Source organism: Protomyctophum bolini (genome assembly GCF_963924005.1).
Source record: "Protomyctophum bolini genome assembly, chromosome: 11".
Taxonomy (NCBI): Eukaryota; Metazoa; Chordata; class Actinopteri; order Myctophiformes; family Myctophidae; genus Protomyctophum; species Protomyctophum bolini.
Genome location: NC_137872.1, coordinates 17,457,169 through 17,529,257, shown reverse-complemented (window position 1 = coordinate 17,529,257; position 72,089 = coordinate 17,457,169). Strand labels below are relative to the sequence as shown.

General features: G+C 41.2%; 1 protein-coding gene and 1 long non-coding RNA gene across 4 annotated transcripts; both read right to left on the bottom strand.

Annotated features, from left to right (window-relative positions):
- Nucleotides 1-25,850: 25,850 nt before the first annotated feature.
- LOC308323574 lies at nt 25,851-33,757 on the bottom strand. Its single transcript, XR_013964823.1, has 9 exons — nt 31,786-33,757; nt 31,545-31,636; nt 29,818-29,881; nt 29,623-29,673; nt 29,246-29,445; nt 28,722-28,851; nt 28,449-28,538; nt 27,927-28,013; nt 25,851-26,751 (listed from the first exon to the last, which is right to left on the bottom strand). It is a non-coding gene; the product is annotated as an uncharacterized lncRNA (long non-coding RNA).
- Nucleotides 33,758-37,099: 3,342 nt separating this feature from the next.
- Nucleotides 37,100-64,869, bottom strand: LOC308324325 (ral guanine nucleotide dissociation stimulator-like 1). 3 transcript variants are annotated; one of them, XM_080776363.1, is made up of 17 exons: nt 64,522-64,869; nt 58,386-58,669; nt 56,844-56,888; nt 55,819-56,027; nt 54,603-54,760; nt 53,700-53,948; nt 52,420-52,523; nt 49,853-49,937; nt 46,837-46,902; nt 45,745-45,834; nt 44,961-44,993; nt 44,469-44,590; nt 43,321-43,410; nt 42,072-42,198; nt 40,672-41,007; nt 39,908-40,022; nt 37,100-39,762 (listed from the first exon to the last, which is right to left on the bottom strand). In XM_080776363.1, the coding sequence occupies exons 1-17, from the start codon at nt 64,543-64,545 to the stop codon at nt 39,623-39,625; spliced, it is 2,277 nt and encodes a 758-aa protein (XP_080632489.1). In that variant the 5' UTR covers nt 64,546-64,869; the 3' UTR covers nt 37,100-39,622. The 3 variants fall into 3 exon arrangements, with proteins under 3 accessions (XP_080632489.1, XP_080632487.1, XP_080632488.1); XM_080776361.1 differs by having other exon boundaries at nt 37,101-39,762; nt 40,672-41,010; nt 64,522-64,868; XM_080776362.1 differs by having other exon boundaries at nt 37,101-39,762; nt 40,672-41,010; nt 45,745-45,831; nt 64,522-64,868.
- Between the last annotated feature and the right edge of the window lie 7,220 nt (nt 64,870-72,089).

The window sequence follows — 72,089 nt, the reverse complement described above, 5'->3', positions numbered from 1 at the left end:
GCGTTTTGCACTTTGGCCATGATGTGTCAGTGACTTTACAACCACGCACAGCTTTAGTTTCCCACAGCGTGGCCAGATTTCCCTTTCCGTGATGCGCTGGAGCGGTTCACGGTGAGCACGGAAAAAACACTGTCTGCGGCTATAGACACATCGCTGTCTGACTTTGTTCAAAATGTATGAGATGAGATGAGATATACTTCATTAATCCCAGAGGGGAAATTGAAGCGTTACAACAGCATAATGTGACACATAAAAAGCTAAAACTACTTGACAGACAGAAGAACGCAAAACAGACACAAATGGAGATGACCACACAAGACCAGGACCACCAAGGACCATATGCCATTTGGGGAGAGGCAGTGCTTATGCATTCGCATTAGTCTGATAGCAGTTGGCATGAAAGAGAGTCTGTATCGTTCCGTGTGCATCCTCGGGGGGAGTGTGAGTGCTCACCCTATATCCTGCAGGACACCATAGAAAGGGTGGGAGAGATTAGCCAGCATGGAGTTCAGTTTGTCCCCGATCCTCCTCTCCGCGACTGACTGCAGGCTCTCCATTCGGAGGCCAACAACAGAGCTGGCCTTCTTTATAATCTTATTGAGCCTGTTGAGCTCACCGGCCTTGATGCCCCCCCAGCATACCACTGCATAAAGCAGAATGCTGGCCACAACAGACTGGTAAAACATCACAAGTAGCTTGCTACACACACACCAAAGGACTTGAGCCTCCTCAGGAGACTGTGTGTTTGTGTCTCACTCGGACACACAATATTCATGGTGAAACAACAACGACATGTGGTTAGACTTTCTAAACAAGTCCTCGCTTCCATCCACTGCTTCTGCTGCCTGCGTGTTCTCCATGTGATATAGCCGCTGAACTCTTCATACAGGATGGTGTAACATCATGGTGAAGGGAGGAGGAGGTATTGAGTTCATCACTGTGTACTGAATGTGTTTATGTCCTTATGGGTCACAGAGTTCCTCATTAGGTAGTATGGTAATAACACGTCTGCGCACACTTGAGCATGTCTGTGTCAACTGCCATCTCGGCTCTTGTCAGACATAGGAAGGGAGGCTCCAAGGATGAAAGGCCGGGAACTGCCGCTATATCGATGGAGCATTACTGTGAGCCCCCCCCGGGTGGTGACGGCTTGATGAGCGGGGAGGAGCTGATGGACACGATGGAGGGGAGGGGTGTGTGTGTGTGTGTGGGGTGGAGGGTATTGACATCACTGTGTTTGTTTACGTCCGTATGGGTTCACAGAGTTCCTCACAGGCCCTCTCAGACCAGAGTTATGCTTATAGCTGCCGAAAATACCGGATCTCCAAGTTCACAACGTGTCACGCTGCAACGCATTGTGAACTTGTAGACCTGGTTATGGGGGGGGGGGGGGAGCTTTATTTGCCACCTGCTTGGGGCACTCAAATATACTGTCCACACACACACACACACACACATTTATTTTAAGCCAGCTACTTAGCGACGTTCGCCAAAATGCTACATAACACACGTTTGCAGCTAAACCCCTGGCTTAGACTTCACTGCACACGTTTCTGGGAAGGAAACGTCTCTTTCATACTAATTAGTGTTTCAGTAGCTTGTTTGTATGGTACGGTATTACCTCACCCGCTTGTAAAAAAGCAGCGTGCGTGGTTTATGGCGGGTTCACGGCATATATGTAACGGCAATCCACTTTGTCGTCAGAAACACGGAGCGCAGTACAGTACTATAATGTAAGTTACAGGGACACACAAGCTTACAGGCACACACAAGCCCTAGTTTCATTAATGATCAATTCACAACCTTATCTTTGTTAAACAACTTCTGTGCACTCACTCACAATGGGATGGCTTATAAAAATACCCGCTTGCACTCCTGTGTGTGTGTGTGTGTGTGTGTGTGTGTGTGTGTGTGTGCGCTTGCGTGCGTGCGCCGTTTCACCGCGGTGCCACGTAAGTCTCCTGTAAGTAGGCCAGTCGGTAAGTGAGGAGGGGCAGGGCTAGTGTGCACAAACAGAGGCTAACTCCATTACCTCATACAGTGGATTAGTGTCAGCGGGGCCATCCATCTGTCTAAGCCAGCAGGGCCCCTGCCGTCCGTCCGCTTCAAGTGACTGAAAGGAGAGCGGGACGGTCGGACCGCCCCGGCACTGTGACCGTGTTCTCCCTGCATGCCCGGCACTGTGACAATCCTCAGTACTACTGTATATCCTACCTTGCCAGCTTTTGCGAGAGACAGTAAATTATCGCGGCGTGATGTGAGCTTGTAGATGTGCTATTTTCCAAAACAATGAAAAACTATATCTTGAAAAATAAAAGGTAATTTTGGAATCATTTTGAAACATTTCAACAACACAAATCTTGAATGGGTATGCCAGGTTCCCTGGCATAAGATATTTTCAGATGGGGGGGGGGGGGGGGGGGGGTCCTGCAGACAAGTACATATTCATCTGGGCTCCTTAACCATGAAAATGTTTACAAACCACTTACATTTGGTTACATTTTGTATACATTTTCAGAACAAAATGCCAAATGGATACATTGATTCAGCATAATACTTTTGCAAGATTGCAATTGCTTTTTGGCATGATGATCCTTGATCTGTAAATTGATTCTTCATTATAAATTATGATTAATATATATCAGAATGATCAATAACTATATCATGAATTGCAGAATCACAGCATATCTTTAGGGGTCACTGGTGACCCTTAAAGCCCCCCCCCCCCCCCCCCCCCCCCCCCTACACTTAGTGAATGAGTATAGGACACTTCCTGTTGCTTGTATAGGGTGTCAAAGGAGTCAACTACAGGCTTCCTGCTGTACAGTAATAACACTGAAAACAACCTGCAAGATGACCACCGCTGACCCACCACACACACACACACACACACACACACAGCTCAGTAACAGCTGAAATACTATTAGCCCTAATGAGAGTACAAGCATGATGAATTCAGAGAAGACAAATTCTTCAGAAACGCTGCAATAAGACATTTGTTCTTTGACCTTTTTCTGCGAATGTTGCCAAAGATCACGGTGGCCTCCAACCATTTGAAGAATGTGGTCGGATGGCAGATGCCATATTAACTCTGGCTCTACTGTAGGCTGCCTCCTATTTTTCCCATCAACACTAAATATCTTTGCGGGATATAGCCGGATCTACAAGGCTTGTAAGATCGTAGGTCATCTATTTTTGGCAAATGTTGGCCTCTAGAATATATATGGAGTCAGGGACACTAGAGTTCATGTGGTTAAGAAAAGAAAGACATTGATTTGTCTTTGCTGTTTTCTTTTGCTGTGACAACAAAATAATTATATTAAACTTGCACTCGAGGGCTCTGCTTGCATCCTTGCATCATTTGTTGCGAAGCAACGTGGCCCTGTAATCGACCGGCACAACTTGAGCGCCGGGGGCTGAAAATAGCATCACTTTGACTCCAAGGTTTTTGCGTCAGCCACAGTGCTATTATAACTATAGCCATCATTTACGAACATGTCATCTAGTCTCCCGTACAAGAAGAGAAGAACACGTCTACTCCACCCGACAGGGCCGCGTTGCAAAATTAGCTGACAAAATGTGAAGCCTCTAAGAAGTGTTTTCATGGCTGTTGGAATGCATCTAGGAGATTGTTAGCCGTGGTGTTTAGAACCGCCATTGAAGTTTATGCAACAATGCATTTTTACAGCGCCACGTGCACTCTCACAAGGCTTGTGTCTTAGACGGGCAAAGAGGTCAAACACATGAGCAAACATCCTCTCTCCTCCGGAGAAGGGACTGGGAAACAAAGGGGGAAAGAAAAATCGATGTTGTAAAGCAGAGGCTGCAGAGCCATAAAATCCGAGGGACCTTAAACACCCTATTTTGGGCATGTCATTATAGCATGTCAGCTGTTATTTTCGCGCGACACGTCGCACGACTATGTATAGAACATGGATTAAGTGGTTAAACAGAGAGAGAGAGAGAGAGAGAGAGAGAGAGAGAGTGTGTTGTTGAGGCAAGGTCCAGGGTGAACTATAAATGTACACAGTGACGGGCGGGGAGAGTGTACAGTTTACAGAAGGGGCCTCTCCACTCAGTCCTTCCTCCTCTAATCCAAACACCTGGAGAGGGAGGGAGGGGGAGAGAGCGAGGCCAGTGGAGCAGCAGGGCTCCATGTGAGCGCTCTCTCACATGGCGGCCAGCAACAAACGCTTACGGTACACCTTTGTCTTGGACCAAGACTGGTGGGTTACGTAAAGCAAGGCCCCTCAGAACAAACACTCTTTCTCGCGCGTGTGCACGCACATTTTGCCAACACCATATTTACCGGGGCAAGCTGGAAGGAATGAGAACGATAGTGCAGGAGAGAGAGTATCAGTTGTTGCTTGGGTGGTGTGTGCGTTTTGGCGTCTCTATGCCGCTGGGCTGTGTGAAAGTGTGCCACGGCCGGTCGCTGCTCCAGTTTCAGGCCCTGCCAACATAATGCCATGCGTGAGTGATTCACTTTCTACGTGTTGTTTATTTAAACAAAGGCAGGAGGTGGCCAAACCTGTAAGTGCCAGGTTTTTCCCCCCGTTTTTAAATAAAGTGTGCTAAATAAGAAACAAATGGATGATGGTTTGCAGACTTGTGTGGTGATTCATTTTATCACATATTGTTTTACCTCACTTGCAAATTCTGGGGCTGTGAGATACGGACATGCATCAATTTGTATATCAAATATCTCAATAACTATTCAATTTGACTAAAGACAGTTTTTTCCCCAATCAAACACACTTGCCTGTCGGGCAACCTGCAAGCAGACTCCACCTGCCTGAACGTTTTATTTAGGCCTACAGGACCTGGCAGGGGCAGGTTGGCAACCCTTAGTGTCAATGCCTGCAAAGACACCAGAGAACACGCAGCAGAGCAGACTACATTTCTGCCAGGCACCCAGCAGTCAGAGAGACAGGTTAAGCCGGGATATGACTCAGGAAGGAAGGCGGCTGAAATGAGGGTCACTGAACCAGTAACTGGGCCAGGTTTTTCCACATTCTCTGATGAGACCGACCCTAATGATGGCAGCGGTGACGCCACAGCTCCACCACAGTGCTTCTCAACCTATGGGTCAGGACTGTGTGGCACTTAAAGGACTTTTAAGACCTTTTTAATATACAGTAGATAAAATACTATTACTGTATCAAAAGTAATCAACAAACTATAGGATAAAAGTGGTCAAACATTGGCCAAATTGTCAAACTACATAAGAAAGAGGCAACAATTGTGGAAAAAAAGCTGATCTAGATCAGCTATTTTCACAATATTTATCCATGGAACAGAGTCACAAAACTCCTATAATTCCAAGTGCTTGTCAAGGTGGGGGTGCCCAGTTCAAATCCTAGTTCAAATCAGATTATTTTGGGGGGTGACCCGTTCAAATCAGATTATTTTAGGGGGTGACCAGTTCAAATCAGATTATTTTGGGGGGTGACCAGTTCAAATCAGATTATTTTGGGGGTCATGGACTGAAAAGGTTGAGAAACAGACACACATGCTCTACGCTAACCTAAATAAATATACATAAAACGTAACTGTACATGGAATCACATAATTAATGTTCCAATTTTGGAGCTCTGGCTCATGAACTAAAAAGTGGTTCTGAACTGAACCGGTTCCCAACCGGTTACTACACTTTAAGGGCCCATTTGGATTTACAGATCCTTAAGGGTCCATGTGGATGAATGTGTACAATCTCAGGGTTAAATTAGCACTCAGGATTTCAACAGTGTAGAAGAGCAACTTGAGTGTCCTTGTCACAGTCTGGGAACTAGACACATTTGTTTTTGATATTTGATATTTAGCACCATAGCCTGCAGAAGAATGTACATTTGATCACATAAATATCACAATTACCTTTCTTGATCCCTGTAGGGTGTAGGCCTACTGTACATATTATACTTTGTGTTTTTATACTGTGCTACTTAAACGTTAACTACAATGCGTGATAAGCTTGCACAAAACAATTCAACTCATACCTTTTACGTGTGGTGTACTGTAAATATGTGACTCCATATCCGTATGATTCCATATAAGGTTTGAACCCGATTTGACCGTTGTTCACCACCTCTTAAAGGTACAACGTAATTTCGAAAATTGGAGGGGCTAGGGCCCCTAAAAAATGTTATATTTCATAAAGTATAGCACCATAATTGGTTAACAAATGTGAACCAAAATGTGTGCAATTCTAGCCTAGTGACAGTGTGTACAAGAAATAAACGTGTCAGCGGTGTGAGACCATGTTTTTACCATCTTTTATATTACTGCAGAAGGGACATCTGTGTCGTGATTGAACAAGCAACTGGATAGCATTCTAAAAACCATGTACCGTGTATATGGCCTCATTCACCGGCACTTTGCTAGAGAGGTCTTCCAGTTTTTTTTCTTTTTTCAAAAGACCCACAGTACAGGCAGTAGAGTCTATTTTCCCTCTCCCTCGTGTAACTTCATGCACAGAGAGCATTTCAGTTCTAGTAACTCAGACGTGAGTAGTCTGGACATGTTTATACACCAAAGTACAAAGCAGACTATAGGCAGTGTTGAGAATCCTCCAGGAAAACTGCCCAGCAACAGACCCAGGGATAGAAAAAAGAAATCTCTACAACGATTTTTTCTTTTTTTTTTAAGAAAAAAAGAAAACACAGCAGAGCAAGGCGTGCTACTAAAAATAAAGCCTGCCCGTCTTCTTACTATTTGTTTTACATGTTGCTCAAATAACAATGATATCTACATAAAGTCTACATGAACAGTCAGACAATCATAAAGGTTGCCATTGTCCAAGAAAGCAACAGGCAGAGCAACGTTGTTGAAAAGAAAGAAAAAAAGAGAAAAGAAAGCTAGTTTCAGAGTAAAGCCCAATTTATACTTCATCGTACGACATAGCAAATTGTGTTAATGTATATTTGGCTAGGGATGGAAACCCTGTATGTCCAAAACAGGTTCTTTTTAGGAAATTGGAAAAAACGAACTTGCGTACCAATGGACAATGTAGCTCAATACTTATATTTCAATATCAATAAACACACAGAAACACATTCACTGGGGGGAAAATTAGCAGATCTACAAGCTTGTGGAGCTGTTACTGATACGGCACTAATTTACCAAAAAGATGAAATATGGAGATACAAGGTTTCTGCCCGAGAGCGAGTTAGAATTAGACTGGGTAGGCAGGCACGTGACTCCTGGAGTGTGTGGTATAGGCGGCAATGTGCTGGGTCCAGGCGTGTGTGTGACTGGAGCCACGCACGTCACAGGATGAGTCATAACACAGGAGGCTTGCGCACGCAAGCGCACACACACACACACACACACACACACACACACAAGTTACACATGAACAGATGCTCACACACAGACAGATGCACCTGCACAAGTGCACATACACACATGGGCGTGCACACACGCACATAGCCACATACAGACACATGCACATGCCAGTGAGCGTGCACAGCCACACACACACACACACACGCACACACACACACACACACACACACACACACACACACATGCGCGCGCAAACATACAACACAAAGTGCATACGCCCAAAACATATGGGTTGGGTCAGGAACGTATTTAAAAAGACATTAACCTCTCTGTGAAAGCCTAATGATAAAATAATAGCTGGAAGAACTTTCCAGTAGGTGGAACTCTCTGTTTGCCTCGCAGATCAAAAAGGAAACTGTGTTTCAGTGCCTCTTGAAGGCAAGAACCAGCAGCGAGTCAGTGACAGAAGCATGGACCTTAATGGAAACAAACCCTAGGCTTCTTTGGGTTATCCTTTTAGCATTCTTTTGTATACATCTGTACCACCGTGCCTTTTTTTTGCAAACTGTTAATAAAATATTCAATCAAAATGGTGTGTGAGTGACTGACTGTCCCTGTCACCAATGTGGTAAAAGTATGTTTTACTTAAATAAAAGTATGGATACTGCAGTGCAATGTAGAAATACTCTGTTATTAAATAAAAGTTCAGAATTCAATGTTTAGCCTACATGAGTAAAAGTACAAAAGTATTGGCATCAAAAGTACCCAAAGTAAACATATCCATTATGCAGATTGTCCCAGAGGTTTCAAATGTATAAAATGTACAGTATAAAAATATTTTGAGAATAGCAGATCTACAAGCATGCGACACATTGTTTTTTTTAAATAGTTTAAATAGGCTAATGCGTGGCTAATGCGTGTTTTGCAAAGTAACTAACTAAAAGTTGGAAATACTGTACTTAAGTAGCCTACAGTAGGCTAATAACAGTTCACAGTGACAACCCCAATGCACAGACATCAAAGGGGGCTTTAGCCCCTGCCCTTTTACCCGTCTTTAAAACAACTGCCCTTTCCAGACATTTAGAGTGAAAAGAGATGAAAAAAATGCCACTCCTTCCTTTCCATGCCATTCTGGAAGGCAGCATTCAGGAGAATTGCTTTTTTTCCGAAGTCTCCTGAACTTGGAACGCAACATTTTGGCGTTGAACAAATTTGTTTAGAAATCCATGTCGTACACCGCATCTCCAGTAGATAAAGAGTGCTGGGTTGCCACCCGAAAACAGCGGATGTACAAGCTCTCGAAGTTGTGAGCTTGTAGATCTGCTATTTTCGCAATTTTTGTCCAAAAGTGGCCTCTTACAGGATTTCAGCCCCTGCCTCTCTAACACTCTCTGCACGTCCCTGCATGGAATTATAATGTGCCCAATTCAAATCTCAGGTCCAGAGGTGACCGTGCCTTTTCAGTTGCTGGCCCCAAACTCTGGAACTGTCTACCCCCTCATATTAAGTCTGCTCCTTCCTTAGAGGCCTTTAAGTCTTTACTAAAAACCCATTTCTTCTACCTGGCTTTTAATGTTTGACCTAATTAACCTGTGTACTTTTTGTGTTGCTTCGATTTTGTAATATAACCTGTGTATTTTTGTGTTGCTTTGATTTTGTTTTACTATGTTACTTGTGTACAGCACTTTGGTTGGCCTCCTGGTCTTTGAAAATGTGCTATATAAATAAAATTTGATTTGATTTGAATTGATTTATAATGTACAGTAAAATCCTCTGTGTTCATTCAACTCTGAGAGTTATAGACCCTCTGGGCTGTATTTTGCGTGTCTTAAGTACCAGGTCTTATTACCTAACTTGAGTAAACTAAAGACCTGGAGGCGTGATCAATGTCCTTATAGCCACTCAGAATAGCCAAATGGCATTGATCACGCCTCCAGGTCTTTAGTTTACTCAAGTTAGGGAATAAGACCTGGTACTTAAGACACGCAAAATACAGCCCACTGTGTCTTAGTTGTACACTGTCAGAGTTAAATTACCACTCAGGATTTTACATTGTGGTATTGAGAACGGATGCAAAACACAGCGTATGTACTATATTAATGTACTTTTTAGAGGAAAAGACAAAATGATGCTTAACTTATCACTGATGCTGTATATGGTCTCATGAACGTGGTTCTTCAAAATGTTTTTTCTTTGTGAATCTGAAGATGTACAGGGCAGCCTCGACTCTAGCCCAACATATAAACCAGCACTTAGAATTAAAAAAATTATAAGATTTCCAAAACTGTATTGGAGACCAATGTGATGCTGACCATACAGCAGTTTCAGCCTTTCTTCAATTAGGTAAGTACACCGACATACGTGTTCTCACCGGCATTATTTGCAAGAAGGAAAAAGAAAAGGTTACGGTGTAGATTTCAGTAGAAGAGGTTATTAGGACACTGGGTCAAAGTTGACCAATCGGACGAGAACCTGATCTAGTTTGCCATTCAGTTAACCAACATTCTCCGAAAGGAAGGAGGCAGTGACAATTAACACTGTCACCGCTCTGTAAATAATGTCACGAAGAAAAATCTATCAATAGCAGCACGCGAGGAGCAGCTCCAAGTATGGGCTTGTTTTATAAATAGAGCAATAAAAGGCCCACGTGATGAGCTGCTTCTCCTACAGAATGTGACAAGGCCGTAGGAAGAGCCACCAACGCTGGGCCATATAGAACGCCTTTTTATATAATCTTGTGACGAATCACTCATGAGATGATGATGCTGAGAGAAGAGGCTGAAATGCCTTCGTGCTTTTAAAGTACGGCAGGTAATGAAGTATAGGGATGATTACATTAGTAGAAATACCAAAAAGATGTCAGTCATTCTGGCGTATGGCGATGGCGGTGTGGAAGGTTCCAAGTATAGGCCAAAAAAGTATCTCCATGCATTTTCTCCACATAAACTTAACCCATATTGGTATCTTACCCCCTCAGGCCGGGAACCCATATTTGGGTTCTGTACAGTATTCAAAAATGTATTTTTTTTGATGCTGCTATATAAATATTTGAAGTTTTTCAGAAACCTTAGGTCAGGATTTAGAGGCATTTTTAGAATCGGCCTTAGGCCTAAATGGGTTAAAGGACACCAAAGTTTACTATGCATTAATGATTAGGCCACGGACAACCTATAACTCTTATGAGTGTACAAATGAAAAATAAATAAACAAATCATGCAGCAGTCTCTGGCCGGATCGACAGCTGCTTTGGAGTAGGTGTGCAAAAGGTCACAAAGAAGCGCCTTTTCTTTTGTCCTTTTTTATTGTGCAAAAAAGTCTGATTCTCTGCGCAAGGTGGCGTTAAGGCTGGGGTATTATATACACTAACACTGCTGTAGTGAGCACGAGGCCAGAATAGCCCTGCAAAGGACGCTATGAGATTCTGTGAAAACCTTGGCTTCAAGTGTTTTTGTGTTGTATTTTAAATGAAACTACATAAGCTGTTCTCAGCACAACTTCCTCTTCCAAGAAAACCACACATGCGCACGCACGCACGCACCACCCCCACCCCCCCCCCAGTTGTTTGTCGACACATGCCTACATACATTCCTCCTGCCCAACACAATAAATCCCTGAGTGTTCATTTAGCGATGACGGACCATTTGGTTCCGCTTGTACACTCTCGAGAGTTACGGACCCATAAGGGTCCATTTGGTTCAGCTGTATTGTATTTGCACACCGAACAACACAGGGTGAACAGGAGGACAGTTAGTGTGTCATCGTTTGGGAGGAGGACAGTGTTGCATCACAGCTCTGTGGCTAGCAGAGGTACCTTGTGGGCCGACAGTCTGTGTCTCTGTGTGTGTGTGTGTGTGTGTGTGTGTGTGTGTGTGTGTGTGTGTGTGTGTGTGTGTGTGCGTGTGCGTGTGTGTGTGTGTGTCTCAACTCGGTTGACACAATTATAGGCCTTATTATTATATAATCGTCTAATAGCAATTATTTGAGATAATCGCAATTATTTTTGCATGGTCGTCATAATCGTTTCCTTGTTGAAATGTTTTCATATACGGTATGTTTTTTTTTTTATTCAAATAGTGGGAATAGCAGCCTGTGAAGCTTGTAGTTCGGCTATTTCCACTATGAATGTTAATTAATTAATAAGTATTAAGTTATAAAATATGCCAGTAATTTCTTTGTATATGGGGGATTTGTCATATCTGCCCTGTGTAACGTCAAACAGCCAAACAGAAATGTAAATTGTATTCACCTGCTCTGTTGCTCAACGACAAAAACACAGTAAAAACATTAATTGCAACCGTTTGTGCTGCAAATAATCGTTACATAAAATATAACCGTGATTGGTGACAGCCCTAGACACAGTCAGAGGATGGTTGCATCATGCTACCATGCGGTTTATGACAAAGCTAGGAGATGCTTTTTAATGCATGTAGGTCAGCGTTTCTCAACGTCAGGTCCGAGGACCACCAGGGGCTACAAGTGGACCCTTACGGGTCAGTAATTCAAGTTAAGTAGTATAGAGCGTCGCAGTCCCGCCCCCTACCAGGGACCAGGAAATGATTCTCCGTTCATTTTCCTCATAGACATTTCAAAACGTATTTATTTAAAGACCTTTTAAGCCTCGTTCAAAGCCAACTGTTGTCGTGACAAATCATGACAACAAACACCATTTTTTGGGCCGAACAAATAATTAGAAAGAAGAAAAAACACTTTTTTTGTTGTTTTTCTTCTTTGTAATTATTTGTTTGGTCCAAACTATTGTGTTTGTTGTCATGAGTTGTCACAACTCCAGTTGGCTTTGTCCGCGGCGTAACCGTCTTTAAATAAATACTTTTTGAAATGTCTTTGGGAAAAATACATTGGAAATCATTTACTGGGCCTGGCGTCGTCATGAAAGGGGGCGGGATTGCAACGCTCTATAGAGCATTGGTTCTCAAAGTGGAGTCCGGGGACCAGGGGTACCACCGTACCAGGGGTTCCTAAATGTGTCACAATCATTTTAACCACTTTAACCATATTTTATACTTTAGCTATGAGCTTGTAGATCTGCTAGTTTTAAAAAATCTAAATGTGTGTGTTTGTCCAAAGCAAATCGCACAAAGTGCTGAACTACTGCCAGTAGGCCACAGATCTCTATGTTTTGTATTATTATTTTATGTATTCTTTTTTATATACATTCTGAATTATTTAACTTTAATTTTGTAATGGAAGGGCTATGGTCAGGCTGAAAATGTGGAGTCTTATGTCTCGTAGATGAGTGCCGTGGCCACATGGAGTCCGACATCCACCTTGGAACCATGCCATTCCCATGTTGTAGATCCCAAGTTCCACATGATTTGAGTTATTTTTAATCGCTCTCCGCCGGGAAACAATAAAAATGCCAAACACACAGTAGACAGCCTCTATGGTTTGCATTACTTTGTTACTATAAACAGATGAGAGCCTCGGCTGCATCCCATGACAGTCATGAACATGCCAACAGCCTCAAACACCAGAAGACGGTTCAACTTGAAAGTTGCGTAACATGCATTGAGTGCACACACATGGGCCTCAGTGTTTATTAGACACAAATTATCAGAACTTGCTATGTGCAATTTGTCACAGCCATTTGGCCTGTGTTGTGTGTCTGTGTACTCCCCTTTTCTGTGTTCTTCCCACGGAGCCTTTAGGCTGCATGGGCTGGGTTCCAATTAGGTGGCCAGGTGCATTGGGAGCACCTGGCCAGTGCTCCCAGGGTGCTATAAAAGCATGGGTGCCAGGCCAGCCGCCAGCCATTCTCTCCCTCTCTCTCTCTCTCTCTCCTCCAGATGAGAGCACTTTCTTTGTTCATTTTTGATTGGTTCTGGTTGAGTTTACACACTCTACAGCCAGTGTGTACTGTAGATCTGCTATTTTTGAAAGAATAAATCATGACAATTTGACCAAATCTTTTTCTTCTTTGTTTTCTCTTGTGAATGGGATGTCATTTGAAGCCCAGGGGGAAGAAACAAGGCATCACCCTTCTCCTTCCAGCTATCATAGTTTCGATTCTTCATCGGAACATAACATCACAGTCTGGGGCTGCAAGTTATTTTCTATTAAATCGACAATCAAGAAGCACATTTCTTATTTTTTTTACATTTTATGTATCCTATCAACGAATTGATTGACCACTTAATCCCCATTTTGTACTAAATTTTGAAAATATCAGATCTACAAGTTCACATGCGAAGTTGTGATGCGACGTGTCATGAGCTTGTACAGTAGATTTGCATGCTTTTGACTTTAAAACAAATTGCCTATAAAGACAGATACTGACACGACACTGACCATACTGACAAGATACTAACCATGACAATGACTATGATCCTTTTCAATTATTTAAATACATTATTGAGATTATTGATAAATAACTGATTAAAATGTGTTCCCTTAACCTTTGCACCACTGTTACAGCCATGTGTGGCATTTGTCTTGGATATATGCCTATAGTACAAAAAAGTAAATCAGTTATGGCCAACAAAAGGATACCTCATCAAATTAAGCGCTAAGCAACTCTAAGATGCTCAATACTGCATTACCTTGCTAGTATCATATAATTGATATTAATCACATGAGCTCGACGCTGCTGTGCAGAAACATTAGTGAAGAACCTCCAAGCAGGCTCACTGCGAGCAAACTACTTAATATTCAGGGTGTGTTGAAGACTCCCTGCCAACACAACATGAGCACAACCAACTGGAGACACCCTCAAATCACTGCTGTTGGGCAGAAACCTCTTATCTCCATATTTGATGTGGAGATATTAAATGTTATTTTGTTTTAGTTTTTTCATGAATTAATGAGATCCTAGTATAGCTTCACACAAACGTATTAAAGACAAGCTGAAAATGCATTGCTTCATGCCATGTTTAGAGCTTGTATAGTATATCTGCTACTTTTTCTTTTTTTTATCCTGAAAGGTAACAGTTTTGGACATGAGGTTTCCACCCGAAAAGTGACGTTATGTTTTTCTTTTTCCTAAACGAATGCCTTACGTCGTCATACAAGAGTGTTGCAATGTGCAAAAGAGTAGTGAAAAACACACCCCTATTTTCAATATTTAATATAGAAATATTGGCGCAATAATCATTTAAAAAAGGAATGGGTTTTAGACATACAGGGTTTCCACCCGACTACGACGGTATCCTCCAGAGGTCGGGAGAGGTGAGACGCCATCCATTTCATTGACATCTAAGCCCCACGGCTCATCGATCCTCGTTAGAAAAGCGCTGAACACCGTCTCCTGTGTAAATCCACATCAGGAGCCAGCAGCTCACCTGTACAGCAGCCATTGTTAAGCAGGGAATTTGATTTAATCTTCGTTTGGCAGTGGCAAAAATAGCAGATCTACAAGCTCACAACTCGCTGTGATGTGACACATGAGCGTGTGGACCCGCTTTAAGCCCTTTTTCTCCCCAATTTATGCGTCAAGCCAATGAATGCCTCCGCACACGTGTGCTGTCGCTGCTGTTGCATGGCCTGGCAGGGAGGAGTGGAGCCCCCATCGGGAGGACGTATTAGAGCCCCCCCGCCGTGCCCCCTATCAAATCCAGTCCTGTTAGGTGTGTAAAGATAAGCTCGGTTAGATACTTTGGATGTACAGTATTGAGGGCGTGCGCTGACAGTAAGGGCAGCAACATGCAGGTCACATATGCAGTGCAGCCCATGGCTGGACATCACACACATGCATAATGCATGAGAGCACAGCTGCATCCTCTTTCTCCTTCAGAAGTGCTGACCTGTGCAGCTCTCTCTCTCACACACGATCTACATACACACGCAAGTGTGCACACACCTATCAATACTCAGAGTAGTAGTACTACATGTAAGTCTTCCCACGCACAGTGCACAGACAGCAGCCAACGTGTGTGTGGTGTGTGTGTGTGTGCGCACACACACACACACACACACATACACACACGTTATGAATCCTGCCTAGAATCACTGTGTTGTGTGTGTCTAACTGTCTATATCCATACTTGACTTCGTCCACCACTATACTCCTTCATGTTCAAAAAAGAACAGTGAATAGAATGAAGCCACGTAACCTTCATGGTGTCATTCCACTAAACACGTTCAATGCATACACCTCAATCTCACTAATAACTCAATATTGAAGCAGTCCGTATAAGTGTAGTGTAGTTTGACCCTGCCTCTCTCTCTCTCACATGAAATGCCTACCATTCATCCCCTTGTCCAGGGGACAGATTGTGCTTATGAACTTCAGACAGTACTACTTGTACCAGTATGTGTCCCATGATCCCATCCCAACAACACCAGGGTCTACAGTACATGTACATGTCTCAATGGAAGGAAATCACCTCCAACTACTGCAGGTGTGCAAGTTATAGGCCATTGTATTTGCATGCTCTATACATAGCCTACAGATGGGTTAAAATAAAGTTTACTTCATTAAGTTAATCATTGCAAATTAAAATATCAATATAAAAGAAATGATATAATATCAGCTTTGACTACATCATGACAGTCTGTGCCAGTGGCAGTGAGATTACTGCAGCCACATGGTGTGTTATGTACTGTATAGCATCTTTGTATCCAACTGGAGCGCTGATGATAGTTAAAGATATCTTATGCCATCTAGTGGATGGTAGATGTTACTCTCACTGTGGACAATGCTGTTGTAAGCATGAAATTTGATTTCACACTTTGCATACACTGGCGGACCCAGCTGGCCATGAGAGGTAACTGTCTGTTGCGCACACACAACATAGTTGCATAATATCATTACATATTGCAGTGGTCACTGGTTATTGCGTAATATTTGAGTAATTCTTTGATGAAAATGTTACATTATGTAACAGCCCAACATTATGTAACAGCCTCTTATGGCTTAGTTCTGCATGGTAATGCGCCACTCAAGTCTGAAAATCTGCTCTCCGTTGAGCGTTCGTTATCTCAAGGTTCTCTTTTCAACTAAATGAAATTTGCAACCTAACTTGCAACAAACTATGATCCCCAAAGTGAGATACTATACAGAATCATATTATACAGGAAAGGTAGGTCAACATAAGGGACAACATCAGATATTTACAAACTGCAGAATATGACAACATTATCTGTTGCTTTGATGTTATTATATGGAAATCAGTGAAAAGTTCTGAAGTATCACTGCTGGCTGCATCACTGACATCACAATAATTACATTAAAGTTTGAAGTAGATAAGTGTACGTAATATTGTACATAATTACATTATTGTACCTTATTGTACATAAACAATAGACATATTGTTTATATTATATGTAAAATAGTATGTACCATAGGGCACAGAGATGAATAACATAAGATTAACAACGTAATGTACTGGAAATAAAGTTACGTATATCATAATAACTTCCTCAGGTCCCATTGTATAGTCTTTGGTATGACCCAGTCCCAGCCAAGGAATTGAACCCTGACCTCCCAATATAATTGCGGGCACTCTAATCAGTAGCCACAAGGAGATATTCCAGAAAAATGAAGCACTCAATTGGTCATCCCCCATTACAACAACCAGCAAGCAGAGCTACTTGGTCAAAATAATGGCCTATAAATTAGCCTTTGAAACCAGCTCTAGCTATTGTCAATGCTGGAAGCCTCTCAAGTATGAAATAAAATGTATTGATGTATAACTGTAAGTTACACAGTGAATTAAACAATGTTCTTATACACCACAAGCATGTCTAGATGATTAATAAGAAAAAAGCCTATAGACAATACGACAACATCAAACTGCACCTGTCCTGCACAAGTACTGTAGCAACATTAAGCATGTATCAAACTAAACCAAATTGTCCCTTGGGTTTAATAAAGCTTTACCTAGCGTTACTGTTGTTCAGAGATTTGATGTTCATTGGACATTGTTGTGTGCCTGCCTTCTCTATTTGTAAAAATCCACAAGTTTGACACTCTTGCATCTGTCCCGTTTTTCAGGTGGTAGCTTTTGTTCATTTACTGTATTATTATATAGCTTGACCTTTTTAAATGGAAAATAGCACACTCACACACAGTCAATTGAAGTCACAACACAACAAACACACTGCACATTCACATCACATCAACACACCCTGAAAATGCTACATTGCCACGACCACGAGTGATTGGGTCCAAATATGACAGCAATAGAGCAACAGCCTATACCAACCAACTTGAAAGGAAATAGCAAACTCACATCAGCTATATTTCCAGAGAAAGAAACAATACCTGAAAATATTACAATGCCACCCAGTCAACGGGTCCCAATAACAATCGCAACAACAATGAACCACATTACACACTACACAGCATACAACACAAGCAGCGACAGCAAAGGAATATAAAACAAGTCTCCTACCTTGAGCGAACTTCCTTCTGACTCATTCAGTAGTGTAGTAGTAGGTGATGACCAGGGTCAGACTTGGGAAGCCATGGGCATCTCCTGGGCTGTATGCAGATTGATGGATTACTTTATTTGTCTGAAATGTAAACAGCACAAGGTACATTAAGGCTAAAAGGACAACACAAAAGAAGTCCTGTTGTCCATTGTGGTCCTACAGTATGTCAGGGTTATATAACTAAGTTGTTCAGGGGGCACATTGTCAGAAACCCAAGGGGCCAGGGACTGGACTGCTTTTTCCTACTTTTTTAATTATTTCAAAAACCTTTCTAAAAACGAATCATAAATGTTTGGGAACCACGGTTATAAAAGTGGTTCTGGATAATGAGAAATTGGTTTGTCGATCTCATACTGTAACTTAATGGTTGGTCTGCTCTGTCCTAGGTAACAGGAAGAGTGGGCACCTAAATGTCAAATTGGCTATATTTCTTCCAAAATGTTAATGTTAAAGATTCTGACAGGTGACAAAGATTCCAATAAACACTGTTTACAATGTTTAAACCCATGAAGTTATTTTTTAAATAAAATGACAGGTAAAAACATGTCAAGCTAACAATAGGCCTAAACAGTGATGCCATTTCTACAATGGCTACACATTTCTACAAAACCTATGCATATAATTTTGGGCATAAACAAGAAGTTGAAGCTACATTTAAGTATATGATGTGTTCAAAATCTTCAAATCATGTAGATAGGCTACTTTACTTACACGTACCCCATTTTCCAAATTCTTATTTTTTGTGTAGGCTCATTCATAGCACCCTTGAGTGACCATCTCAATCTCAATCTATATGAGGCCCTACAGTATATCCTATGCTTACGCTTACATCTGGGCTAGCCTTTTTTTAACTATTTATTTTTCTATTTATAGCCTATATGCTTTGCGCGCTTGAACACTTTGAACTGTGTTAAAAGCAACATCACACACAAGTGCCTAATTTATTCCTGACTAGTTTTTGATATAGGCGGCATGCATGCCTATAAATTCTCAAATAAAATAACAAACTGTAAATACGGTACGTAGGCCTACACGCACTATTCATTTATATTGCATTTTAATGTTAATGCTAAAGCAGCTAACTGTAGGCCTAGCCTACTCACCTGGAGTTTAATTGTTTGTCATGGCGATTTTGAGGACGATATGGCAATTAAATTATATTTCAAATGTCTGTGAGTTATTTTCACTGACAATAAACTGTACTCAATTTCCATCATGTCAGTGTCAAGTTCTTTCAAATTATTTCACTCTTTTAGTCTACCGTCTAGGCTACTTCAAATTTCCAATGAGCTGTCTCAACTGACAGCTGTGTTTGGACTCCATGCTGTGCTTTTCTGAAGCCTTCTGCAGTGTGAACAAACTGTCACTAGGTGTCAGTCATGTCATGCTGATCTATGAGCCAAACCGCCTTGGGGTTTGTTTGATTGATTGATTGAAATATTTATTAACAGTTTGTAGAATTACAGTACATTTCAAGCACAAACTCAATACAAAGACTGTTAACTGTGAGTGGACGACCCAATTAAGCATTACACTTGTTTACAACAGGGTCCACATTGTTCAATTCATCAAAACATTTAGAGACATACAAATAGACACTTCTATATAGTTAAAAAACAGAACAGGAATTCATCATATAGGAAGCAAAAAGGGAAAAGATACATATACAGTGAGGGGAAAAGGGGGGGGGGGGCGGTGGGAGGGGGGTTCAGATTTTACAGAGGCCAGTTTCGAATTGCAGCCATCCGTAGGTGCCCTTTGAGAGTTGTTTTGAAGGAGTCAAGGGATTCACATGTCTTAATGACTGTTGGTAGGACGTTCCACATTTTGGTGGCGTGCATAGGAGCGGAAAGAATTTAGTCCCTTGTTTGTGCCGAATCTGGGTTGTACATGGTTTGTTGCACTCCCTCTGGTGTTGTGGGTGTGGACTTAGTTTACATTAAGGAAGTATTTAGACAGGTACATCCCTAGTCAAAAAGTCCAATAGGATTCCGATAGAAAAAATCCTATTGGAAATCCAATAAAAGAATCCTATAAGATTTTGGAACAAATCCTATTGGATATTTTCTTATAGGATTATAATCCTATAAAAAAAAGTCCAATAGGATTGTTTCTATGGGATTATTATCCTATAAGAAATTATCCAAGAAAGTATTGCCATTAATATAGTGGTTGCAACTGTATTCATTGATTGCCCGATTGAGTGGGAGTTCTGCTCTGGTTTTTGTCAATATTAAGTAGTTCCGGTCATTTTGTGTGTGGGGGGGGGGGGGGGGCACTGGAGCCACGCAGTAAAAGTTAATTAATCCACAAAACTAACATAATTTGTATTGTTGACCTTTCTAAAATATTAGTTTAACTTTGACCCCTCTATCACATGGAACTATTTTTTTGGGCGTAGTGATACACAAAAAACATAGTTCCGTGTGATAGAGGGGTAAACAATTTTGCACTAATATTTTTACTTTTAATGCGTGGCCCCAGTGCAAAAACAAAAACAAAATGTGCACTCCAGAATTAGAAGAGGCCCAGTCCAGGGGCAAAGTCCTCGCTTTTTAGCTGACTCTTCAAGTGGCCATCCAGACATAGAGAGAGAAGAGAACACTGACTCCTACATACATGCTACTCATAGATGGAGTTGTACACTGTTTTTACTGTGACAGGAGGTTTGCCTGCAATTTCAGAACAACACACTCCAAAAAGGGGTGAGGGGAGAACGGAGAAGATCAGCCGGCGAATCGGAGCAGCAGGGGCGGTATTGCAGTCGCTGTACCGCACTGTTGTGACGAAAAGAGAGTTGAGCCAGAAGGCAAAGCTCTCTGTCTACCGAGCAATCTTCGTTCCTACTCTCACCTATGGTCATGAAGTGTGGGTCATGACCGAAAGAAGAAGGTCGCGAATACAAGCGGCCGAAATTGGCGGGTGGCTGGCATCTCCCTTAGAGATAGGGTGAGAAGTTCAGTCACACGAGAGAGACTCTCGTGTGACTGAACCTCTCCTTTAGGGTACTGGATTCTGAACACAAAATATATGCACAGTAGGAGTCCCTGTGCCATTGAGATGTCCACACTGTCCTCTGTGCTTACCTGATCATCCATCGACAGCATGATGTGGTGACCCTCCCTGCAGGCTTTCAGCATCATCTTTGGTGTCGACATGTCAGTGCTGGTCTGAGAGTGGCCCTGGGGAGAGGGAGTACCATTAACCATCAGACAAACACACACCCTCTGGCTAGTCTCCTGCAGAGCCACTGTGTCAAAAACAGAAACAACCTTTCTTGCATGTTCTCCCCGTGTCCCCTAGGGTAGGTACCCTCACAAAAAACATGCAGTGATCCTGGTCACTAAACTGCCTCCCCCTGGCCAGCCGGGGCGCCTGGTGGAGGGGAAAGGAACTGGTTGGAATAACGTGTTCCTTCCACGCGCTACGTCCAACCAGGGAAACTCCCCTCTGTCAGGTGTAAAGGAGCAACTTGGACACTCAGGCATGAAGGAAGCATGAGTTCAAGTCCGTTGCTCTCCCCTTGTCCCCCATATATGGGGGACTAGGTTGGTGGAGGGTGTGTAGAGAGCCCAGGATCACATTAGATGATTGACACAGGGGTGAAAAATGGGTTACAAAATCGTGGGATAAAAAATATATAGAAAAAAATGAAACAACCAGATGATAATATAAAAACGAATGCAATAATAAAATGTGCTTCAATTACATAGTGCTTCTCACACTAGTGAACGGTTCATGGCTCACCTCAACTTCAAACAGCAACTCTGGTTTCTCCTTGAATAGTGCAGGCAAGAGCAGAATTGCTGCTTCCGATTGGAGGCCTTAAAAAAATAAAATACAATCATTTATTATAATAATGTTATTTTCATAATCCTTTAAAATCACGAGAACAAATGTCAGTCAAGTAGTGAGTGAGTGATTCAGGGTGCTACTGCCATCAGTCAGTTTTTGTAACTTGAAAATCTAACCAAATTAGATTCTGGCAATTACCTCTTTTCTGCCATCGCAGCGAGCTTATTGAGGATTTGTTGGTCCACATCAATGTTGGCGATATCTCTCAGATCCCAAGCGAGCTTTAGAAGGCAAAGTAGAGGAAACGTGTATGAAATATAGTCATAACTCATGCAATAAAATGAGGAGATAATTGACACATTATTGTACTTACTATTTTGGATAGTCTGAGACATGGGAACTCAGAGAGCGTCTCTTCTGTGCTGTGGTTGGACAAATTTTCATTCGTGTCAACCTTTCTTGCGGAGCTCTAGGTCTGGATGGTCCTATTTCATGACTCTCAAATGTTCTTTAATGCTTCGGTAATCTTCTCCTGTAAAAATGCGTGTAAAAATGCATCCCATCAAACTTTCAGATGCTGTTTTTCTCCCAGTGTGGAAGAAGAAGATTTAGGGTGGATGTTTACCGCGATCCCTTGCTCTTGAAATATACCTTGTTTTATGTTGTTAAGTATACAGTAGAGTACATGAATGGACCCCTACAATGACTGGTCAGTTATGATGATGTAACCTTTTCTCTCTCTCAAATGAAAATAATCTCTCCTCACTATTTGCAACATCCCGTGTGAGGTGGAATGGTCCATCTGACGGATGGATACTTCTATGATGAATCTTTACATAGCGATACAGTGCAGTGCCGTGACAATTACTCAAGTTAGAATGGCATACGTAGTAGAAACTTATACATTGTTGTCTTACTGAGGTGGTTGAAAAGAGTCTGGATCAAAAGACTTGGTAGTTTTGTCTTACTTGCACTCTTCAGATCAGGATCTCGACTGTCTATGGCCATCCTCAGCACTGGTGGACATCTCAACTTAATTGGTTGGCTGGCGTGATCACATGATGTTCTTGTAGCGGGCTCTCTGCAGAGGAATAATGAGAGGAAGAAAAGATAACTCAGAGAGATGACCAGCATAAATGGTGAACTACAATGAAATCATCAGTATAACTAAATTAATTACTATTCTGGTAATCTTTATGTAAACACATTTTCATACCAATACATCACTTTCATACCAATACAACAAGTTATATACATAACATAAAATAAAATAAATACATACTGGTAGATAAGTAGAGCAACTAACTTAACATTATATTACTCATGTTGGCTATTCAACATAATATCTGGTCTCAAGCCCAATTTTGCACCAGTGATTCCCATAGGAGATTTGTGGTATTAATTCAAAATTAAATCAGGACATTTCACAAAGTTTCAAGGAAATAGCTATAGCCAATCTACAAACTCACAGCCTATTGCAATGCAATTGGCTTGCAATGCAATGTTGTGAGCTTGAGGATTGGCCATTTTGGAATAGCCAAAGTATAACATAGTGGTCTAAGATTCTTTGCTATTTTACCTCCTGTACCCCGGCCCAGGCCCCACTTTGAGAACCATTATGCCCTACTATAGTCTACTTGCCAGCCCATAGAGCCCCATTGTGAACCCGGACATGTTGAGTACACCAAGGTTTTATGTTAGAAATGTTGAGTATGGGTCCCCAGCATGGAGAAACTGCCGGATGCTAACTTGCATATGTTGAGCAAATTTCATAATTGGCATAATATATAGAAGGCAAAAAGAAATGTCATCATGCTTTATGTAGCACTTGCCCAAATGTGCTGATGGCTATGGCCGTTCTTAGCCCAAGGTGTGTATTGTGTGCAAACCTAAGTTGGAATGGATTCAGCATCATGAAAACCCTTAATATTTCCCTTATAGGTCGTTAATGGTATGGCCACATATTATCCAATTATGAAAATTGCTCAACATAATGCAAGTTAGCATCTGTCAGTTTCTACATGCTGGGGAGTGGGACCCATACTCAACATTTCTAACAGCCTACAACTTTGGTGTACTCAATATGTGGTGTTCACATTCTGGCAAGTGGACTAATAATATATCAAAATAGATTATCTACACCAACCGCCCTAAACAAGTCACTATGCGACCGTTGTGAGTTTGTCAATAGGGTATTTTCAATATTTGAACTTATAATTATGCCCTATATTGAAAATAGCCGAACTACAATTAAGGTCACATGTGACGACGCCAGGGTTGACATGACAGTTGTAAATTAATAATGGGCCTGCCCTGATATTTGGGCAACTGCGCACCCGGAGATAGTTAAAGCCTGTGTTTTTCCCAAATGGAAGGCTTATATTAAAAATACTCAATATCCATACACAGCCATTTCCACCGTCTTCAAAGCAACCACACCAAAACACGGTACAAAATAGCCCCTCCGCTGTGGTTCCATGTGTTAAGTATGCAAACAAATAGCAAATTACCTAAATAAAGTTTCCCCAGTGACATAAAAAACGGAGTTCTTTGCCATTTAATAAACAGTTAAACACTCACCTAAAAAAAACGCTGAATAAACTGCTGAAAGTGGGTGTCCATCAGTCCAAGACGTGACGCATGTTTTTATTATTTCCCCTTCTGGAAAGTTCAAAGCTCGCGCTCAAAAACGAACAGATCTACAAGCTCACTCCGCGTTGCGACGCAACCATGACGTAGTGTCAACCAATAACAAACAAAGAGGCAGTTTACGTCTTGCTTGAATCACGACAGTTTTCTGAGAAATTCTAGACTAGGTGTGTGTGCGCGCGTGTGCGCGCGCGTATCACCCCCGTCTCCCATAAATGCCATAGTAACACCAGCGCCTGTGTGTGTGTGTGTGTGTGTGTGTGTGTGTGTGTGTGTGTGTGTGTGTATTTATCACTCCCATTGTAACAATAACCAATATTATATATATACGGTAACGGTACACACACATAATATAGGCCTAATATAATTGAAGGTCGCAATTATATTATTATTATTATTATATGATTATCGAAGGTTAACTATAGAATTGTACGTCACCCAAAATCCCCATACTCAGTTTCCATACTACAATGGAATCCTATTGAAACTTTGAAAAATCCTGTTGGACTTTCCAAAGTTGGATATAACCAAATAAGATCCTATTGGCACTTTGGAAAATCCAATTGGATTTTATAAAGTGCTGATACAATCCTATAGGATTGGGTTGGATATGTGTAAAAATCCAATAGGATTCCTATAGGATTTCAAAATCCTGTAGGATCCTATTGGACATTTCGAAGATCCTATAGGACTTTTTGACTAGGGATGGGTATCTTGGTGGTGTATCGAATCTTGTGGACCAGACCCAACGACGTCGAGTCTGTGGGGGCTATGGGGCTGTAGCCCCCATGAAGAATTAAATAGCCCCTTTTAGCCCCCATGAAGATTTCCGTGGACATTTTATATTAACATTACAGGATTTTCTGGGAATTATTGACCCTCTGTGACTCTCGCAAAATTCCGAAAATGTGAACCTCTCCGCCGGCTGTTCAGAGGTGTTAAAAGTACTCAAATGCTAATCAGGTTTATTTTGTTTTAACCTAGCCAGGTATTATATGCCTACAGTACAGTGCCCATAGGCGGCGGTGTGTAAGGCTAGGGAAGGCTTAGCCTTCACAAAAATTATGCTGGGCATTTTTTTAAATATATATAATATATGTGCGCAGCATTATATAGAAGGCTATTGTGTGTGTGTGTGTGTGTGTGTGTGTGTGTGTTGTTGCTCCCTGGTGATCGGGTAGGTAGGCTATACAGCAACTGGCCTAATCAGCATATGATTGGCTACTATTGGTATGTCTGTAAACCTCGTCCGCTTCCAGTCGCTTTGTAGCAAACAGTAGCGCGCGCTGGTTTGTTTTGGGAAACAGCAAAACGCAAAATGTATTTTCCAAGGCAAAGATAAAGTAATTCAGAAGAACAAGCTGTGACTCGGCTGTCAGAACTCTACACCACCACCAGTGCCCGCACGGTTCACAGTTCACACCACTGCAGCAACACCGACACGTTCAGCGGAGTGACTGCTGTCTCTGTGCCGTCTGTGAAAAGCCATGAGCCGCGACTCCCGGGAGGGGCAGCAACACCGCCGGGTAATCTACACAGACTATAGTGAGACTAAACACACTGACTCGAGAAAAGACCCATATCGTCCAAAATAGGCTAATCAGTCGTTGTCTGTGTATAGGCTAATTCATTGGTAAAAGTACGCTAAATAACTCATTTTTAGACCATTTGGGAAATAAATAAATCCGCGGCGGCGCGATCTAAGGGTAATGGACACATAACGGACACCCGGGTATAAATGCAATAATTTATTAACAAGAAAATAATGAATATTTACAGATATATGGCATCATGCATAAATTACAATCAACATGAAACATATTACTTTTATTACAATTTTTTTTGACTATGGCGTCTTCTCTCGTGTATCATCAGATGTCCGGCTCCATGCTCGCCTCTCCTTGGAGGCCAGTTGGGTCAAAACAAAGTATACCACATTGTGACAGCTGTAGTGAGTCTACAGTCCACCTGCCTGCTGGCAATATAGCCTGGTTGTGATATGTAGATGTGATTGATATTTTTTGTTTTTTTTAAGTCATTCTATAACAAAGTAATTTAATTTATTTTATGTATTAATTGTATTTTATATATTACTATGTTATTACTAATTTTATGTATAACTATATTACCAATTGTATTTATTTGATGTATTACTATGTTATTACTAATTTTACTTCATGCATTACAAATTGTATTTGTTTTATGTATTACTGTTATTACTAATTTTATTTTTTATGCATTTATTCATTTTATGCATTACTGTTATTACTAATTTTATGCATTACTATATTGATAATTTAATTTATGTTATGTATTATTGTCTATATTACTAATTATATTTATTTTATCCATTACTATGCTATTACTAATTTTATTTTATGCATTACTAATTTTAATTTAATTTAATTTTACTATTTTAATTTACTTTTATTTTACTATATTACTTTTAATTTTACTATATATTTTATCGTTCGTTTTATCCATTTATTTATATTGTTATTTATATTGGTTTATTATTTTATTGTTTAGAGCCCTGATTGATCACATCTACATATCACCACTACCAGTCAGGTTCTGAGTGACTCAGAACCCTGGTGACCTCCAGATGGAGCCACACTGGAGACCAGCAACGTCCTAAAGAAAAGAAAGAAATGCTCATTACTACTTTGTTCATAAAACAATATTGATTGAAATATGTATTAACAGTTTGCAGAATTACAGTACATGTCAAGCACAAACTCAATACAAAGACTGTTAACTGTAAGTGGACGACCCAATTAAGCATTACACTTGTTTACAAGAGGGTCCACCATGTTCAATTCATCAAAACATTTAGAGACGTACAAATAAGACACTTCTATATAGTCAAAGAACAGAACAGGAATTCATCATAAAGGAGGTAAAAATAAACTTATACACAGTGAGGGGAAAAAGGGAGTCAAGGGATTCACATGTCTTAATGACTGTTGGTAGGGCGTTCCACATTTTGGTGGCATAGGAGTGAAAATAATTGAGTCCCTTGTTTGTGCCGAATCTGGGTTGTACATGGTTCGTTGCACTCCCTCTGGTGTTGTGGGTGTGGACTTCGTTAACATAAAGGAAGTATCTAGACAGGTACATGGGTATCTTGGTGGTGTATCGAATCTTGTGGACCAGACCCATTGCAAGATGCTGTACTCTGTCGTCGACCCTAAGCCATTCCAGCCTGTCAAAGTGGGCAGGAGTGAGGTAGGTTCGGGGGGTGAGGCCAAGTAGGACCCTGACCAGTTTGTTTTGGGAGGTCTGGAGCCTAGTTTTAAGGGCCTTTGAGGTGCTGTGGTACCAGGAGGTGCATGCATAGTCAAAGAAACCTTGTACGAGGGCTCCTGTTAAGGTCTTCAAGGTGTTTTTGTTGACCAGTGAGGAGATCCTGTAAAGGAATCTTGTTCTTTGGTTGACTTTTTTGATTACGTTGGTGGCCATTTTATCACCGGAAAGATTAGCCTCCAAGATGGAACCTAGGTAGGTAATTTCATCTTTACGTGTGATAACATTGTCACCAACTCTAACCAAGAAGCCATTTGCCTTGCTGAGATTACTATTAGATCCAAAGAGAATGGATTCAGTTTTTCCCAGGTGTAAAGATAGTTTGTTATCAGCGAGCCAGGTGCAGATTCTACCGAGTTCAGAGCTGAGGGCCTTTTCAACCTGCAGTTTGTTCCTGTCCGAGACTAGCAGTGCCGAGTCATCTGCGAACAGGAACAAGTTGCAGTCACAAGCTGATGTCATGTCATGATCATAGTGTGTGTGCGCGTGTGTTGTATAGTTACCTTGCTGTGATGTAACTCCAAAGGTGATCAGAAATAGTTGCTCCATCGGCTAGAAACGTGCTTTTCACCGGCATGATGATCTTGTTCCTAAAAAAAAGTCTATAGTCAACCCTAACTGATTACAGAACATGATATAAAAAAACACAACTAGAAGGATTTAGGCCTGTCACAATTACCTAATCGCCAAGTATTTGAGATACTTTTTTAGAGTCATAATCGTCTCCATGTTGAAAATGTTCATATATTGTCAAACATTTTAAAGAAATAATGCAAGCAACCGATCTACAAGCTCTAAATGTGTCACTTTGTAATTTACTCTTTTTTTAGTGTATAAAGTTATTGAATTATGCCATGTGCATCTTTTTGTTTACAAAGCCTACAAATGCCAAAGTTTTATTTAGAATGTTAGTATGACGCAATTAAATTGTTACTTGTAATTTATTTGAGCGACAATTAAAATCGGCCATTATAAAACCTTAAATTCTGACAGGCCTAAACAGGTTCCAGTGGCGTCTACCGAACCTTCTAGCTCTGTCCGAGCCTCCCAGAAGTCCTCAGCGGAAACACCCGGGGAAAGCTTCGGATCTCGGGCATCGGGCTGAGATCTCCATTCTAACAAAGAACGAAAGACACACAGCCCAAATTAGCTTTGCTGTGTGTGCGCGTGTCCTGTCACAACATACACATGCACTTACAGTAACGTTTAAGAATAGGGATCGACCAATTATCGGCAACGGACGATTATTGGCTTTTTACGAAGCCTAAAAAAGCCCTAAACCCTAAAGCGGTTCGTACCGTTGAGTTCCTCACTGAGAAGGCCCAGGTCCGAAGTCCTCCAGCGTCTACCCAGATCTCCGTCCTCCCATCCATGGACAGACCTGCAGATCTCCATCTCTAGAGGCTCCAGCCTCCAGCTGTGTCTATCCTGAGAGAGAAAGAAACCATTAGCTCTACAAGCTCACAACACGTTGCAGTGTGAGCTTGTAGATCTGCTATTTTTGCTGAACGGAATAGGGATGCTGGGGTTGAAGTGGTTAACAAAAGACTTTGATTAGCTTGGAAAGCTGACATTCAACCAGAGTGCCACTAGGAGGCATCAACACATGTACAGTCCTCAACATCTTTTGTAATTTGTATTCAAGTTGTTACAAAGACCAAGAGGCACGCTCATGATATGAGATATTGACTCTCAAACTATTGTGCAGAGTCATTTAGATTTATCCTAAAATATTTAAAACATTTGGATTACTGTAAATGATGCCATTCTTCATACCATAACAGTACAAAAGCAGAAACAAGCAAGAACTATTCCTACTCACAGCTCATCAGAGTCCTCTGAGGAAGCCCCGGGGGGGAACATCAGATCGTCTATCGATATCTCCATTCTAACAAAGAAAAAAAAACACACACACCAAATTAGCCTTTCTGTGTGTGTGTGTGTGTGTGTGTGTGTGTGTGTGTGTGTGTGCACTCCCTGTCCAGCAGCCGCGTTCCAGCGACGTCTACCGCGATCTTCATCCTAACAAAGAAAGATTGATTAGAGTGACCAAGAGCCAGATATATATTCTATCCTGTCACAACATATATACATAAAACTTTTATTTATAGAGAACATTTAAACAGAAGCTAAACATATCACTTACAGTAATAAACGTTTCAGTTAGGGTTCTTTTTGACAGGCCTAACAGGGTCTTACTTTGAGTCGTCTTCAGAGGAATGCAGATTCCTGGAGAGACCTGCAGTACATCTGGAAGAAAGACATGGCCGTTATAGTCTATGAATGGCTTCATAGAAAAGAGCTTCGCACATCACTCCCTTGTTGTTGCTGCCAACAATAATCGTCCAGTAAAAAGAAACCTCATAATCGTGAAAGGCCTAGAGCGGTTCTTACTGTGCGGTTCCTCACCGGGCAGGCCCAGGTCCGAAGTCCTCCGGCATCTACACAGATCTCCGTCCTAAGAAAGAAATAAGGACTAAATTAGCTTTTGTTGAGCTGCATATTCAGAACCACTTAAACCCTCTAAAGATTTGATAAAACAGACCTTTAAAGAGAGCATTTGGTATATCCAGTGGTGGAAAAAGTACAAAAATATTTTACTTAAGTAGAAGTACTGATTCTCTACTTGAAAATTACTTAAGTAAAAGTACAAAGTGCCCATTAAGAAAGTTACTTAAGTAAAAGTATAAAAGTACCTCAAATAAAATGTACTTAAGTACAAAAATTTACCCGGCGTAAAATGTACTTAAGTATAAAAGTAAAAATTACAAAGTACAAGTACAAAGTACAAAATACAAAATTATTTTCAAAATGAATACAAAGAAATGAATTTCCAAAATTGTCATCCTGTCAAAAGTGGCTTTATTCCAAAAAATTAAATAGCATACAAATACTGAAAATACAGAACCCCCAACAGCATACATCGTGTTGGGAAAGTTCTTTTTTTTAGGAACTATAGTTCAGTTCACAGTTCAACATTTTTAAAATGAACTAGTTCCGTTCATAGTTCATCATTCCAAATTTTGAACTAAAGTTCATCGTTTGAAAAATTATTATAGATCTTTTTCGTTCTTTTTTTGCTTTAATTTTTATATATTTTTTACATTTTACAAAAATTGCTCTTTTGCAATGTGAAATGCCACCGAATTATTTTTCCTTCTCTATATGGGCTTTTGCATGCTTTTATTGTGAAGGCAAAAGTTTCTGAACGTTCTCAGAGCCTGCATCTCCGCATGCTGGGGTTGGCTGATCTACAAGCTCACAACGTGTCCGGACGCGACGAGTTGTGAGCTTGTATATCAGCTATTTTCAGCACGGAACACTTTGTACGGCGAAGAATAAATTAGGCATCACGGCGCTTCATTCACTGTGGAAGAGAGATGTCTTTTGTTGGCCGTTCGTGGCGATATTATGGACACGTACCTCCTCGAAGCGATAATAACCAACTAAGCTATTGGAAGCTATTTTTCGTGGCACATTATGTGTGTGAGTGTGCGTCTTGCCGTCTTCAAAGCAGGCCAGGCAGCAGAGCACAACTCCGCCCCCTATTATCTGAGAGTGGAGCAGCCCTGTTCGATTCTCAACTGCGCATTCCTCCAGTAAGACAAATATAAGATTTTATTATTTAATTTGTAGCGAGTAACGAGGTGTCCGATTTTAAATATAGCGCATTAAAAGTACGATTTTTTACTTGTAAATGTAACGAAGTAAAAGTAAAAATACAGCAAAAGAAAAGTAGTCAATAAAAGTACAAATTCTCCAAACTTGTACTTAAGTACAGTAACGAAGTAATTGTACTTCGTTATTTTCCACCACTGGGTATATCCTCCGATTTCACTCTACACAAATTGATTTGCCAAACATAGCAGATCTACAAGCTCACAACACGTTGCAATGCGGTGTGAGCTTGTAGATCTGCTAATTTGGCTGAACGCTCCCCCCAGAATAGAGATGCTGGGGTTGAAGTGGTTAAAAAAAAAAGTGTCATTAAGACTTTGATTCGCTTGGAGAGCTGACAGACATTCAACCAGTGCCACTAGGAGGAATCATACTGCCATGCTATACTTCGTACCATGACAGTACAACAGATATCCATCCCAACAAGAAATATTCCTACTCACAGCTCATCAGAAGTCCTCAGAGGAAACGCCCGGGAGGGAAGCTTTGGAACGGATCTCTGTCCTTCCACGACGTCTACCACGACCTATCCACCCTAAGAAAGAAAGATTAATTTAAGTGACCAAGAGCCAGATATACGTACATTGTGTCCTTTCACATCATACACAAAATGTATAAAGAACATTTAAAACAGAAGCCGACCATACCACTCACAGTAATAGAAAAGTCTAAGTGGTTTCTTACTTTGAGCCGCCTTCAGAGCCCCCCATGCAGATTCATCCATGGACAGCGAGAACTGCAGATGTCCACCTGTAGGGGCTCCGGTTGAGCCTCGCAGCATCTGGAATGAAGACATTATGGTTATAGTCTATGAATAGCTTTGCACATCACTCACTTGTTGCTGCCGCCAATAGGAATTTGTGATGTCTGTGTGGCGACAATTGCTGTGTGTCTGTTTTTTTATAATACATACAATTTATATAGCACTTTTCAAGGTACCCAAAGTTGCTTCACAAAACAGTAAAAACAAATTTATTTGAAAATAAACTAGATAAAAAAGGTTCAAAACTAGATTTTTTTGGCATGTTTGTGAAGCTTTTCGGTTCCACACCAGTAACTGCTGTTCAACACTAACAGCTACATCCATGACCTCCCTGCAACAACATCAATGAAGTATGGCTATGCAGACGACCCGAGTACTGTGTCCCAGTCTGGAGCCGTAGCTCTCATGTCAAGAAGCTGGATGCTGCCCTCAACACCGGTTGGGCCACCCCAAACAAACTGCCTGCCTGTTCTCGCTGGAATCACTCCAACAGAGGTCAGACGAGAAGCAGCCACGCTGGCCCTCACCGGGAAGGCACAGCTGAGTGAATCCCAGCCATCTCCTCCACAAGGTCGTCAGAGACACCACAGCACACGTGCCTCAAGTCACGGTGCCCTTTGCCACAACACACACACACACACCAAGTCACGGCGACCTTTGCCACAGCACACGTGCCTCAAGTCACTGTGCCCCTTTGCCACACAGGCCCAGGAACTGCTCCACACAACACCAGCTGACACCTCCAAGGCATCCTGGGTGAAGGCAAGACAGAGGGACCAGTGGAATACATCGAGGACCCCAAATATGTTCTTTGCCAGCACCTCCCCTGCAAGGAGTGGACAACCCTCAAAGCAGAAGTGGGACATCTCCGACAGTGCCCACTGTGAATGCGAGGATCCACTACAGACTGTGGAACACGTAATGACCATTTGCCCCAAATACCGGCCACCGAATGGTGATCGTGGCTTAGGTGACCTAGACAATGACACATTGTACTGGCTTGCTGCAACAGAGCTGAAGTTTTATGGACATACGGCAGAAGATGTTTAAGAAACTTATTTTTTGTAATTTCTTCATTTTTTCGGCAAACCTTTGTGGCATTTAATTTATGGAACATGTGGATGTTTCTTTATTTATTGGTGAAGTTTTAGTGCCACTTGTGGCATTCTTTGAAATGTATTGACACGTTTGATATACGTTTTTGTTAGGGATGTCCGATATTATCGGCCGATAAAGGCATTAAAAATGAACGCAAACCCTTAATTTTACTTTATTTATTCTTTTACATTAAAAACATCTACAAGCTCACAATACAATAAGACACATGTGAGCTTGTGAGAGTTTAGATCATTTCAGATGAGACATTTTGCATAATGATTAATTATTAATAATACTTTTGGTATTTTTATTATTTTATACCAAAACCTTTGTACCTTTACTCGAGTACATGTTGAATTGTAACAGAGTATTTCTATATTGCAGTATTGCCTACTTTTATTTAAGTAAAAAGTTTGAGTTATGTTTCCACCACTGGAAAAAGCCTGCATATATATATATATATCGGTATCTGTTGATATCGGCAATTAGGAGTTGGACAATATCCAACACTGACTGTCGGACATCCCTTGATTTGTGTGATTTTTGTGCAGCTTTTCCACCAGTCAGGTGTACTTATATCTACATCTCATAAGCGGCCATGAACTAAACACTACAGATATCACAATTTGACTTTGGCAGCAGCAAGAAACGACTGATATGCAAAGCTCTTCAGCCATGCTTCTCTCTATACAAACACTCATAATGTCCACATGGACATCTTAGCAGCCTGCCAGCCAGGATGGGGTGGTTCACACAGGAGACCAGGTTCAGTGTTCCAGCAGCATCTACGGTCATCTCCATCTAGAAAGAAAGAAAGAAAGACATCAGAGCTAATAAAAAGTACTTAAAATATTGCTTTGATGCTTATGTAACCCCCGCTAAATAAATAGATCGGACAGGATACAGAAGTATGGTACAAGCATAACAGTTTTATTTATAAATATGGTACAAAAGGCTTTTATTTGTATATCAAAAGTAGTTAAAAGTAGCAGTTGAGATGACTTATAAAATGTGGAAGAATGGTTCTTTCACAAAATACAGCATTAATAAAATAACAAGGAAAAGGGACAACAGTCGTTTACAGGGCCGTTTCAACTTGAACCTATGGACAAACCAGAGTCAGTAATGTGCACAGAATAGCTACATCCATTATGCATTGACCAAACAGCTGAACTCTACTGATTACAATATATCCCATATAATGCCCAACAGTCACCATTTCATGCAGCATAATATATGATAACAATAATACAGAACAGAAATCATAATACTAGGCAACACAACCAAAAGTATCGCCTTACCAGGTCTCGTAACTCTAAACATGCACTGTCTTTCACTGGCGTCATACAGGCCAACATCTCCACCTGTAGCTGTTACAATGATACACATGCGTTAGACCATTCAACAGAACGCCGCACATTATTCCATCGTTCTGCCCTGCACAAACACACATACGGCAGTAGGATACTCACATTCCTCACGTTAATGTACTACACACCGAATGGAGAAGCCACACCCCAAACATTTGTCTGTGAACCTCCCAGGCTACACTACAGCGCACTGCAGAAGTGTGGTGTAGACCTGACAATGACAATACAATACTCTCATTTTTAGAATAGATCATACAAAACATATTTAACGAGCATATAGGCTTACAAAAGGAGCATATAGGCTTACCAAATGACAAGTCTGCAGCCGAGCATACCTCTCACAACGCATGAACGTTACGGCGTTTGTGAGACCCACAACTGACGTCCTGTCATCTGCCTGTCCAGAACACCTTAAATATACGTCTCACTTAGGACTCTACTACCCTCTAGGGGTTACACTTATATCAATTTAAGCTGTTTTTGTATTAGCAAACACACGGACAGGCCTCTTTCATACTGGAGTCTGGAGTAATTAATTGATTGATTGATTGAAATATTTATTAACAGTTTGTAGAATTACAGTACATTTCAAGCACAAACTCAATACAGAGACTGTTAACTGTGAGTGGACGACCCAATTAAGCATTACACTTGTTTACAACAGGGTCCACATTGTCCAATTCATCAAAACATATAGAGACATACAAATAGACACTTCTATGTAGTTAAAGAACAGAACAGGAATTCATCATATACAAGCAAAAAGGGAAAAGATACATATACAGTGAGGGGAAAGGGGGGGGGGGTGGGGTGGGGGAGGAATCAGATTTTTTCGAAAGGCCAGTTTCGAATTGCAGCCATCCGTAGGTGCCCTTTGAGAGCGGTTTTGAAGGAGTCAAGGGATTCACATGTCTTAATGACTGTTGGTAGGGCGTTCCACATTTTGGTGGCATAGGAGCGAAAAGAATTTAGTCCCTTGTTTGTGCCGAATCTGGGTTGTACATGGTTTGTTGCACTACCTCTGGTGTTGTGGGTGTGAACTTCGTTTACATTAAGGAAGTATTTAGACAGGTATGGGTATCTTAGTGGTGTATCGAATCTTGTGGACCAGACCCATTGCAAGATGCTGTACTCTGTCGTCGACCCTAAGCCATCCCAGCCTGTCAAAGTGGGCAGGGGTGAGGTGGGTTCGGGGGGTGAGGCCAAGAAGGAGCCTGACCAGTTTGTTTTGGGAGGTCTGCAGCCTTGTTTTAAGGGCCTTTGAGGTGCTGTGGTACCAAGAGGTGGATGCATAGTCAAAGAAACCTTGTACGAGGGCTCCTGTTAAGGTCTTCAATGTGGTTTTGTTGACCAGTGAGGAGATCCTGTAAAGGAATCTTGTTCTTTGATTGACTTTTTTGATTACGTTGGTGGCCATTTTATCACCGGAAAGATTGGCCTCCAGGATGGAACCTAGGTAGATAATTTCATCTTTTCGTGTGATAATATTGTCACCCACTCTAACCAAGAAGCCATCTGCCTTGCTAAGATTACTATTAGATCCGAAGAGAATGGATTCAGTTTTTCCCAGGTGTAAGGATAGTTTGTTATCAGCGAGCCAGGTGCAGATTCTACCGAGTTCAGAGCTGAGGGTCTTTTCAACCTGCAGTTTGTTCCTGTCCGAGACCAGCAGTGCTGAGTCATCTGCGAACAGGAACAAGTTGCAGTCACAAGCTGATGTCATGTCGTTAACATATATTAGGAACAGTAAAGGCCCTAGTATGCTTCCTTGTGGGACGCCACAGTGTGTCTTGCTCAAGGACACTTGGGAGCCTGAGATTGAACAAGAAACCTTATGATTCCCAAGCAGCCAAAATACCTCTAAACCAGTGAGCCAGTGCTGCCTCTGACACCTGAACCTCACCAGGCTAAATGATTATCTTATCTCGTCTTAAAAATGCTGCCTAACATGATCAGACTGCATGAAAATATGTCATTTCATTATCCTTGCAAATATTCAAAACCTATTGCCATTGATTACACAAGTTTTTATTAAGTTTTTTAAGATGTTGATATTCATTCATCAGCCAACACTCCCCACTCCCCAGGTAGTACCACCCCAAATAAGATTATTATTATTAGTATAGTGCCCGTGTAAAGAGCAGTCTAGTGAGTGGCACAGCTTGGGTGTGGCAAATCGTGCCAAGTACTGGGAGCTGAGGTGTGTACAGTAGCTCCACCTCAGTAATCCATCTCCCAGGGGTCTAGACTAGTTAGTAATTCATCTCCCAGGGGTCTAGACTCTAGACTAGTTAGTGCACTTTAACAGGGATAGATAGCCATACAGCAAGTCTCTCTGACCTCACCTACAGTACTTTAGTATAGACTGTCCAAATAAAATGTACCTACTATATAGGATCATGAATTTATCTATCATTATTTGAATCTGTGTATTTAGATTTTCTATATTCTGTAGGCCTACTGTAGCTGTCTTTGTTGCACTGTTTTGTCCAGTTATTAGCATGGAATGTTTAATGGACCACAATGCCTGGAAACAAGCCTCTTTTGTGTCATCCAATTGGTTTTTAACTCGTAGGCTACTGCATGTACCTTAAAAATGTGTCGATAAAATATTCAATCAATAATTTCAGTGGTTAATGAATACATTTGTATTTTAACTAATTCAGGCATATACAGTATATGGTAATACAATCTGCAGTGATTAGATTGCATTTGGTTACATTTGTGTAAACTCAGTTACAAATGGATAAATGATTACGGTGTAATCATTGACAACAAGAGATGTTGTACATTCATCAACATATCTCTGACTCATGTTTATTGGTATGGAAGAGGATTGGTTTGTTTGTTTGGTAGTACTTAGGCTATGTCTACAAAATTAGCCCAATTCATTCAACTGCACACCCACTTCAACTTGCTACAGATGGCTTAATATAGACAGAGAGGCCACACCATAATTAGACTGTCTTAATTGTTTTTTTAATATGCATTCTTTTTTTTTCTCAGACATGACAGAAATCTGGTTCATTGTTACTAACTTTGCAAATATTCATCAGAGTAGCTCAACTAAGTATGATTTGTTTCTTTTTTAAAGCTATGTACTGTAGATCAGTGTTTGAAAACAACCAAGAGAACACATAAATCAGCAAATGCACAATTCACCGATAATAAAAAAAGAAATCACACCCAGTGTGAAGTGAGCGGTGCCTTGGATTACGTAATCGTTACGTCACTGAAATAGACTAATAGACACAGTAACCGTGCTGAAATAAACACCCTAGCCGTGCTGAAATAGACACCCAAACACAAGCGGTCAAATGTTGGAGGGGCTAGTACTGCACAAAAAACACAGTGATAGTAAGTAAGACATTAAAATAGAATGCAATGCAAAAACACCTGACAATTATGAACATTAATTTAGAGCAGCAACACAGTAAATCTACTCAGCATGCATGCATGCATGCATGCATGCACAACACACACTCTTCTCTCTCCATCACACACACACACACACACACACGTCATTTCTTTTTTTTAGGCAAAAATAATAACTGATCTACAAGCTCAAAATGCTTGTAGATCGGCGAGCTCACAATGATCTACATCTACTTGTACAGTAGATCTGACACCACTGCACAACAAAGTATACAAAAGAGCTTAAGAGCATTAACACAACTAACGCTAGATCTTCTGTCCTGAAAAGTTATGGCCTTCACTAAAACTGAAGAAGAAGTTGTACATCCATCAACATCTCTCTGACCATGACAGGAATGCCATCGAGCCAGTCGTTGTGGCCACAGTTCCTCTATGCCTCATATTTCATCAGGTGTTTCACACGGTGATGCTGGCACGGACCGAGGACAGAAAGATAGCCATCTAGAACACAGATTTCCCAAACACTGGGTCGGGAGTCGGGATCCATTTGTGGGTCGTGAACACTTTTTTTATGGGCCATGAGAAAATATCCCTAAATTATCTGTTTCTTACATTTTCTTTTGTATTATTAATCCTATTAAGACTTTTAAATGCCTTCTTAAAACTCTTTAGCTGTTGTAGGCCTATGTGATGTTGCACTTGCATACGTTCTTGATGTTTTTTTTCACCCTGTAGTGTACAGCACTTTTAATTTCCATTGTTGTAAATGTGCTCTATAAATAAAGTCTGATTTGATATTATTATTTCAAAACGTAAAAAATGCCATTTTGTCATGAATGAAAAAGATATTCAATGATTTTTCAAAAATATTTCATGAATAAATAAAAAGTAAAATCAAACAAATTCTATAAATTATAAAACAAATCTACAATCTTATCTCACAACTGTGATGGGTTGTTGCAGTGGTTTTCAACCAGTGGTCCAGGGTCCACCAGTGGTCCTTGAGGGGGTTCCAGGTGGTCCCCAGCTAAATGGAGAGTCGTTACCAAATGGACCCTTATAGATCTTTAACTCTTGAGAGCGTAAAATGATTTTACACCCTCAAAAGTTTAATTATTGGTAAAAATCGGAATCAGTTAATTTACAAGAAGTCTTATCCAACGACAACTAAATATTCTTTAGTTTTGTGTCTGAGAGGCTAAATGTCATTAAATGGTTCAAATGCAGAATAAATAATGGGTTGAAAACCACTGGGTGGTTGTGAGCTTCTCTTTTGGGTGTTTTGGAACCAGCGCTCTAGATGCACATTCCCTCCTATGACTTCGCAATGGAATACAGTCCAGGATGCTTCTTCTCTAGTGTCTATAGTAAAAATAAACTACCTGTGGCATTCTGTTCCATTAAGTACTTTAAGTCTTTCCGTTACCTGCCATTTAACCCTTGGTTTTGGCTCAGGCGCCCCGGTAAACTGTCAGGCGTTTCTCAGTGTTCACATGTACAGTAAATGCAGGGTCACTGCACTTTGCAAGTGTCACCCTCATGTGCTTCCATTGTGGGATGATGTCCGTAGGAGCTCATTGTCCAGGGGAAATGGGCAGGGAATGTGTTCCATTGTCACAGTTCATCAGTAGTGATTCAAATAAGATTAATTCCAAGGAGTTAAAAGCTTTTCTGGTCCAAGTATTTTCTGTTTAGTCCGTTTACATTTTTAAATTAAAACTATGTCCCCAGATTCCTGAAGTCTTCATTTTAATCCATAAAGTGACACTGCATTATCAGCTACCGTTCTTTACTTGACATTGGGACTCTTTCGGAATCCAAAAAGTAGACAAAAACAACTACTCCAAGCCTTCATTTCCACTCAAGCGTTCAGTCCGTCTGTCTGTTCTTCGGCCTTCATGCCACAAGGGAGGCGCTATTTAGTGTAGCGACCCAAACTGCACGTTGCCCTCAGCGGCATCTTCTGGCCCTTCGAGAACTTACGTAGAACAAAGTCAAAGTTGCCTGCAGTGGACATGGCATAAAATACATTGGCTTTGTCTGGTATGAGCAGCTCTGAAAAGTAAGAGTAAAAAAAAACAGAAGTTTTAGTAGAAGCCTTCTATGGTGAACGCTGACATGATTCAATTATGTTTCAGTCGCACACTTTACAGACCAACGGCTGAATAAATTAAAAAAAAGTTAAACATCATTTTCCCACCTCTTCCTGGAGAGATGAGCTGTGTGAGAGTGAACTCCTGTCTGCTCATGTGTTCCAGGTGATGTTTATCCAAGGCCCTTTGAATCACCTGGGCAGTTTTGTCCTGACTGGTCAACTGTGAAGGACACGCAAAGAACCAAAGTACTTTGTTACACAAACTAAAGGATGATGTGAAAAAATACAACACTAATAGCTAGCCCTAGGGACGGCTTGCACAGCATGTGAAAACCCATCTATAAAGCAGCCATTACTCATTATCGAGACAATTATTATTAAGTTATAACATATAGCTTACACTCTTTGAGTCAGCCCACCAATAAATGATATCAATTTTGCCATTGGGTTTGTTCAGCACATTAAAATAGACTCCAATCTTTTCATTTTTATTTTTTTACAACTGTAAGAACACACCCCCACTTTTAGTCATTAGTCGACTAATTATCATAATTTGCTAATACAAAGAATATATTCCCTTGCTGGCTTTCCACACACAATGCCAACAGACCATTTTAGCGATGTGTTGTGAGCTTGTATATGAGCTATTTCATTTGTCGTATTACAAAGTATATACAGTGGTAAATTAGTATCATCACACATCACTACAGTAAAACATTACACAACTATTTATGTCAATATGACTGCTGTGAAAAAGGTCTATTGTGTTGGCTGGAGCACCCAGGCAAATCCTATCAGCTCCACACCACACAGGCAATCTCATTTCACAACGTAAGTGTCTGTGTTCATCACACCCTCGTCCAACTCACCAGGATACTCTTGTACATGTTTCCGTTGTGTGTGCCCAGGTCCACGCTGACCCGGACGATGCAGGAGTCGGCCACCTGCCGGTTATACACCGGCAGCATGGTCATGGACACGGAGCGCTTGGGGGAGGAGCACTCGGGCGGGACAAGATGGTGAACCACGACCGGAGCACAGAGGTCCGGCTGTGAGCTGGATGAAGAGCAGGAGGAAGGGGACAAGGACAAAGAGGAGCAGATAGGAGCCTCCATAGAGGAGTCCGCCGAGGAGCAGGGAGAAGACATGGAACAGGAGGACGAGCAGGAAAAGGCCTCGCAGACATTGTTACACGACAGGGAAAGCTGCTGTGGGGAGAGAGAGAGACAGAGTGAAGGGGGGGGGGCGGTAGGAGAGAGAGCAGGAGATGAAGATGGACAGAAAAAGTGAAAGAAATTAATTTCAGTGAGTTCCTGCACCCATCAGAGATTTTTATTTAACTCCGAGGGCATACAAACAACCAAATGGAGCTGTAAGGATCATTACATTTTGTACACTCTCAGGGTTACAAACGCATAACTCGCCACTAAGGATTTACTGTGTTCATCGACTCCAGCCCACACCCCATTAAACCAACAGTTTAAGCACCTGCCTCAATGGACATTCCACTCTCACTCAAGTGCCCGTGCCAGTTTCAACAGCACGTCAATGAGTATCTATTGTGTCGTGATAAAACGTTCCAGCTTTCAAGGCGCGTTCAATATATTTCTCAGCTGTTCAGAATTAGGTTGACAATTATTAACTGTGATTATTAACTATAAGAGCCATTTGGTTAATGTATGGGACAACACGTCTCTGAACAAAGACACGCTTGATTACATACAGTATGAGAACGTGAGGCGACACATTAGCAATATTTCCATTCCTTTTTTATGGGAATTATGATGCATCACATAGAAAACTTCTCAATATTGCAAAAAATAGAAAAATAAGTTTGACACTCGCTTAATGTGGAAAAGCTGAGCTCGAGCAAAGGAATTATCGTGACATGTGAATGGAAACGCTTTAATTCCATGTGGAAATCCAAAAGTCTACCACTCTTCTGAGATGGAATCCCCACATGTCCAAGGGAGATATTGGACTTTAAACTGTACTTTTTGACTACCAGTAGGTGTCCTACAGGGTCTAAATGTCTCAATAGAAGATAAGGGCGAGTGAGACCACATCCAACCACTCCAGATGTACTAGCTATACATTATATTAACATACGGTACTCCACCATACTTCAGATGGATTGAAACGAGCAATAAGTTCCGGATTGCAGCCTTAAACAATAAATAACAAAATGATAATAAAATAACATGATAAATAATGATGTGAAGGCCTTGCCCAGCAGTTTTTATTTCGCTACAGACACACATGTACACACCTGCAGTCTAATGGAGCAGCCTCCATTGGACGAGAGGTCTTCCATGTCAGAACCACTGGATCCAGAAGACGACACACTGATCTGGTCCGGTAGCATCTTCTTAGAACTGTCATTCACTGTCAACAGGCTGAACACAGACACACCGGCTTTCTCATCATCATCATCATTTTTCGACCGTGGTCGAGATCATGGATTCCACAATGCTACGCCAGACTTCCCGGTCCTTCATTGCCACCCCCAGTTCCTGCCTACTGAAGCACCGGTCCTTCATTGCCACCCCCAGTTCCCGCCTACTGAAGCATGTGTCCCTAGCGATGACATCAGGGAACGACAGGTTTCTACCTCTGGTCCAGGCAGGACTCCAGAGAAGAAGGGAAGATATAACCTCATTGTCAGCTCTGTAGCAGTGGCCGGCAAACTGCGCTCTTCTGGATCGGACCAGTGAAAGAATACGGGGAAGGTTGCCGTATATTAGATTAGTCGATGGGTGGCTCTTCCAAGACAGATTTTGCGCTCTCATTAGAAGGCGGGTGTAAGTGCCATCCAACCGATTCTCTTGTTTCTTTGAAAGTGTCCATGTCTCGGAGCCATAGAGTAGAATCGTCGTCCTAAATATTTTTACTTACTAAGCTGGGTGACCAGATCTTATGCATGTCATTGCAGGCTGACCAGGCCATACCCATCCTAGTTTGAAAGTCCTTTTGGAAAGAAGATATATATGAACCCAAACACTTTTAGTCATCAACACGTTTCAGAGGAGTGTTGTTAAGTGTTTTTATAATGTGCTAGTATACAAATGACAAAAAAATAATAAATGTTTAAGCTTTGGAGCATGACCCAGTGTGCAGACTTCATTCTTCTGAGACAGTACCGGCCTCTCAACGAGCTATACAGGGTTTCTAATAAGCAAGGTACTTTCAAAGGACGAGGAACAAGGCAGAGTCTAGTAACACTGTGGCCTCCCTGTCCAATATTTAACTATCCGGAAATTCCAAATTAAAAGCCACACAAATCACAATGCCGTGTTCAGAGGTGAAGCCATACTAGGCACGTTGACTATACTGTATGGTGACGGTCTTCTTTGCCCAGCTAGAAATAGTGATGTGTATAAATACTTCATCTATTAGTACAAAAGTGCTTCAAACGTCTACTGTATATGAAGACTGCATGTTCACCTCTGTGTGAGTAGGATTTACCAGGTGAGGGTGTAGTGTAGATTAGACGTGTGTACTGTAGGTGCTGTACTTACGAAGTGAGTTTCTTTGTTAGGGTGCGATGGCTCCAGGGCCCTGGTGAACACAGGTCCACTGGAGGCTCCAGGCGAATCGACAGCTCATAACTGTCAAACGACAAAAAGAAACAATGCTGTTAACATATCGATTCAATCCCTGCAGCCATCACACTTTGGGAACATCTGGGAACTCAGATTACACTTTGGGTAACCAGCTAACCTAGTTCACATAACCTACATTTGTAAATACTGGATGTTATTAGAAAGGGCCACACCTTGTGTGAACCTGCCAGTGTGTGGACCTAGTGTTTCACATGACACTCTGATAGATGAACCTTCTAATTGCACAACTCAGATGATTATGCAACTACTACCAGTGACTTTGGCTTTCAAAATAACACTCTGGAATATGATCCTATATGGGCCAACCAGATCGTCTTTCTTGATATAAAAGAAAAACTGTGCTGAATGAACAATACCAGTTCTTGCAAGGGGGGAACTTTCTAGGCATGTCTTTATAATAAGTGGTAGCATTAAAGTTTTAAAGCTACAATCCACAACTTTCATGTGTATGTAAACCCTGGTCTCTGGCATCAGAGATCAAATATCTACTGCTCAGGCAAGAGAAAATCCCAATTTAGCCAGGGTAGATATTATGCTTATGAGCTTCAAGTTCAGGCACCAGGGTCTACATTTCTCTATGAGACAGACGGGGCAGTGTTGTGTCGCATAATTGTAGAGAGAGTGGGGGGTTCTAACCAATTAAGAACGTCAATCTCATTTTAGCTGCTGTATATAGAAAATTGGTTGGCTATTCACAAATAACAGATATACAAGCTCAAGAGCTCAACAGGATTATTTTTTCGTTTTTAATTCAAATCTTTGCTTCTGGCGGTCCTTGAAACAAAATATTTTGAGATGAGATATTTGTGGGGGTCCTGGACATAAAAAGGTTTGAGAACCACTGACATAGACGTTTTTCAGAAAACTGAGGATTTAGAAGACATTTTTTTAATCTGCCTCAGGTCTCAATGGGTTGCGTGCCACTGTCGTGCACCTAAAATATCCAACCTACAAGCTCACAACGCGTTATGAGCTTGTAGATCGGCTATTTCCAGTGCACAAAATATGCATGCAACTTCAGGCTAAGCACCCTTCCACCTCACCTCTCCAGGTCAGTGAGCATCTTGTGTTCCCGCAGCCAAGCATGGATCCTGGGGTGTTGAGGCAGGTTGTACTGGACACAGGAGGCCTGGAGCAGGGTGATCTGGGAGAGAATCTCATACTCCTGCCAAGGAGATAAATCGAACACAATTAAAGATAACGTATGCTGTAGACACACAAGAGGATAAACTGTCACTACTCTTGTAACCTGTACGGTTAGTTACATAACTCGACACGAGACAGCAAGACATTTTGAACAGTCATAAATTCTCTCAAGGAGACAGAGAGAATGGCGAATGGAGAGCAAAACAAAATAAGTGTGCTTATCTCTCCCATTCTGCACTGTAAAATAATGCTCTGTATACCTAGTCAAACATCCTGCCTAGAGACAAGAATCTACCAAGGTGAGAACACTGCTGACATATTTGTCAAACACCTTTTTGCACCTTGAATCTTAAAAAATATGGAAGTGGGAATGAAGAGTTTTTGCTTACCCTTCTCCTCTTCTCAAAGTTTATGAGCTCCCCCTGTCAAAACAATAATAAACATATGTCAAAACAATAATAGAAATACAGTGCTTCACGTGATTAACACTTTATCAGAGATTAATAATGACAAGAGTGACTGAGAAGAACATAACAGAATGTGATAAAAAGGAATATAAATAAGGGCGTTTGACAAGTAGACGTGCTGACGTAAATTACATGAGACATATATTTTGTTTGATTAATGTGGGGCCTCTGTGTGTTTGCAATCACTTCCTCATGTGAATATCTAGCTACTGTAGCTGAGTGAGTAAAGAGTCCGCCTGGGAATTGGAAGGATTCAACCCTCGGCTTGCTATGTATCAGTGTGTCCATGAGCGATGTGACGCGTTGTACGCTTGAAGATGGGCTTTTTATCCCAGATTCCCCACTATTTCTTTTTCTTTTTAACTTTTCTGCCTTTATTGATAGATACAAGTGAAGATTGACAGGAAAGATGGAGAGAGAGAAGGGGGGAGACATGCAGCAAAGGTCGTCATGAACGGGACTCAAACACGCAAAGCACTGTCAGGCCAAAGCCAGCTGTAAATGTGGCATGCGGCCGGCCCTTTCCCCACTATTTTTGCGTGACACAACAGAGTATAATACGTAGCTTAGTGGTTAATCAGATGAATCGATGTGGTCGATTATAAAAAGTCTATTCATTGATAGAGTATACAAAAGAAATGTGATTCTCAATTATCCAAAAAGGTACCGTAATCGATAGAATAATGTCGGAGCTGACAGTATTTACCTCCAGCGTGTCTGGCAGGGCAGTGTCCAACATGGTGAGGACTGTGAGGTAGGTGCCCAGGTAGGGAACCACGGCACTGGTGCTGCTCTGCTGGAAAGAAGAGAACAACATTACATCACCTGATGAGGTAGACTTTAATATATTAGCGCCCCTCACTTCACACACTGGTGTGATTTTTATAGACACTTATGCCATAGTACAATATCATCCCAGACAATATCCAGTCTAATATCATGATATGGATATAATATTGATACTAGGGATGTCCCGATCACGTTTCTTTGCTCCCGATCCGATTCCGATCATCTGAAAATGATGTGATCGGGCCCGATTTGGAAATTGGTATCAATGTCATGGACCTTTTAAATGATTGCAGATGTAGAACACAGTAGGCTCATGTTACAGCCATGGAGAAATCTACTGTACGCATGACTAAAAAAAAAGACCTGTCTGCTCTAATTATTACTGGCTTTTAATCCTGGTAATCCAAGGCCATTTCAAACTTGTCAGCAGCAGCCTTGAGGGGAGCTAAAGATAGGTTTGGACTCCCTGCCACGTCAGACCCATTAACAACCCTGAGCGAGCAAACAGTTACTTGTGGTTTGGTTCGACAGAGTTTTGTAACATGAGAACATTTTCTTTTCACATTATCACTTATGAGAAGCCAGCATCATACTAGCCTTGTGAGAATATACTATAGAGGACAACACCAGAATCCCTTCTTTCCCGATGATTAGAAACAGTTCTTCCTTCTTTTGCACATTAATCCATTGTTGCTCTACTATAGCCCAATGCAGTGGCTCCCAACGGTGTGCTGCAATACACATCCACACACTTTTTTTAAATTGTGATCGTGAGCTTGAAGATGTGTATTTGGACTATTTTCGCTATGAACACGGGAGTGAAACTTGCCCATTGGTGTGATTTGGGCACAAACAGTTTTAAAACCACTGGCCTAATGCATCCTAGTGCACCATTTATTCACTAAAGTTTTTTTTTTAGCTATTGAAGGCTTAACATTGCCCTTGAACTAGACCTCAGTTTATGGATGCAGAGATGTAAAGTCGCTCACTCCACTGAGGTATGACTTACCGGCATCTGTTTGGAGATAGGACACCATTTGGGAGAAACGTTATCCATGGCAGGCTGGCTCCTATCCTGTGAAGATCACACGGGGGGTTGGGGCTATGTTTAGTTCAATGTTACAAGTGACTACAGGGTGCCATCGTCCAATAAATGAATGAAACGCCAACAAGAATCACTGCCTTTCTCTGACAAGAACCTCAACTCAACTTCTCCACTATATAAATGCATCATTTATAATTTAATTTACATCATGACAGGTGTAAAGAAAATGATATAGAAGTGGGCGAAAGCAGTTGTCGTACAAGCTCTATCATTTGTAGTTTCAAGAAAGGGGGAAAATATAGTGTAAGAAAGAAACAGAAAAACAAGCATTGGAATTAAGCAGTTGCAATTGCAGCAATATTAAGAGTTATGTACATTGTGTGTGTGTGTGTGTGTGTGTGTGTGTGTGTGTGTGTGTGTGTGTGTGTGTGTGTGTGTGTGTGTGTGTGTGTGTGTGTGTGTGTGCCTTGTCCGTTCTGCTCCAGTGTGCCAGCTGATTTCACAGTTTTCTCCTTTGCTTCTTTTCTGTCAATATGTTTTTAGAGACCAGTGTCTCGTTGAGATACTGAATGCCGAAAAGCTGTATTTATTTATTTTGCCGATACTCAATACAGTGAATTCGCCTGTACAAGAGACTGTCTCAAAATGCTCTTTTTGGTTAAATAGAATAATCATAAACAAATCATTGTTTAATTTGATGGCATTGCTGCCCAGGGCAGGCATTTAGCCCTTTTGTGCCCTCAAAATAATTTACTACACCAAAGGCCCTAAAACGATGAAATTCCAAGCCTGCATGGAAGGATTGCAGAGTCACTCCTCATCTACTGCCACTGTCTGTAAGCTCACTTCATGCCAGAGCACTTACTTATTATCATTGCACTTCCTGCTTGTAACTATTATTTTGATTCAAATAGATGCTAGTTATGTTATTTAGTGACATCATGTAGATGCGTCGATGCCAGGTTTGACGTCTACTCGTTACCCTGTAGTTACTCTGTAGCACATACAGTACTGCATTTGTTTTCTTAGCACTAGTTCCTCAACCACTTACTCTGTTATTGTTTGACTAGAGCTACAGCATTTATTCTGTTCTTGCACTTTGTAGGTTGCTCTAGATAAGGACATCCACTAAATGCTTAGATTGTAATTGGAGGAGTGGACTCAATAATATAATATACCTACAATAAATTGAGTATAATCTAAATTTCAATACTAAATTGGAATATGCTGAAAGTAGAGGGGTAACAGGACTCTTTTCCAGCTGTGTACAGTGAGTTTGCCTATGCACAGTGCCTCGTTTGTCCAAAGCAACACCAGGACAAGACTGAAGCATTCTGTTGTGAGTGCATGCGTTCATTCATTTGTTTGAGTGTGCGTGCGGGATACAGTTTACCCAGATAAAAGCTTCCTTTATAAATTAGGGAGTGTCTGAAAAGGACTTCAATTGTAAATAGATTAAACAAAGCTGTGAGACACTTCAAAGCATTTCCAAACCTTTGTGAAGCAGTCAACACATTAGTTAGTTTGGCTTTCATGGACAAAAAGTGCAGGATCCAAGTCCATATTGACTTAGCAGTCTTTTCACTGCAACACCTCTGAAGAGAATGGCTGAAGGAACATGGGAAATTAACCCTTGCTGTGTGCTTACGGACATTGGACTCTCACATACTATTGAACACCTGTTAAGCCATTTAACATTAACTCAAGTAAAAATCATATTAATAAGTAAGTAGCCAAGTAAGTCTTTAATCTAATCTTGTATATATACATACTGATTTTCCTTCTTTTTTTGTGGTTACCAATCAGGACACATCAGCTGCATAACTGTCAATTCCAATGCCAGCTAAAGTAAGTCAAATAATGGCCGATACATCAGCCAGACTGATATATGGGCTGGGTTCTAGCTGAAAACTGGTATTCTCTTGTGAACAAGTGACTGCTCCTGGACTGTTCTTTGTTCTGTTCGTTTAAAAACTAACCATTATGTCCCACAGTGGTTAACATCACAGTTAAATATTGATAGATTTAATAGTCTGGCCTGTTAAATACAGTATATAGCCTTCTGTAGAAGCAACACCACTCTGCCTGGTTGTGTTTATGATTTGGTTTTAATGGTTTCGTTATCAAATTGAGATGCTCGTCTTTGCCAACACATAACAGCTGAACATTAATCATGCGACCCAAGGCTGTAAAAGGTTTGTTTATGCTAATAAATGTCTATATAAATGTCTATAAGCAATAAAGCACATGAACCCTGGCGTCCCTATTCTGGATTGAACATGCAGTGAAAATAGCAGAATTATAAGCACACAACACATTGCATGCTGATGCATTGTGAGCTTGTAGTCTTGGCAACTATTGGATATTTATGTGTAGAGCAAAACAGAAGGGAGCAGTGCGGAGTCAGGTCAAGCAAACATACAGTGGAGTATTTTGGTAGAAACCAGTCAACTCCATTCATCAGGTTTTATTTTTCCCTCTAAATGCTATTGAATACCCTTTATGTCTGTGTGTTGGTTAAAAAAATATTTAACCAATGAAAAGTATAAAAAAGTGCTTCTGACAAGACAAGTCTCATAAACCAACTAAATGGAAAAAGCGGCACTCCAAAATAAAAGATGCAAGACTGGCTCACATGCAATTTCTCATGTTTATTTGCGAACACCGACGCGTTTCGGCAGAGCCTTCTTCAGAGCAGATATATATATAAAGTCAAAATACCAACTTTGATTAGGCAGTATTGCTTTCTTTAAAAAATATATATAAGGTTTTCTTCATTTCCTGAAAAAAGTATATTTTTCATTTCCTGAAAGGAATTAGCTGGTTTCTGCCCGACACCAGATATTGTATACAGGCTACATTGAGCATAGTATAGGTGCCTGGACCGCTACGCCAGCTGTTTGGACCATATCCACTAAATGAACATGGCATTAAGACCTAACATTGTTTGTAACAAGCTGATTTTGGCTGGTCTTCTTACCTCCACCAGGATCTGTCTGTTGGAGAGAACACAGTTCTCATCAGGGAAGGTCTCCCATAGGTTGTCAAAGGTTGCCATACTCTCCCTGGAAGAACAAAAACAAAAAACACACAACCATTTATTACAGTAGCCAGCTGATCTGAACCTACCAACAGTCCTGGACCTAGGTCCTAGACCAATCTAATGAGGTCTCATTATGTCATAAACACACTTGTTGGTCAAGGACCATGCAACTCACATGCACCTATTTGGGCCTAGACGACATGTTTACAACAGAGAAAATGAATATAGACATATTATGGTTCAATTATCCGTGAAATTGTCAACTTTTATTGGCATGTTAAAGTGTTTTAGGTGAGACATAAAAGTGACATAAATATGGGTCAACATTTGCACTTTAGTCTTACATAACGTAGTTCATAGCCCTCATTAAAATAATGATGACGAAGAAAAACATGTGATACAAGGCAATACAGTCATAGAGCTTGGATCAAAACCAAAGGTTTGAAATGTCTGACTCAGTTGTCAACGTGTCCGACATCCGTGCACGGTTGTATTACACCACCAGTGGTCTCCTGGCCAAGAATGGGCAATACATTCCAAATGAATGAGTGAGATCATCCAATTAAGCCCGATTTAGATGCGTGTCGGAGTCACGCATCTAAAATAGCCAGTCTTCAAAGAATATCACAGTTAAACGCATTGTGAGCTTGTAGACGGGCTGTTTTCGATGCGTGACACCCACACGGAACAACAGTAATAACTAACTAAAGGTTGGCACATATGAACCCAGACATGGGTTTTAAGACCAACTCTCAAGTTCATGATTATAATACTAGACAATCAGACATATCTCCATCCTCCCTTCAGCCGTAAACCTCATGGCCAATTCTTCATTACTCTGGAATACACTTATTAGCAACTCCTCATATTCACTCAGTAACTTTACACTACAGGCAGATTCACAGACTATGGTCCCGGATGCGCACTCGGGACCACTTGGCAGATGTTGTGGTAGTGTGAATGCTGCGTACCGTTCCCGGGAGCGGATCACCCAACCGTTCCCGCGACCACATGGAGGTAGTCTTGGGACCGGTTGAAGTGTACTCGGATACGGATCGCTGCTATGTGAAAGCATTGAATACAGTTGAAGTGTACTCGGGTGTGGAATAATCAAGGCCAATGTGAATCATGGCCAGATGGGACCAAGCAATCGTATTCGGGAACAGTTTGAATCAAACAGACTCAGTGTGAATCTGCCCTTAAATTGAGGGCCAGCCTTTTTTATCACCCCAAAACTTAAATCAAAACAGCTTGGAATATCCCAGTTGTGCTGGAGAAACTGTGGAGAGGTAGATGTAAACCACTATCATGTTTTCTGGGGTTGCTCTGAAATTCTCACCTTTTGGAAAAATGTCACAGAGAAATTACAGGAGATTCTGGGCTTTCAAATATTAGATTCCTGTGTGATGCTGTATTTGGGAGATTTACCAGAAGAAATTATGGGAAGTGACAGGTATCTGATGAAAATCTTTCTGGCTGCAGCGAAAAAAGCCATTACTCGGAAATGGCTACAGGTAGATCCTCCTTCCATAGACGAATGGTTCCAGATAGTCTCAAATATTCGACATGGAGAGAATGACTGCTAATTTAAGATTGAAGAGAGAGTCTTTTGAAAACAAATGGGAAAAATGGTTTGATTATACTGAACAACAGGTGAGCTAGGAACCAGAATGTTTGGCTTTTATTTTTTGCTTTGTTTTTTGTTATTTTTCTCTGAATGTAAACAAAATATATGATCCTTGAACCCTTGACACAAATTCGGTACTCATGTTTATGATATGCTTGTTTCTAGAGGGTGACCCCATGGATGGGACGGTAATCAATGTTATTTATTTTCTTTATATACAGTATTGTATGTGGGTGTATGTATGACTGTGAGGGTGTGTGGGGATGTATGCGTGAGTGTGTGTGTGTGTGTGTGTGTGTGTGTGTGTGTGTGTGTGTGTGTGTGTGGATGTACGAGTACGCTTACATAATGTTTTCATTTTATTATTATCCTGTCTATGTGTCATCTACCACAAGCATTTATCTACTGTTTTTACTTTTTATTTACTGAGTTGGCAACACATATTGTAATGTTCGATTGTTTGTCTTTTTACTTTCTGTATGTCCTTGTATGTCATTTCTGTTCATGAAAAATGAATAAAATTTAAGTTGAAAAAAAAAAAAAAATTGAGGGCCAGCCTGATGAATCAAGGCTGTCCACTTGCTTCTACCAAATAATGTAGCCCTACTTCTGCATACATGTACGTACAGTACGTACACACGCACCCACACATTCAACTACACACAAGGTACTCGTCTGTTTAATTACTATGTTTGATTACTATGTTTAACTCATTACTTTTTTTATTGCATTAAGTTTATTATTTTAGGAGAGAACCTTGAACCTTGTATACGCCCTATATGGGTTTCCTTTCTCACCTGCACTTATTTCTGTCTTTTACCTTTTTGTTTTGCGGGAATAAAGGAAACCAAAAAGCTAAAAACATTGTGTCCCTTACCTGTTGACAGCAGCCCATGTCTTCCTCAGCCTGTGAACAGCATTGGACTGAAGGGCAGAAAGGACGGCCCTGAGAGAGGACAAGTTCTTCAGCTGCCGACATTCCTGTGAACAGCAGTGTTGGAATTCAGTACTCATTCTATAGTCTAAACGCAGTGGTTACCAAACTTTTCAGGTCGAGACTCAAAAGAGAGATTCGACTTTTGCCCGGGAGTATTAGAAATAGCAGATCTACAAGTACATCAGCTATATTCACTACTTCTTAATTCATATTATTTTTATTTATGGAATTTCTTAGATACGTTTGTTTTACATCTTTTGAAATATATATTTTTAAGAAAATGGTATTTTTTTTTATTTTTTGTCTCCACCAGGCATGGGGAGAGAGTATGTTTTGCACTCCGTCCAGGTGTGTGTTTGTGTGCAGCTAATCTCCGGCACCGTTAACCCGGTCGATGCCAAATTTTGCTCGAGTCGTGACCCACAAATGGGTCCCGATCCACATCCACGTTCTCTTTTCTTTTGAATTTGCTTCTGATCCAACTCCCATTGAATGGTTCAGGGAGTGCAATCATCAGGAGTCAGACCTTGACTTGATCAAAACACTGTTGCAACACTCGCTCATCCGGCAAGCTGTTGCATTGCCAATCTGGATATAAACATTCACACCATACATGTGTAAGTCTAGGCTGTACAGTGTACAGGAATACACCGTGACACTAAAACCTCTTATTTGAGTAGCAGCAATTGATTCTGGGAATAGACGTAAAATATAGCTTGATGTATTTACGATGTATGTATTTATGTATGTCGATGTCAATCAACTTAAAATGTACTTAATATTGGATTGTGTCCACAATATGGTGTCACATACTGTATGGTTTATACAGCGCCAATCATTGTCTTCTATAGGTTGAAAATGCCTTTTCAAACAAAACACTCACAGCAGTAGACCAATTTCAAAATATATATGTTTTTTTGCCAACACTAAAGACTCTTCATAGTTCATACACAAGATGTGATTATTGCAACATACTCCTTTGCTGATCCTCACCCGTCATGATGTAACCAGGCGTGTACAATACCAGGTGTGTGTGTGTGTGTGTGTGTGTGTGTGTGTGTGTGTGTGTGTGTGTGTGTGTGTGTGTGTGAGAGCGCGTCCGTGACTCACTGGAATGCATTTTTGAAATATGTGAAGGAGGTGTGTTTAAGCTAAGCCAGACCATTAAGTTGCTCTTTGAATCTCAGCCACCATGGCTTCGAGTCACTCTCGTCACCAACCTGTGCCACTCGGATCCACTTCTCTATGATGCGGGCCCTCTGTGCCGGGCTGGTGGGAGTCCTGCGGGATGAGGGGGGGCTGGAGGTGGCGAGGGGGGCCCGGCATAGCAAGGAGGTGATGACCCGGTTGGTGACGGCGTTGAACTGGGCGATGGTGGCCCGGGTGGTGGGGGACATGTTGGGCTTCTTATCCCTCTGCGACCACACACAGCCCAGACACTGGTAGGGCACCAGCTTAACAAACAGAGCCTGGAACAGTGAGAAGGAATGAATGAATGAATTGTATTTGTATAGCACCTTTCCAAACAGTTACATATAGTTACAACGTGCTTTACAGACAGGTTATAAAACAGTAATCATAAAAGATCAAAACAACAAAACATCAAGACATCAGAAACTATAAAACATGAAAAAAAATAACAGGTCAACGAAACAATTTAAAACAATATTAGGAAAAACACTTGGCATACAGAGGATTTAGTCAGCAGTGAGTGATATGTCACCTTTAGCAACCTTCCGTTAGTGTAGGCCAGGGAGTATTACTATTCTCAATGTGAAGCAAATCAAGCCCTATGTTACACTTAAATATTAAATATTTTAAAATTAGCGGAAATAACCGATGTACGAGCTCACAGCATGTCACAATGCATTGGGAGATTGACATTTTCTGAAATTATCTATTGGGCCAAAATAGGGACTCTTTGAGTTTTTTATAGACAAAAATGCATACATCATACATAATATGTAAATTTCCACTGTGGTCATTTGAGTGTAAATGTGTGTGTAAGTGTAAATGTGTAAGTACGCCAGGTTGAAAGTGGTTACACTAACAACCGCTCCTGATTGAGGTCACATCAAAACGCGATGTGACAAAGCCCTTTCAGAGCATTCCCTCTCACTTACAGAGTCGAGGCGGGTGAGCTGCTCTGCGATGGCGTGCACGGAGAAATCCATGATGTCACTTGCTTCCTGATAGGTCTCACAATCCAATCCTTCCGTGCCAGAAGAGCCCTCTTCCTGTTCCACATCTGCCTGGGCAGAATGCCTCCTGGTCTCCATTTCTGGAACATCAACAAATCAATCATGTGAGATTTGTGCATTTCTTAGATAAATGCAGCCAGATCAGGCCTCACACGGTCACACACTATACTATTATTGAATACATCTTTATCTTATTTCTACTTTGTGTATGTTACTACCTCAAACTCAACTTTATTGTTAAATCACACACAATTACAGCTGAAGAGAGTGATATTAGTTATACAAGCTCACAGCATTTCTAGTTTCAAGGAAGAGTTGGACTACATAAAATAAATGATAGGAACAAAATATTTGCTTATTTATATATTTTACCCTAAGCTTAAATATTATCGCTGTGCTGACATTCTGTTTCCTGTTTCCTACTGCAGTGCAGCTATGACAATTTAGTTGCTCAATAAATGTTTGTAGTCCACAAGTAGATTGGTCAACACAGCACAGGTAAATTGTCCATTCAGTCAGGACAACTCAAGGATGGATGTAATATATATTTATTGAATATATATTTATTATGGTTTGGCGATGTATTGGATCTGCTTTTTAGGTACTCAGATCAAGCACATCAGTCCCGGCCATAGGGACTCTGAATCCCCCGTACCTAAACAGTAGATATACAGCAAGGAAGCAGGTTTGTATACAGCGGCACGCTGATACAGCAGCAGCGAGCAAGGAAGCAGGCAGAGGAATGCAAACCTCCGGTTAAAGTAGATGGAGTGAGTGTGTGATTGGCTGAGTGAATCATGTGAATGAGAGCGTGATGCTGAGGCGGCCCAATTAACGGCTGGCAGCAACTGCACTGAGGTTCCCTGGCTGAACTTGCTCTGCGCATGTCTACGACAGGCACAAATGCTCATTTGTCCCCCAAACAAGACTGACAGCATTTCTTCATACTGTAGTACTTCTGTACTTTAAATCCCAACATATGATCCGGGACGTGATATGGAATTCAACAGGGCAGGAGGAAATCTATCGCTCATTAGAAATGAATGTACGACAAAAACAGTGTGTAACAGAAAACAAATTGGACATCGGTGGAACATACACATTCAATGATGCGTGCGGACTGCAGAGGTGTAGTTACCTTCCTTGAGTTCCTTCTGGAACCTCCTCAGCAGTTCCTCTGCCTGTCCAGCCAAGGAGCAGTAGTTGGGCTGGCAGCGCATGTTGGTGGATACAGCCGCACTGATCTGCAGGTGATCCAGCAGCAGCCTGAGTGGCGTGTGCATGGGAGGACTCCTGAAGTCCTCACTGTACTCGTCCAACCATGTCTGGAGCAGGGTCAACACCGGACTGGGGAGACATGAGTGCATTCACAGTCTAAAGTTTAAAAGCCTGATTTTGTTGCCGCCGCGCAGAAATCTCTTATCGCCATATTCTAACTTGATCATATTACAGCGTCCGAAATGCGAAAATGTGGATCTGCTACTTATGAATTTGAATCCTAAAGAGTAACAGTTTCCCTAGACATATGAGGTTTCAACCCGACAGATAAGATGTATACTTTGTATGAATCTGAAAAGAGCAGATCTAGCCAGAAATAGCCGATCTAAAAGCTCACAATGGCCAATGCATTCCAGTGGATTTTCGAATATAAATCAAGTATAATAAGATTATGCTGGGGCTTCCAGGCTATTATTGCCATTTGGAACTACTGGATTCTTAAGTGAATACAATAAATACATATTTCAATTAATTGTACAGGTCAGATGCTGCGATATTGAAAACTCATAGTTTCAGATAAATTTGAGAGAATGGGGGAACCAGTCACAAAATGGATCATATTTTTAGATAAATTAGAGAGAAAGGGGGAGCCAGTCACAAAATGGATCACTGGTAGTTTTAGATAAATTAGAGAGAAAGGGGGAACCAGTCACAAAATGGATCACTGGTAATTGCAAAACAATATTGTTGCTTTAAGTCACTCAATGCAACCAGTTGAATATAAAGGAAAACAACTGTGTTGTTTTGAAATACATTGTTTTACTACTATCAAATATGTTGTACCACTTTGTCAGATGGCGGACTTCTCGTTTTAGAATAACACACGCTTTCATATGCAGCATATGAGTTGAAAGAGGGCTGTCATGGGAAAAGTCATCCACCCACCTCCTGTAGCATTCACTGTTGTCCATATCTGAGGCGGCATTGTCCCTGCAAAGACACAAACAGGGACACATTCACACAGGCACTGTGAATGGACCACTGTGGGCTTGGCTACACTCCTCTCCACAGGCCATCTACACTGCACAGCAAAGTCCTGAGGTCCATTTAAAGGAGAATTCCATGCTAGAAGGCTTTATTACCTTTATTTGTAGTGGTTACGTCCCCACTAAAGAGGTCCAGCTGTTATTTTGTGCAAAAGTGTATTATTGGCTATTTCCTCTAATATAAGCCTTCAATGGGGGTTGGGTTTTTGTGCTAATTCGCTTATTTCCATCTAAATAAGTAGTAAAGTGTGCCGCTTGGGATACTATTTACATTATGAAGAGAGGATATATAGAAAAAGATTATTTTTGAGAAATGGAAATAAGCTAATTAGCACCCCAATGCCCCATTCAATTCAATGCAATTCAATTAATTGAGGGCTTATATTAGGGGTAATAGCCAATAATGCGCTTTTGCACAAAATAACACATGGAACTCTTTGGTGGGGACGTAACTACAAATAAAGGTAAGAAAGCCTTCTAGCATTAGTTAACAATTGTTTTATTTTAGTCTCACTTTTAGCTAGCTATAATACCCCTGCAGTGTATTCTCTACTGTACGTTCTCCTGTCTTTCTACAAGCACAAACCTGCTCTCCTGCTAACTGCACACGAAGGCCACTCTGGATGTTTGTTGTACACAGTTCTAAGGTAATGCACACCTGCAAGGTGTTCATTATCAGGACATCAAAGATGCTAAGAGACTGCTGCTTTGTCAGGGCGGCTACTGTAGGCCTATGTGTAATACTGCCCTTATGCAACATGGTCATTTAGCTTATACAGTCAGCTACTTCAAGTACGGCCTTTCATCTGTCTTTGAAAGTCTGGGGGCATTAGGTTCACTGGTGCCTTACATTAAAAGTACATAGTGTTTGTCTTTAAGAGCCCAACTTTGTCATCTTTTGTGATCTTTGTCACCATACCCCCTCCCATTTGTTTCTTGGAGAAAGGAAAGCCCTGCTTTAATGCAAAAAAAGGTTGATGCTCCAGTCATTTTTGTGTGGGTGCGTGTGCGTGTATGCGTGCATGCAAACATGCGTGTCACTTAATAAAAGAGTTTTAGCTATAATGTAAATAGGTTAGTTCAACTAAACATTAAATGAAATAAACTATGGATGGATAGGATGGATGGATAAGGATGTATAGAAGGCAGTCCCAATGGATGAAAGTAGTTTTCCTCTAAGGTTTTGTGCGTGTGTATGAACATACACCTTTGTGTGTAATTGTGTATGCCTACATAACTAGTTCAGGCACACTTCTGATTGGTCGCGTCATCTAAACTTTTTTCTTAACATGTGGATTTGGATAGCCTTCCGGGCAGGTGTGAATCCTGTGTCTCTTTTAGTCTTAGTTGTCTTAGATTTTGATAGTCGTCAACAAAATGAACATGGCCAACACCGACATAACAAAGTCGGGACAGAACTCCTCCTCCCGTGTTGCGTTACCTCTGGAAGAGCATTTGGATGATCGCGGTAGTGCTGGTGAAGGTTCTGTACGTGGACAAGAAGATCCTGCTGTAGTCCTGGCAGCCGGGCTCCAGGAGGTGTCTCACCAGACGCTCCAGGGTGGCCGCCTTCAGGCGGCGCACCTTGCAGGTGCGGTACTTGACGAAACCCGAGCCGGGACAGGCGTCGCCGCTGCCGGGGCTGGGGGACAGGGGCGTGCGCCGGAGGGTGACCCCGTACACCACCCCATCCTCGGACTCATCGCACCACTCCTGAACTGGGTTCTGGAAAACACAAGTTGTCGTTTTATATACTGTAGCACTGGTATACACAGTGGTGGAAAGTAATTCATTCACTTTTACTTGACATACTTTGCAGACTGATTATGAATACAAAACATACATTAAGTGGAATCATTATTGTTATGTGAATGTGGAAGTGGTTGTTGCTGGCGTTGACTGTGTAAGCAGTAAGTGCAATTATTATTGAAATGTGTTGCCATGTTTACCAACTGCAACATTAAGTGATGAACACATTAATGCATTATTATACTAATTACAATGCAATACCATTATTATTGTGAAATTGACCAGTCTGTATAACATTTACTTTTACATTTGTAATGAAAATATATTTTTGATGATACACCAGAAGCTATAGATGCAGTCATGCATGCACACTGAGAAAGGGCCTGCAACTTGGATATCCTCCAGTGGTCTAAAATAGCTCTTTCTCCTTGAAATACACAGTACGGTTTATATGGGTCAACACAAAATATATTTAGTTGTGTGACTGGTCACAACAGTAGAGGGTCAGAGGGCTGGACCTTGAGGTGATAAAAATAGCAACAAAACCACCGTAACCAAACAGCTTGCACGACCCAGCAAGCAGACAGAGACAGACAAACACACACACATACAACTGAAACACCAACCAACTTCACCTCAGGGTAATGCCACATACAATTCAAAGCAACACAACACAACACGGTAAGCCTCCCCAATCAAAACCACCATGTCAGTCTTGTGGTGGCCAAGCAAACACATGCAACAAATCCTGAGTGCTGGTACTTCTACTTTAACAAGCCAAAGGGTCCATTTGATTATAAATTAAAGCTGAACTCCACTTATTTTAATGACAAAAACATTATTTTAACTGTATAAAAGAGCATGTTAATTCAATACAACTAGTGCTGTAGATCTGCAATGGTTGGAACTTGGAGGTGGTCTCTCCTTATGCTTCCATTGAACAATGTAGACCCTGGTTTCGGGTAGGAGACCTCCTGGTTGACCAAGTAGTACTGCCTGAAGCTCATATGAGCAAAAGCTCTCCACTGGCCAGTGAGGAGATTCACCCTTGTGTAAGTGGTAGATGTTTGGTTGAATCGTGTAAATTCCGACGCACGTGGAGGCCAGGGTGGAGTTCAACACTGGTGAACTTTGACCGTGTATGAAGACAGTGGCCAGACAGACACCAGACAGTGGCCTTGTGGTTAGAGTGTCCGCCCTGAAACTGGGAGGTTGGGGTTCGATCCCCGGCCGGGTCATACCAAAGACTGTAAAAATGCAGGGACCCAATGCCTCCCTGCTTGGCACTCAGCATCAATGGGTTGGAACGGGGGGTCAAATCTACTAATCAAATGATTCTCGAGCACGGCACGGCTGCAGCTCACCGCTCCTTGGCTGTGGCTCACTGCTCCAAGAGATGGGTCAAATGCGGAGAACAAATTTAACTGCGTTAACGTGTGTGACAAATCGTATGACTTTGATCAACCAATAGGAAAGACGTGCCGTCGTTGACCCCACTCGGCAGCCATTTAGCTTGTAGTTTTCTTTCAGTGAGCCAAACACTCGCACACACCACAGAAGAAAAATGGCACTCATGCCAGTGACCAAAATATATACCTCTAGCCAAACTATATGGGTGTGAACCAAGCTCCCAGAACGGCTGGTCACCGTTGAAGCTACGCGTGTGAAGCCTCGGCTTGCGTTGCCTATGACGTGTATGAATTGCGTGTGTGATGGGCTGCCCTTACACTGTGTAGCATGTAATGACTAGCCATCCAGTCAAAACACAGCCAACAGACAATAATTACACCGTGTTCCTAAAATGCACATGCTGACATTAGCCAGCATGTTTGTTTGTTTTTAAGGTTTTTTGCTTACTAAGCAGTTTGTACCTTCAAATGACCAGGTATTGAACTTCCATAAAAAGAAAATGTTTATGGACAAATACAGGATTAGCAAAGGTTAGTGCATCGTAGGCAAAATGTTCTGAATAAAAATACTAAACATTGTGTAAATGTCAGCAGGGTCTCTATTTCAGCGCCGTCACTCCCTGACATGGAAGAGCGAATGAAAGGTAAGCTAAAGCCCTGAGTGTAAATTAAACACAGAGTGCACAAATATGGAACGGTTTGAACCAAATGGACCCTTACTCAGGTCTGTACTGCGTTAGAAAGACTTCAAGGGACTTGGACTGACAAGAAGTGCAACGGTTTACTTGGTTTCATTGTGTGATATGATGTCATGGGGCTGTCATGGGGCTTCCACTTCCATAAGAATAAATAAATGTCTGTTAGTGATTCTCAACTTTTTATTTTTTTTCCAAGGGCCCCCAGTTTGATATGCATGAGGCCACTGACCCCCATTAGATAGTTTTTGTCTCTGTGACACCAATCCAAACTGGAAACTGTGAGAGTGTACCAATTGTACACTCTTGGGAGCTTTACGCAAATTGATTTAGAGAAAACACATAGTAGTTTTCCATTATGATAATATCAGCCATTGAGACCGTGTTTGGTTTCAGTGAGAGCCCTCAGTGCATTCACAATAACGCCTCCTCCAGAATGCTACAAGAGCACTCGACACAGTTATAATGTAAAGGAACACTGGTTTATGAATGCAGCCGTTATGAAAAGTTCCGCTGTGTGTGTTGAATGAAAGCGGGCTTGTCTGTTGTATAATGAGACCGGCCGTGTCGCATAAATCAAAAACGCAGACAAAGAAACTACTGGAAACACAGAAATAAATAAACGATCGCTCTCCTCTAGACTGTGACAACAGAGCACAGATGTTCTGTTGTAACTCTGATAAAGTTAAATTGACACTACTGGTTTTTACTGTCTGTGTATAATAACAAAAAAAATGAAAAAGAAGAAGAATAGCGACACAAGGGTCAAGTGTCTTGCTCTGGGTCACTTAACCAGGCAACATGAAGCCTGGTGGAGCTGTGGTTCGAACCAGGACCCTCTGATTGCCAGTCAGTCACTGTTATGTGACTGATTCAGTCACATAACAGAGGAAAAAGCTCACATTTCAGACTCAAGGTTTCTTTCTACGGTCAAAAGGAGCTAGAACATAGTGTTACCTCTGCTGGAGGCCACAGAGGACAGTAGGCCATCATGTCACGGACCTCCTTTATCACACCGATTACATAGCCCATAGATATTGCAGATTCCAGATTTGTGTCTAGTGTGTTGGGGGCGGGGAGATTTTGTGGGCAGTTTACAATATAATATCTTCTATTCCAAGCTCATCATTGCAGGAAACATGACAACAACATTACTCACCTGTCACGTCTTAAATTATCACCACTAATGAATGAGGGGGGTTGGTTACACTTGACAGAGCACATGACCATGCAATTCATTGACATGGTTGGTACAAATGTACCCTGAAGGGTCCATTTGGTTACATTGGTAGGGCTCAGAGTTACAAGTGGATACATTAACGCTGAGGATTTCTGGTGACATTACACAAACATGCACCATTGTTCATTAGAGCTATCCATCCAACACAATACCGGTCTATCTATGTTATAATTTGGGATTCTCATAAACAATATATTGTATACAGGTAAATTAATGTTGTGAATCATTGTTTGATGAGATAGATCTGCCGCACCCAATATTCAATAATCATGCAGATGAGATCGATGTCAGTTAACTCACACACTCTTTATGAAACACCCTGCTTAACTTACACACACTATTAAACAAACTAAAGTATCAACATACATTTAATTAATTTTACTATTGTCAATAGAAAAGCTTCCAGAGGGAGGGATCTGGGAGTTCCAGTCTACCTCAACTTGTTCTATGGACTGGAGAGAGCACTGTTGGAAAAATATTATTAGATATTTTAAGACCCCATACCAGGAAAAATACAAAGGGGACGATAGGCTGTGCTGGAGGCAGTGTGGGGCAAAGAAAGCCAACCACTTCCACATTTTCTGGGGGTGCCCCAAATTGGGGGTGTTTTGGAACAATATTCACAAATCACTGTGCTCAGTATTTAATACTCCAATACCTTTCAACTTCACAACCATGTACCTGGGCCACATTGAATGTCTTAACCAGTCGAGATACACAAAGCTACTGCAGATTCTCTTGGCAGCCAGCAAAAAGTCAATAACAAGAAGATGGCTATCCCCAATCACACCCACAATGGACGATTGGCATGGAATAGTCCTAGACATCTTCAAAATGGAAAAATTAACATACATGTTAAGAACTAGATTAGACAATTTCTACCAAATTTGGAACAACTGGATTGTGCATATTGCCCCCCTGAGAGCGGACTTCGTGTAATCTCACTGGTTCATTGCCTGCTGTTTGATTGTATAAATATAAAATGTATAAGACACCTCTCCTCCTCTCGTGGTCGAAGACCAAAGCTATATTGTTTTTGTCCCCCTCAGCATAAATGTATATACTTTAGTTGTTGTTGTTTTTTGTTTCTTATGTCTTTTTCCGCCCACTCTTTCTTTTTTCTTTGTCCTCCTGAAATGTACCACCTGAAGTATTACTGACGTGCCTGTCTCTGTTTGAGTGTGGACTCGATGTCTTATATAGGAAAAAGGACTATACTATACAGAGACATTGGAGATGTTGCCACATGGAGGGGGGATGAGGGAGGGAAGAGGGGTGGGGAAAAAAAAAGAAAAGAAGAAAATCTTGGGAACTGCTCTTATATCGTTTGTAGAAATGCTATATGTACAATTATACTGCACTTTCCGAATAAAACAAATATTATAAAAAAAAAGAAAAGCTTCCAGTGTGTTGCAATATATATGCGAGACATTTACAATGTAAATTATAGTCCAATATACTGTAGGCAATATTGTACCAAGCACTGACAATACAGTATGTACAACTGTAGCAACCTCCTCCTCCACATAATGTCATCACTGTGCAATTCGTTCTGCTGCCTTTGGTCACCTTTCAAAAGTTCTCAATTTAAGTAATTATATAAAAAAGCAACTGATAGATATGGACTACTGTATGTAAATATCTGAAGTTGTGTCCTTTTGCCAAATGTAATGACGAACAACAGGCACTTCCAGGATAGTAGGCTATCAACCAAAACAAAGTGAATTCCTAAGACAAAGAGACAGCTCCTTTATGCAATAACCATGTCACCAGTTTACATGTGATGTAAGGGCTGTACACAAGAACCTACACAACAAAATCCTCATTGTTCATTTCATTAAATTCTCATATTAACTCTGGATTTCACAGTCAGTGCATTGGTCCTCAAAGCCCACTGGATTGTCATGAATCATGATGGGAAAATGAATAACTGACAGTGACAGATCATCATTAAATCACTGAAGTAGACTAAAATCACAGTCACGACTATTGTAGGCCACTGATTCTCATATATATATATATATATATATATATATGCTATTTGAACTGGATATATAAGGTGGCCTGTAAGTATCAAACTGAAGGTTATTGAGAAGGAAACATTTTTTTAGTCAGTCACAAAGCCTCTAGACTAGCTTACAGAAAACGGTGGCTCCACTAATAGCTATACATCATGATATAATGTTCAGTTGCCTGCCAGCATGACCTACATACATACATATGATTGACCATCAACAGCTGCAAGGAGGATATCTTTCTATAGCATATGAGTGGACCTAGAAGTCTGTCTAGCCAGTTTGCATATAGAGAATTTACAACTATTTATTTGAGTAGGCTGGCGCTACATTACAACACACAGCTAGGTAGCAACACATAAGATGAGATCATATTAGGAAATATCACAATATTTTGTTTAACTAGATAAATTAAAATGTATATCAATTTCAAATCCACATTTCTGTAAAAATGTAACAGTTGACTTACCATTGTTAACTCCCATTTTCCCATAGCTCGTCGGGTTTATTAAATATAAAGAATCCACTTCGCGAGGTGTACTTTAGGGATGCATGTTGGTATAATATAAAATAACTTGTCTAAAATATCTTCCTTTAAACTACATGTTTTACACAAATAAAAAACATGATCCCTGTGTTACACTTTTCAAGTCCGTACAGAAAAGAACATTGCTTCAGGTGTCCCGTCCCCGGCGTCCCGTATAATGGGGTTAAGCAGGTGAATAAAAGTGTCGTCTTCACTTCACAGACTGTATGTTTGTCAGCTACTGACACTGACAGCAGTCCCACCTGAAACTCACTGCTCTTTATACTGTGGGTGGAGACCAAACACGGGAGGCGTGTCTGCTTCACAATGAAGTATCCTCTGCGTTATGGAAGGTGCAATCTGGAACTTGTGTTAATGAATACAACGTTATTTAACCTATCTGTAACTTACTGTATGTTGGCTAGTAGGCTACTTTATGTAAGGTCTCACCTTACTCTTCCTTGAGACAGACACTTAGCCCCTGGCCTGCAATGCATGGTGTAGAGAGGACACCTAGTGGTTGACAAGTAGCCTAACATGCCTGAAGCTCATAATCACATGTTCCTGCACAAGTGAGGATTATAGTTTTTTCTATCTCCTGTATGACTCTATGAGACACGTTTCATACATTTAAAACTGTATTTGAGTAATTTGTGCTTTTGATTTGCTGTAGAGTAGCCTAGAGACTACAGTCTTGCAAGGCTGCACCATGCATGTGTAATATGTCTGGCACTTCACTTGAAGGAATCTCCAGTTATAATCAACATGGGTTAATGGTTCACTGCAGGGGACATGGTCATATGATTATGACAGTTTAGTTAGACCACAGGTTTTCAAAGTGACAGCCACCACCAGGCGTCAGGGAGACCAATTGGAAAGCATATAATTGTTAAATACAGTATATACATTTATTAATCAGAATATTTTGCCATTTTATTGTGCCACTTTCTATCGTGTCTATTTGGGCATGTCATTATTATTGTACAATATATTATTTGCACAATATTTAAAATTACCTTGCATTGTGCAATGCAACATGAGCATGAACATGAGCTTGTATATCGGTACTTATTTTCCACTTTTTACCCCTTTGTTATAGGGGGGTCTATTCAGGTGTTTTGTTGGCCTCTGTTTCTCTACCCCTTGAGGTAGCCTGGTGGTGTTTGACACTGGTTTGCGTAGTGTGGACGGTGGACCTGATCCATCTCCCATCTTTTTTGTGGTTCTCAACTTTTTTTTCCTAGGATCCCCAGTTTGTACTATGGACACCCATAACGCTGAGAGTTGGAGTTATAGAGCAAGTAGGGTAGGCTATCAACCTGGAAACCCCTCAAAGACCACTTTGAGAGAGTACATCAGTACATCACTACATGTACAGGTCAGCTTATTCACCTGCCTCCACGCAAGTCTGTCTGTCTGTCTGTCTGTCTGTCTGTCTGTCTGCCTGCCTGCCTGCGTGTGTGCGTTCAAATAGTTTATCCAAGAGATAGCCCTCTTCACCTTTGAATCCATTATATATTTTTTATCCCACGATTTCTCACCCCTGTGTCAATTATCTAATGTGATCCTGGGCTCTACACACCCTCCACCAACCTAGTCCCGAATCCATTATCCATCCAATCCATTATATTAAAACAAAACATTATTATTGTTAATTATGCTTTCAGAGTGTTTAAATGTAATTGACCCAATTACAGGATCATATCCTCAGTGTTGTCTGCCTGTGTGTGTGTGTGTGTGTGTGTGTGTGTGTGTGTGTGTGTGTGTGTGTGTGTGTGTGTGTGTGTGTGTGTGTGTGTGTGTACGTGCCTTTCCAGATCTGTCTGTCCCAGTCAACATCTTGATGAGCTGACCTGCATGTCACCGTCTTTACAAAGTGCAAACAATAGAGTCTGTGATATGCGTCATGGTCACAACATCATGAATATACAGCCACACTCCACACGCTCTTTAGTCACACAGTGCCCTGAAGTCACACAGACTTCCGGGCATAAGCAGCTCAACATGACGCTATATTTTCACAGAGGATATATTATGAGCTATTTATCTCTCAAGAGCTGTCACAACACTTGTCTTTAGTGAATCCATAAAACTAGAACATAATCTTTAAAATCCTCATAAGCGTTAAATAGCTGCATGTATATGGTATAAATAGCTGTATATCCCCATGTCATTGCTGTGTAGAGTGTTCAGTAACTGGGGTCTCCCCGCCTCTGTAGCTCTTTAGTAAACAGAAAATACATTTTCAGGTCAGCGATAAAGAAGTGACATTGGAAGTGATGAAACATTGAAATGAGGAGTAACAATTAACAAAAGCTGATAAATGATCTTTGTGGGACCCACCTGATATTTTATCTTTACTAAAAGAGCTTGAGAGATCAGGAGACTGTCCTAACTCCTAACATAGTTCAATTTACAATTACAATTTAGGCCTTTAGCAGACGCTTAATCCAGAGCGATTTACATTAAGCAAGAACAAAAAGCATGGAAATACATCACATACATGAAGAGTAGTTATCATTAATCATATGTAAGCTAAGCTAACAGTGGAATATCTATATAATGAAACTATGCATATACTGTATAATTGAGCCTTTGCATACACCTATAAGGTCGTCAGGGCTAGGGCAAGTGCTACGGGCCAATATGGAGTCTGAAGAGGTGGGTTTTCAGACTACGGCGGAAGATTGGGAGTGTGGCTGCAGTTCTGATTGTAATGGGAAGTGCATTCCATTGTTTTTGAGCCAGAAGGGAGAAGAGTTTGGGACGTGTGGAGCGTTGTCCAGGGGTTTTTAGTGAAGGTACTTCCAGCTTCCCTGCGTTGGCTGATCTTGAGTGCGTGGGAGGGTTTGTAGGGTTCGATCAGACTTGCAAGATATGGGGGAGCCATACCTTTGGTTGCTGTGAATGCCAGGAACCAAAGGTATGGCTCTCCCATATCTTTCTAGTTCTTTAACCTTTTAACAAAACATAGCACTTACAGCACCTTTAACACAGAAGATTTTACATTTTATAACGTAAACCTTATTATTAAACCTTATTCTTATTCTACACCAGCCATAGGCTACGGCCCCTCTGTGAAGGCAACCCCTGTGACCCCACTGACCCATAATGCATCACAATGTGAGAGAACAACGGCTATGGCGGTGTAATTGATCCTTTTCCCTTTTTCATCGACATTGCTCTGAATGCAGTGACGCCCAGAGGCGTGGTGCTTAACCTTCAATGAGTTGTAGTGTTGACAGAGAATGCGTCATACAGTATATTAGCCCAAGGCCATAAAGACCTGTTTAATATAGTGTGTACGTAAGGGTCAAATCCAGTGAGTGTGAGAAGAATGTATCAATATAAGAACTAGGGATGCACCGCATATGGACATTCTTGGCCGAAAACGATGTTTAAAACATCGTTATCGGTCACCCACATTCCTCGTACGTGTGTCTCCAAAGCTCTCCACTTTGCGTAATGCCTGATTTACACTTAGTTACACACTGGTGCATGACATCCACACGCAACCTAAGACTCTCAAGCAAGCCGCTGCTATCAGCAACAGTGTCCCCAAGCCACTTGTTTGCATCATGTCTACGTTGTGCGTCTGCTGGAATGCTGATTGAGGACTGCCCCGTCCACTTCTGATGCACGCCATGATTAACACCAAGAAGGAGGAGCGTCGGCTGCCTCCCATCTTGCCCTTGTGAGTCGTGACTCACACAAAAGACAGTCTTGTCTACTGGTGCTCACCAAAACTCCAGCTCACATAATAGGCATTTGGTTTCATGCATGGTAGTGAGTTTTTGAGTGGTGCAACCACTCCTACAACCAGCAATGTCCGTGTACACCTATGTGTGGTTCACCTATGTGTGGTGGTTAATGAGCCAGTATAATGAGTACCAGTAGGGGCGCTGTTGCCAGAAACAGAGAGATAGTATTAGTGCTGCACGCACTGTTGCCTGCTAATATGAGAGAGAGAGAGAGAGAGAGAGAGAGGGAGGGAGAGGGAGAGATGAGAGGAGGGGGGGGGGGGGGAGGGGAGTTGCAACACTCAGTTCACACGGGTGTGATTTTTTTCCTAACTCTGACTATAGGATGAATGTTTATTTATGTCAATGACCCACTAGTATAGCAGGAAAGGTAATGCACACACCGGTCAGGTGCCGATCATCTAACCTAAAAGATGGGAAAAGGTGTTGCACGCTCTGGCTCTATATGCAGTAACTTAAATGAAACTAATTACGGCCATGACTAACAATAATAAACAAAACAGAAAGTCATATACTATCTAGAAATCCTGAGTTGTGATAATGCAGACCAGTTGGCTGCCGCACAAGGCCGTACTATGAAGGCCACAGGTGTTACATGGAATGCATTGCTGATAGTTATTTACTTGTGCAAGAAACACATACCTCCTCACTCAGAATCATGAGGCATATGACTAAAGAGAGGCTTGACATGTACGGCAAAGAGAACATACTGTTACTTGCCTAGATGAGAGGAAGATTATTCCGATATTTCAGTCCATAATGTGCAATATTGACCAGCAGTGTGTGAGTTTGAAGCATTTCTATCTTCTTCTGTTTTTATGCAGGTATACAGACAGTTTTGACATCGAACATTCCTGTGTCACGTGTTTCCGAAATACAGGTCATGTCATTACAATGACACATGTTAGCTGTATGTACATACCGGTCATTCTGATGGGTTATAAGATTTTTCACTTCTGAGAACTATTTCCGACTATTTATGACACGACCTGCTCAGTGGTACACCAAAGCAATTTATTGTAAACAAAACCACATAGAAGCTTACGGGACCAGGACTACTAAATATCCCTAACATGTCTCTTCATAAAAGCTATTTGACATTTTGTCTAATAGCATCTGGGTAATAGATAGTTGCACATATCAAGTGCATTCCAGACAGTTTCAAGGGCGGCCGCACCCACTCTCCTGACTCAACCACTCAGATAGGTTTATACACTGTGTGCTGTGCTCCCTAGAGACTGGAGAGAAAAAGGACACCCTTCCACTCACAAGACCAACCCTTGGGGGAATCGCTGATGCAATGCCACGACCAGGGGAACAGCATCCCCTGTTCAGTCCCTCCGCAATCGCAATGTCTAGTGGAAACATTCTCAAAATGATGTGCTTCTCTAAGTGGGGTCCTTGAGCAGATTCTAGGTCCATTTGGTTACATTTCTTCACTGTCAGAGTTATGGGTGGGGTCTATGGAGTAATACATGTATACCGAACTGGGGGTGAAACCAATTATTTTGTAAGGTCACTATAGCCACTCCAATGCACGCTTTTGAAGATTACGTCATGTTTAGAGCGCTTATGACGTAAATCGTTTGCCAGCCAGTCTACTAATGTTTGTTTAGGGAACTAAATGACGACGTAAGACGTCATGTGGCCAATATCAATACAGTGGACGCCCCTCACTTCACACGAGTGATTTTTCTTTCTATTTAAATGAATTGTAATGTGAACGTGTGAAGGATGTGAAGTTGGCATAAGACTTCGCCTTGTGACGAAACGACAAGATGCCACGGTTACGCGGTAAAACACAAAAGACGTGTTATATCGAGAGAGGACAATTGAAGTAGGCTACGTTACATGATGTACTGTAGCTGCCGTCAGCACAGCAATTTGACACTACATTTGACTACACTTGTCTAACAAGTATTCAAAAGGTTATGAATCTATGATATATTGCAAGTCAAGATAGATAGATAGATAGATAGATAGATAGATAGATAGATAGATAGATAGATAGATAGATAGATAGATAGATAGATAGATAGATACATTATTTTCCACGATATGTGCATACATAACACAAACGAGCAATACATAGATATAATTGTACAGAATTACATATACCAAAATACAGGATGTAGCCTTCACAAACACGTAATAATTACAGGGGTCACACAACAAAGACGTGGGTTGACACTTTACACAACCACAGACTGGATTTCTTGTAACTTAAGAGGAGGGTTTTAATTTAAAGCTCATATGGCTATGGGAACAAAGCTCTTGTTAAACAGGCCTTTTTGCACAAATCTACACTATAGTATATACTTACAAGAAGGGGGACAAAGGGCAGCTAGAGTGTGATTCTGAGTGCTTTGCGGGTCAGTGATGAGGTGACACAATTGTATAATTTGTGGGTGGGAATACCAATGAGTTTTGCTGGCTAAATGGTATGAAAATCATACGATATGATGAAATGATACATAATAAACGTATTGGGAACTGTATTCAGATGGAAAAATACATCATCATTAAACCCTAAACTGTGTTGACCAGGGTGCCCCAGGGATCTGTACTTGCCGTGCTTCCTTATTTACCTCGACACCAAATCTTCCATAACTGGGATTCGTGCATATAATGATCATCTGAGGAAGAGAGAGTGAAGGATGGGTGTTAGTGTTACTGTAGTTCCTGAGCACAGTGACCCGGCCTGGGAGTGTTATTGTGTTTTACATCTAGTTGGAGGTAAAGATCATCTCCCTAATGAGGATCTTAGCTTATTCTCCATTCTTAGAACAATAAGGTTTTTAAATGCCCCACCATACTACGGATTTGCTCGACTGAATTGGATATGTGCGCACCAACCTTCCCTACTGTGCCAGACGATAATTATGGTTGTGGTTGCACCACCCAGTGCAATTACATGCACAAGTGCAAGAAATTCAGCCATCAGTCATCCATAGCCGTATGCATACATGCAGCACCACGCATGTTGTAATGTATAGGCTTCTTATCTTATCATTGTCTGTGTGGCCTGACTTGTGAGGGAAAAACCTATTGAGCATTATGAACAAGGATTAGTGAAGCATAAGACCAGGGGTGAACATGCCCTCAGATAACACACGATTATGTGAAAAACATACCCTTGTCCTGCTGTGGCTGTCCAAATACTGATCAGGACAACATGCAACGCTCATAAATACAGTACCCACTACCAAAAAAAGCTCAGAGGGAGAACAGGAACATACAATAATGCAATCAATAAAGGCTAATATATAAAAACTAAGCAACGGAATTAGCTAATAAACTAATAAAGCAAGAGAACCAACATTTGCTATACGCCAAAGCAGGAGCAATGCTTGGTAAGTGTGCCTGTAAGTGCCAGTTTGTCAGCTTTCGACCTTTTGTATAACAAACTCACTGATGCAGTGATGCACCCATTCTGTGGGTTTAGGTGTACGCAGTAGGAAGAATGTCATTGTCCACTTGGTACATTCATTTGCTTTGCTTTTATTTCAAGTAAATGCATGGTACAAACATCTTCCATGTTTCTGGTAAAAACCATGTATCCACAAAGTGCATGAATTCCCCACACAGGCTGTCCATAATTAAGCCCTAGGCCTGGAGGCGTGCCCGCCTATGCCCAACCCACTAACCCAATTAACCAAGTAGCTTCAGAATATTCTTGGCTAAATATAATAACAATAATAATAATCAAAAAACACAGTGAATTGGCTTCTACAGTGCCCATGGCAATCC

What these genes read in the sequence shown, in the direction of transcription:
- LOC308324325 (XM_080776361.1), bottom strand. Translation starts at nt 64,545, where the DNA reads ATGGGAAAATGGGAGTTAACAATG. An exon ending in GCTGCTCCATTAGACTGCAG is followed by an intron (nt 41,011 to 42,071) that starts GTGTGTACATGT and finishes CTCTCCCCACAG; the next exon opens with CAGCTTTCCCTGTCGTGTAA. An exon ending in ACATGTACAAGAGTATCCTG is followed by an intron (nt 40,023 to 40,671) that starts GTGAGTTGGACG and finishes TGTCCTTCACAG; the next exon opens with TTGACCAGTCAGGACAAAAC.